We start from the raw sequence: 72,089 nt of genomic DNA on the forward strand, positions 1-72,089 counted from the left end.
TGCTTTCAGCAGGCCATATGGAACCAGATTTCCATTTCATGCTGTACAATTTCATGTTACGCGTCTTGTTTGTGCAAGCACTTTTGCATTATCTGTCAACGCATAGAACCAGGTACTCATTCACACCTGAGTGTAATGGATTATCTTTTCTAAGGCACAACAGCGTGATCGTAATGATCCAATCCTCCAGTCAATGACGACGCTGAAAATTGCTTGACTTTTGTTACAAGATGAGAAACCGACGGCTACTTTCTGCAATATCTAAATAAGGTCCACGTATTCAAATAGTGATTGGTTGATTGGTGTCGATGTTGTTCGGACATGCTTCAAACTTGAAACCAATTCATGTTGGTGGAAAATTTTTCTTAGATACGTATTTTCTATATTTAGAAATAAAAGTAAAAGTGCAAGAAGCATTTAGGTATCCATTCATTCGCTTAATCACTCTCATCCACATAATATTATTGTCCATTCAGAGTTACAGTAGAATATGCGTGAAAACCGCATAAAATTATTCTAATTAACAAATAAAACATCTGATATCAAATGATTTGTATGTTTTCTTTCCCTCAAATGGTATCTCATGACTTATGGATTTGTTTCTGAATAAAAATAAAATTCTCTTTATTCATCCCATATGGGAAATGTGTCTCTATGGTCTTTTCCAAGGGAAGACTGGAATAACCCAGGGGCCAGCCGAGTACAGCTCGGCAAACTGAGTTAGGGCGAGGTGACATGCTCAAGGCCACACAACATAGCGGGTATTCGAACTCGGTACCTTTGGGGTACGAAGCAAAGACCGTACCGCTGAGCCATACTATCCCATATTTCCTTACAGCTTCTGGGTTTTTCAGCGTGACATAGCTGTTCATATAATATCATATATTTATAATTGTGTGCAGCCTTGTGGTCTTGTTGTATGAATCTCGACCTGTACTGTAGGTCCCTGAATCGAATACTGCAAGAGGTGGCGCAAAGTTTGATCAATGGATGTTACTCTTTTTTCACAGTATATCTCCATACTCAGATGCAAGAATTTTAATTAGAATACCTGACTGGTAAGGCGTTGTCTCTGTCGGAAAAAAAGATACAGTTGAATCCTTATAAAACCAATACCGTTCGACCAGAAAGATTGGTTAACTTTATGCAAAGCTGACTTTATCAATTATTATTGGCACTCTTGGATAAAGAAAAAAAATGGGACCAACAAGAAGTGTTGAATTTAAGCAATAGTTGACGTTATGCGGATTCCTCTGTAAAAGCGCCTTACAAGCATCATGCTTCGTCATAGATGTTTTAAGTTCTACTGGTGGCTTGGGACACCTAATAAAGCGTTTTGAGAAATTTAGTGGAGTGTATGAAAAAAACAAAACAACCCATTGTTTTTAAATCGTTGACGGCGCAGAGCAAGTTGTCCCTGCAACCCTGTTATGACCAGGAAGATTGTTAATGACACTATCAATGCAATGTCGTATTTACCCGAAGAGAGTGTCAAAACAATATTTCTTTTACATCCTGTTTAAATCATCAACCAATAGCAAATGCCCATGTTTAAAATAATAAGTCAGTCTGCAGTCTGCGTTAGACCATAATATTAATGATTTTAACAAAATATTAAAATTATTAGGACTCAATTGTTTTCCAATTACGTCCATGCCAACCTGGAATGAACTAAATGAACAAAAGTGAGTCTATGTGTTCGAATCAGAGTCTATTGATAGTCTCTGTAGATGTCGCTGGGTCTAATGGTATGACACTCATCTTCGGATCGGAAGGTCCTGGGTTCAAGTCCCGCTCTGAGAGGTGCATAGTTGAGCCCTTGGAAAAGGCTCGTTACTCACATTCTATACTAACAGTAGTCAGGTGAAACATGGTCGTATTATCACCTAACAGTACAGGAGTTATGTCTTGTTCTACATGTTAAGTGTTGCTTTGGCTAAGGATCCCTGGTAAAACACTTTGAGGACGTTTAGTGAAGATTGCGCTAAATAAAATCTGAAGTTGTTTGTTTTTTAAAAATTATGACTTAATTTTTATACATGAATATGTTTGAAGACACGACAGCGTGTCAATCTAGTATTCTGTCGTTGTTTTTAAAAACACAGTATATGCAATGTTAACCAAATAGCACATACTGTGTCCTTTAATAAAACGGCAGTATTATAGGAATAAACTAAATGCATAAAAAAATAAAAGGTTAAAGTCAAAATGACTGAAGTGAAGAAATACAGATTCTTTGGAGTTGGATAAACAAAACCATTTATTCTTCAATGATGTATATTGTTTTGACTCAAATCTTTTCGGTTATGTGGTCTGGTGGAATGGCACTCGCTTCCGGATCGGAAAGTCCTAGGATTGAGCCTCGCTTGGCGTATAGTTTAGTCGTTGGAAAAGGCTCTTTACTCGCATTCTTTCATTGCACTCAGGTGTAAAATGGGTACCTGGCCGTTAACAGCGTTGTCTCTGTTGGGAAAAATGTAACATAGCTTAACAGGCGTCAAGTCTACATGTTATGTGTTGCTGTTGGTCAGGGACCCTTTGTAAAGCGCCTTGAGCACGTTTAGTGGATATTGCGCTATATGATATATAATAAGGTATTTTTTCCCAATTAAGCTTTAAAAGGGACTCTTTTCTGTGTATTAGGTTCACTCCGACATAATACCGTTTTGAGACTATTGGTTACATAATATGACATGTTCTCCCTTTTCCTGTTAAAGTTTGATGAGATTTGAAGATACAATATATAGGTGCAGGTTTTTAGGTGGATTTATAGTTGTGGACTGAATATGTATATAGTGCCCATTATTATCTTATAATTTGTGGTAAGAAACGTGATAAGTTGTCGAATAATGGACATGGAGGGGGGAGAGAGAGAGAGAGAGAGAGAGAGAGAGAGAGAGAGAGAGAGAGAGAGAGAGAGAGAGAGAGAGAGAGAGAGAGAGAGAGAGAGAGAGAGAGAGAGAGAGAGAGAGAGAGAGAGAGAGAGGTAGAGAGTAGAGATAGAGAGATAGATAGAGAGAGAGAGAGAGAGAGAGAGAGAGAGAGAGAGAGAGAGAGAGAGAAAGAAAGAGAGAGAGAGAGAGAGAGAGAGAGAGAGAGAGAGGGGGGGGGGGGAAAGAAGAGAGCAGCGCAATAACAACAACATATAGTTCTCTGTTGATAATTTTGGAATCTTGATAATGACCTCCTTTCTAAATTTATGGCTGATTCCATGGATAAGAATAAACGAAATAAAAATAGAGACATTCGACATCACATGGCCTCAAAGTCACAAGACGTAGTGCAGTATAGACTACTAAGTTAGCATTTTTTAATTTTATTTTTTATGTTTTTTTTTAGATTAAAAGAAAATGAAACGGATACTATGCTGATACAAATTGCAGTTGATTAATTATGGAAGCCTGAGAAGTTAAAATGGGGGAAAAAATGAAAATAATATTCATCGAGCTGTCAACTTGAATCCAAATTTTATCCTGGTGTCTGTAGTGAGAAGCGATAGGCTATTATAAAACATATTATAATAATTTCTCATCAACTCAAGTTATAAACCTTCAGAACATGTATATTATAATTGAACCCAACAACCCAATCATTGTTTGATGGGGGCTTGAAATAAAAAAATCCAACTGTAGAAATGGGTCGTTTGATCCCCTGGGTCCGATGTGCTCTTATTAACAGATCTGATAACCCAATTTATTATGGGCTCATTGTTGCTATGGAAATCTTTAAAAAATGACGCAAAATATTGTGCTTAACAACACTGTTAAACAAGGCTCACAAGTGCGTTCGGTGTCAGACCTGCATATGTATGTACACGTCGCCTGGGTCCCATGTTTAAAAAAAAAGTATCTTCAATACCAGTCTTTGTGACCCAGACCCATGACGTAACTATAGTTACGTCATGCCCAGAACCCTTTCTCAGAAGTAAATAAAAAGATAAGTAAGTAAATAAATAATTTAAAAAAAGAATAAATAATAAAAATAAATTTGAAGGATAATTGCATTGGATTATTGAACCATGTGTTTTATCTCCCCCCCCCCCCCCCCCCATCCCCTTTTCTTTTTGTGTTTTGTTTGGTTGGACCAAATTCTGATAAAAAATTTACTTTTCTCCAGCCTCTCAGATCCCACCAAAAGGCATTTCCTCTAAAATATAAAATGATTAAATAAACACCCAATTGAATAAATAAATAAATACAGCTTACGAATTTACCATCATCATAGCAGTTATCTTCGTTATTAAACGCCAAACCGTTCTCTAACCGGATCTTGGGTAAAAGTATTATTTGTTGAAACCGGCTAGTTTTTACTATCCGGGCCCACAATCCTAGTACAGCTCGTCTATTTTCTATCTTCTCCGGATAGGGACACGCGACTGGAAATCGTGCTCGATAGATTTCCAAATATGGGCATGTTGTGAATGAGATTATTGTGAATGGCGTCATGTGTTCGCTGTTCACGCGTTGTGAATAGCACGTATCAGCTGTACAACATACAATAATTTCAATTTGAATAGTCAAGAATCGTTTGAGCGCGTCATCAAGAATTCATTTATTGCACACATCATACACGTGATTACTATGAAAGTCAATACCGCAAAGATATAATAGTAATTTAATCGTTAAAAAAATGTGTTGCTCCTCTTTAAACTCACCAAACCAAATGAATTAAAAAAAAAAGATATCAAAGAATCACCAACTGATTAAGAAATCAAGGCAAAATAAAAAACAAAAACAAAACAAAACAACTTAAATAAATAAATAAATAAATAACACCCCCTCCCCTAAAAAATGTAAAAAAAAATATTTAAAAAATCAACAACCCCCGAAATCAAAACAAAAATAAGAAAAACATCAAAGGACGGTTTACACTATCACATGAGGTTGTTCACGCCTTGGCACATTCCTAAGAAGTGCCTTGTTTTATTAATATTATAAAAATCACAATCATGTGTATCTATTTAGTTTTGTAGACAATAATTTTGTCACCCGGAACGGGTTTGATGCTCATTTTCTTTTTTTTTTAATGGCAGTTGGAACCTTAAGGTAATTTCATTGCCATTAAAAGGGGAAATGATGGTATAGTGAACAGATTATAAATCTTCCGACAGTTAAAAGCATCCACGAAGTCATGACAAAGGAGAGTACCGTAATTCAACATGGAACAGAAGTTTTTTATTTTATGAGCAAAATATCAGAGACTATACCCAAACACAGGCAGATGATTTCACTAGGCACTCAGATGTTTACAAAATGTATGAGAAACAAAAATATCCACAATAGGATTTATAGGAGAGAAAAACAAAACTCCCAGAAAGGAATGATACATTCGACTACCTCATTCTTTGCTAAAGGTTCCGGCATGGGCTAGGACCAAACCAATTAATTCCATTCCCGGAAAAGAACGAAAAAAACAAACACACACACAATACAGAATTAAAAGGGAAAACAGAATACGTAAAGCAAAGGGGTATAAAAGAAATATATAGCAAGACTAACCACATCCCTCTCTGTAAAAGATGCAAAGCGAAGAGGCCTGGTAAAAATACAGAGTAAGAACACAACTCTTCAAGAAGGGCTAATTGTCTTTCCTGGAAGGGAAGTCAAGGACAGATATCCACCCATTCGCACGCAGATAGAGAGGACAATATAATATATGCCTTTAAGAAGGAAAATAAGACAACAGATGACGTACCCCACCTACGCCCATTATATTTTTCTTGTCTTTAAAGGGTTTTATGGCACTTGCAACACATTTAGGTCATGTCAGTGTCAGCGCCAGTAAAAAGGAAGTAAATGGTTTTGTATTTTAGGGTTTTATGGCGGTTGCAACACATTTAGATCATATCAGCGCCAGTAAAAAGGAAGAAAATGAGAAAGAAAAAAGTTCTAGAATTACAATTAAAGTACCCAAGAAAAAGGAAACAAAGGGGGATTAGCTCAAATAGGTAACAGATGTAGATTCCAAGAGCACACTATCAAAGTACTTAGTTTGAGATCATCTAAAAGTCTTAGCCAGACACAAGCACAGGTCCTCACTAAGAGGAATACACTCAAATGTTTACAAATCATATTGCAAACATAACATAATACAATGTATAACAAAGAGATGATTTACAAGACGAAATATAATATCATCTCCCAAAACTCTACCTATACATTTGACTGTTTCCCTCCCAGATAGGGTATCTGGCCAGGATGTATATTCCAAGAGCACACCATCATTGTAATTAGTTTGAGATCACTTAAAAGTGTCATCCAGCACAGGATCCCAATAAGAGGAATGCACTCAAATGTTTCCAACAAAAAATATCACTATCAGTACTTAACAGAGAGAGAATTTACAAAGAAAAAAAATATCACCTCCCAAAACTAACTTTTCAGTCAAGGGCCAATACAAAACCAAGTAAATCCATTCCAAAACAAAGTCAGAAAGCACATAAGAAAACATATTAATATTATATAAAGGGGATAGAAGACACAGCAAATGACCTCCTGTCCATCATGAGAGGTCAAAACACCCCACCCAGCATACAAGTTTGATGCCCAACTTAAAAGCGACATTCAAGCTTATCAACATGTTGTTATACGAATGATTAAATGCACAAATCAAAAATACATTTTTCTGATGGCAGATCTTTATTTCAAAAAAATATATTAATTAGTCAGATCAAATGACAGTCAAAACGTATCACATATCATTTGTGTTAACATTTTATTTAAAAATCACAATAGAAACCAAAACATTACAATAGAATTTCCGAAGCTGAATTGTAACATACAGGGCTGAAGGATATCAATTTCATTAAAGTATTCTCACTATGGTAGGAGTCCGAAATATTTCAAAATTAAAAAAAAAAAGGATAGGTTAGAATAATCAACCTTGTAAAAATGCAAAACTATTTCATTGTAAATCAATATTCACAATAAGGAGAAATAGCATGGGTTCACAATTAATAAACTGACCTCTTGAAATACAGTTCGTGTAGAGCAGTGCCATGTAAAAGGAGGGATAAAAGACAATGAAAGAATTCAAATCTGATGTTACATGGAGTAACTGGCTGAGAAGACAGCATATAAGTCAACTAAACTATAAAGACAAACTATGCATGGTTTAGATTTAGATGTGGTCTTACAATAACACAATGTAATTTTTTTTTCTGGCACTGCTCTCTACAATGACAATTTTCGATGCTTATCCAAATGACTACTTTATTGTACACTGGCAAATGCCTTTCCACTCCTTTGAAGTCTCCGGTTAAATAATTTTGACTGTGTTTCATTTCAACTAAAGCTTTAAGAAGTAAAAGTGTTCTGATCATAACGTAAAAAAGTGCTTTGTCAGTGTATAACTTTTTTTTCGGACCTCATTCCAACAGTTTTAAATTTATTAGTGATAACACACAAATGAATGTTAAAATAATGTGATAACAAACCAAATAAGTTACCATAAGAAAATGTTTAATTTCTGAATTAGCAGAACACCATCCACCAATCTTAACAAGAGTCTAAATGAGCTTCATTATCTATGATTTTAACTTTCAAATGTTTCAACTTCGATTTCAAAATGTGTAAATCTAAGATAGATCTTAAGTTAGCTCCATAGAAAAAAAAAAAGAAACAAACAAAATGGAAATGAAAAACAAAATAGGAATAAAACCTTAAAACAATTGGGTAATAAGACATGCGCAACGAAAATCAAACAACAACAACAACAAAACTACTAAAATCAACCCACCCAGATTATTACCAAAAAAACTAAAATTTTAGCTTTGCTATGTTAGAAATTGCACAAAGGAAAAAACTGAGTAGGCAATGCAATTATTTTACTAATTTTTACTCTAACCACAGTCGATTGTACTGATTACGCTAAAGTCTTTAATATATTATTATTTTTTAAGATAAAAAACCACTGTCGAATCTAAAGAGTTAATTCATTAAGATGACAATGGAATAGTTCTGACTAAGGACCTTTCTGGAGTTTTGATCTTTACCTCCTCAGAGTTTAAAGGGGGAAAAATGACATAAACAACACTATGGAACTTACAAGATACATTTCAAATCTAAAGACTTACTGAAATAAATTAAAAAGAAAGGTTTATATAAAAATATGTACTAAGAGTACTTTCAAATAGTCCCGACCGAACAACAACACTCCACCTAGTAGATGAGACATTAAACTTGAAAGGCGCTATTACAATCTTTTCCACAAATCATGAGAGTATGGGAATATGAGAAACGAATCTTTCCAAGGACACAGCTTTGCACTGCCTACAGTGGGAGTAACATCTAGGGTCTAGAAGTCATACCACAAGATAACATAACCACACCTCTCTGTAAAAGCTGTGAAATTACATTGTGCGTACCTGGCAACTTCACAAATACTAATATAATAAACACAATACTGAGAACAACATGGAATGAGTTTTCAATTAAATGACTTTGGATTTCCAATGAATGAAAAGTAAAATGAGAATGTTTGTAAGAAAAAAAAATTAATAAAAATTATGCAATGTACCCTTAGCATGTAATAGTCAAAGGGTCATAGAGCAGCAAGTCACATACAAAGGGAGAAATTTCAAATCCAATGATTTAGTTTTGGAAAATGATTTGCAATAGACTAGCATTCTGTCCAAATGGTAGAAGAAATTCCAACTACTTAACTCTAGGAAACTGGCATTAACTCCACCGCTGAGGGACTTAAGGCTCTGAAAGATTACAAAATTATGAACTATCACAAAACAGCGCAAATAAAATTATGTTGATCCATGCAATATTTATAATATATGACTATAATTATTCACATCAAAATATCATATGAGATATGATCTGATAAAAATGAAACCCAACATGCATCTCAGGTTGAAAGACATAAGGACTTTTTTTTCTCTTTTTTACATTACATACATAAAAGAAAATATTTACATAATCATTAACAGAGTAAAACTATGATTTCCTTGAAAGGTAAAATGTCCCTTCATAGAGTAAAACTGATTTTCTTGAAAGGTAATACGTCCCTTCACATAATCACTAATTCATTCACCTCACACGACTCAAAAATAATAATATACAAGGTAACTTATAAACATATTAACAACAACCCTTCTTTCGGATTCTAATGACCCTTTGATAGTAATTAAAAGCTACAAAGTTTCTATGAGGGAATCAAATCTCACATTCAATACCCCCCCCCCCCCCCCCCCCCCCCACATCCTCCAAACATCTTTCGATCAAAGAATCATAAATACCGAACTGGGCTGATTCACACATCATCATTTGGATAAATTCTTTTTAAAGTAGTCATCAATGATATAATATGAATAAATCAAAACTAAGTAAAGAAAAAGTGGTATAAAAATTAAGGTGCTGTGTTTTGGATGTGATGACCCAGTTAAAGACAGTTATGTCAACCTTAAAGGCACCAGAACCAATTAGGAAATGGGCCACAAATGAACTATAGGCTAGATACATCTAAAGTAAACGAGAAGACAAAAAAGAACATAAAAATACCCATTTACACCAGCTGAATGCCGAGTGAAAAATAATATAAAGCAAAAGATAAAACAATCACTTGCATCCACAGACAGGAAAGATTTAATCTTTCATGTTCATATATAAATGTATTTGCATAATTTGTAGATAATACCTGTGACATAATATTATGGCACCAAGGGGGAAAACGAATAAAGAAGTGAAAATGATATGAAAATGAATGCTTTTTTGCCTTTTTCTACCAACCCATCATTACACCATGTTATTTGAAATAAATAACAATGTGAAATTGAATGTAAGCTATCAATGTAATAAACGAAAACAGATTATTAAATTGAAACCTATATTTAATTTCACATTGTTATTTATTTCTTCAAGCTTCGAGCAGCAACATTTACATGTTATTTGAAGGAATATAAAACATGCACTGGAAACTATCACAACTTGATAAAATGCCTTTGAAAAATATTCTAGTTCAAAACAAGGATGAGAGATGTGCTTATATGTCCTTTATGGCACCTTAAATCTTAAAAAGAATCCCGAGCATAATACATGTTGTTATTGTCAACCATAAACATAGAAGGGTGTGAATTATAATGCATGTTGTTGTAGTGGTTTGAATTAGGAGAAGCAACAGCATAGACATCAAGAGCATTAAAGGATGGTGTGGCCCATGGATTCCATGTGTTAAGCATAGGTTGATTTGTTGCTGCACTTGTTGTCTGGAACTGGTCGACTGGTTTACTGGGCGAAAAATAATCATCTGAAAATGCGGAATCAGTATCACTGAATTCATTTTGAGAAACATTTCTGATTTGGATATGAGATGGACTAGGAATGCGATGGGAAGTTTCTTGTGGTAAAACTTCGTCTTCACGACTCTCACTGCCTGTTTCATCTTCCACTCCTTGAGTGTAGCGGTCAACTGCACACATAAGCATTCTTAGGTGATGGGACACAAGTGAATTTTTATCATTGCTGGACTCCTCGCTGCCAACATCTGTTTGATCAGCTACTCTTTCCAGTTCCCGGAGCATCTCAATAGTTCTGATATCGGGATCTGAGTAGTTTGTATGTGGCGATTCATTATGTGTGGATCTGTGAGAACTCACAGATGGGGAGGGTGAAAACCGTTGTTCAGGTGAGTTGAACTGGTTGATTGATTGGTTCTGTTCAATCCAGCTATATGGATCCGGTTTGTTTGGGACCCTTGTCTGGTGGTGAATATTGGAATTATTTGTAAATGAATCACACAGAGGTATGGCCTCTTGGAAATAGGAATTTGAAGTGGATGGGCAATTTGAGTTGTGAGGAGATGAAAATTGGGGATTTACATATTCATCATTTCGAACCAAGCTGAATAATTTGTTCTCCATAGGTGACAAAACAAATGGTTGAGGTGCTGGTTTCAAGAGAGTCTTCTCTGCATTCTGTTGTGCTTTCTGGGTTGAAAGTTTTTTGACTATTTTTCTTCCTTCTCTAGGAAATTGAGATCCTTTCTGAGCATTGCCTGGTCCATTGACTGTAAATGAATCTCCCAGTGGCTTTTTGCTTTTCTGTGAAAGGTGGTTTGTGTGATTTGTTGCATCCATTGCTGACTGCAATTTTTGAGATGTGAACGATTTCTGCCGTTTAAATCTGGGAGGAATGTCTTGAAAACGATTATTTTCAGATGGCTGCTTGTATCTTTTTGTAGATGACATGACGAGTGTGGTAGCTTTAAGATTTTTTCAATTGTACGTCATCAAATAGCACCTAATGGGAGAAAAAAAAAAGAAGAAATTTTTAATGTATTTTCAAGAACTGTAACTCCATAGCTATAAAAAATAGTGTAAAATTAATATTAACTTAAACACATGAATGGGAATTTAAATGAAAACCTAAATTTGTGCTTGATCATAATAACTGACCCGATAAGAAGTCACTCGAGAGAAACATCCCCCCTTTCATTCATAGTCCCATGGTCAGATTTCAATATATGACAAATTAAATTACAAGATTGTCCGACTTTCATGTATGACTTTAATGTGCTCCTTTACATTACAAAATTCGACATGAGTTTACAATAAGGAATAATGACGCAAAAATATAAATCGTCACAAATTGTAAATATATTCTCATTCAACCACGTGAGGTTATCTTAGAACTGGAGGAAGTAATGGTAAATAGTAAAGGGAAACTGTTGTAAATCAAGTAACACAGAAATGTGAACATAAATTAAATCTCAAGATGATCAAAAAGTGACTGTTTTTTTAAACTTCGAATGGATACTACTTATTTATACAAATACGAATAGAAGTTTAGTATTATGATATCACATTTTAAATATCCATATTCTTTTGAGGAAACAAAAAGATTAAGAGAAGAAGATAACAACTACCAACGCAGAATATCATATATTTCGTATAATAATAGTAATAGTAATAGGTACCCGTTTAATTTATTCTATTACGATGAATGATACATATTGTTTTTTTTTTTATTGGTATCTAGTTAGTGGAAGCAGTCTACCTAGACCTAGGGTATGAACTAAGATAGATCCACAACTTTGAGAAATATCCAGGAAACCTTTAGTTTAGAAACAAGCAAAACAAAACAAAAAAAACCCAAAAGAAGCAGTCAAAATTATTTCCATTTCTACTTACCAAATTTAATGGAATAAGTTTGTCCTAATTTCTGTATTGAATCAACAGTAAAACAAATCAAAACTTGTTTCGTAAAGAACTTAGAACTGATCTATGGCCACCCGACTGAATCCTGAAAACATGCGGTGTAGAATGATGTTCGAGAATAGTATGTTGCTTTTTATATCAATGACGGCACGATTTTAGCAACGCCTTGCTGACGTTTGATCATGTGATATAAACAGAGCCACGTTGTTGGTAGCTACGATGTCCACTCATTACAACAGTCTATAAATAGAATTTCTTCGCGGAAAATTCTCAATTCTCATTGGCTTGTTTCATCATCCTTGACCTTAAACAGACTCATTCATCAATAATCTACGCTGACTAATCGTTTATTTACTACGCTCTCTCTGCCTCCAGATTCTTTTCGATTTTTATTCATGTTTTATCTTGAATTTAGCGATGAATTTAAAGATTGTTTTAATGAGACAATAGACGAAGACTGCTTGATTTTAACCAACTGTCACAACACAACACCACAAAAATTACATGAATTCCCGTTTTTTATGTTTACCGCACGATGACGATGCATGTTGCAATCGCGCTCACGAGATGTAAAAGGTTATTTTTTTTTCCTCTTGGTATGATTCAGTTTCTAAAAAAAAAAAAGTGCAATACAACGTGATGCCGCTTATTAAATATGGGTGAAATCAAGATGTAAATACAACTTTGTAGGATTTACCTGTGCGTTGGTATTCCTCGAAACACTAGATAGTCGAGTAACTAAAAAAGACCTGGATATGATTAATTTTATAAACACAAACAAAATGTATAAAATTAATGCAAACGGGGAAATCCCCTAAAATGCCGATAATACATTACAAGTCAGATCCAGACACATTATTTCGCTTTACCTCAGCCACTTCGTTAATATAAGAGGTTTTGGTGGGTAATAGTCACATTTTCGACAAGCTAAAAATATGAGAATCCTTTAACTCAGATGCTGCTGATGATGACAAAATTAATAAGGGTGATAATGATGCCATGATGGAGATGATTGCAACATTCTTAAAAATCATCGCTAGACGGGTTGTCAATAATGATGGCAAACTAACAGAGATGGTGACAATTACAAGATGGAAGGGAATAGTCAAGGTAATGATGATAGTGATGATGAGGCGATGATGATGATTACGATATTGCTGTTTAAAAAACATATATAATTGTTATATATATATATATATATATATATATATATATATATATATATATATAATATATATATATATATATATATATATATATATATATACGTGTATGTGTGTGTGTATATATATAAATAAACGAACAAACAACCTAGAAACACACACACACACTAAAACAAACAAATAAAAACCAAAAAACGAACAAAACGAACGAACGAATAAACAAAACGTCAAACCTCAATAATTTTCTTACATCTCAATGGATTTAATTCATGAAAAGAAGAAAAAAAAAAGAGAAGAGAAAAGAAGATTGGTCCGATGGCCTGGACTCAACCCTGTATAGGATAGGAAAACCTCTGTAGTAGGTACTCGTAGTGGGTATACGTATCGCGTCCAAATCGATTCCTTATGTTATAGGGATTGGGTTGTACGTTATCGATTAGAAACGTGGTCCCTGTGGTGCGATCACGGCGTGACGAATGTCCTTGGTGGTGCAGTAAACATTGTTAAGTTGTTGGTTTGTTGGCTGCCACTGCCAACAACAAACAATGGGCAATGGGCTTCGGATTTTGAAGAGTCCACAAAACAATAGATAGGGTTCAGTTAACGTAGCTCGCGCAAATCCTGCACGTAGATACATTTAAAAATGTATATATTTTATTAGGAAATGCATTTCGCCTCCCAATTCCCTTCTCTTATCAATATGTCTATCTATTATATATCCATCCATCAATACATCTATCTATCTATCTATCTATCTATCTATCTATCTATCTATCTATCTATCTATCTATCTCTATCTATCTATCATTCTATCTATCTATCTATCTATCTATCTATCTATCTATCTATCTATCTATCTATCTATCTATCTATCTATCTATCTATCTATCTATCTATCTATCTATCTATCTATCAATCTATCCATCCATCTATCTATAGATCAACCACATTATATTATAAATAAATAGACAATAAGTTACTTATCTAGCTTTACAACATTTTGCCATTCAAACATTCATTCATTGACAATGCGGCTATGTGGTCTAGTGGTATGACACTCACTTTCGGATCGGAAGGTCCTGGGTTCGAGCCTCGCTTGGCGCATAGTTGAGTCCTTGGAAAAGGCTCTTTACTCATATTCTCTCACCGTACTCATGTGTAAAATGAGTACCTGGCCGTCAACAGCGTTGTCTCTGTCCGAAAAAAATGTAATATCGCCTAACAGGCGTCAAGTCCCGTCCTAATGTTAAGTGTTGCTGTTGGCCAGGGACCCTTTTTTTTAAAATTTTGAGAACACATAAGACACAAACACACACACACACACAAACTCAAACACATATAAATTTAACTCACTTACGAACACACACACACACACACACACACACACACTTACACCAATATTCCTCACTAACATAAATAACTTATTCTAACCAAAGATATTTGATTGATTACTTACAAAAAATACAATAAAATTTGAAAACAAAAAAGAGTTATAATAATGTTTTCGCTTCTGTAATAGTAGCATGTATCATTATGGACAATCACAGTCACTTTGGATTCTAATATAGTAAAATTCTTGGTTAGTATTTAATTATATAAATTTGCAGATTATTGATAATTAACCAAGGTTATATACAGAGATACAACGGTAGATTATGATTATTTTCTCTTTCCCCCATTGTTTAAAACATTTTGTTTTTGATTGGCTTAGGGTCTTGTCATTAATAAAAAAAAAAGGATTAATTAAAATGTCTTCTTTTTCTTCTTCTTTCTCACCTCCTCTTCACCTTCCTTCTCCTCTTCCTCCTCTTCCGCTTCTTCCGCCTCTTCCTCATACGCTCTTTCAACTCATACTTCTTCTCATACCTACTCATTCCTCTCCTCCTACTTCCCCTCTCCATGTGATTATATTTATTTGGATACTTTATGAGAATGTTTATTTAATTTTGTTTTTTTTTGGATTATTTTGTGCGCGAATGCACGTGCAATGCCTCTCTATTAGAGGAGAGTTGTAAAATTTGCTCTTGGCGAATACGACTGGTCTTTATGGTGATATTTATCTATAAAGTATGACCCGTGAGTCTTTTCTTTCATTTTTTATTATGCAATTCTAAGGTCCAAGATCTTTATCATAATATGAAGGGGTGTATGAGTCTCTTCAGCACAAGATAATTTATCGCCTTTTAGTCTTATTTGGTATTTCTTTGATGTAACAAATACACAAACATAAGTTGAAATAGGTACAACGTCTGGTTCATGACTGACATCGCGCCACTATCATCTTCACCATACTATGGAAAAACACATATTTAAATATTTGACCAGAAAATTCAGCCTTCAAATATCGATCGATTAAAATGACCATAATCTGCAAAAACTTTCAAACTTGGGTCTTCCGGAAGTTCCAACTTTGATTTTAACAAGATGATGGTCATTTTAATCGATCGATGTTTGAGGAGCGAGTTTTCTGGCCAAAATTTTGAATACATGTTTTTCCAGAGTACGACAGCATATGGTTATCTCAGTGATAACGTTATTCTGTTACAGATAAATTGCGGTTGACGTCACACTATTGCTGATTTCTTTTTCTTATTTTATGTCAGTCAAAATATCATATTATCATTCTCTATTACTAGATAGGTGTTTGAGTTGATAATAACATTTTGTGGCTATGTAGTCAGATTATAATATTAAGGATGGGCATTTGACTGAACCACTTATGATAAGTACCCCGCCCCCTCCCTTCTTCTTCTTCTTCTTCTTCTTCTTCTTCTTCTTCTTCTTCTTCTTCTTCTTCTTCTTCTTCTTCTTCTTCTTCTTCTTCGTCGTCGTCGTCGTCGTCGTCTTCTTCTTCTTCTTCTTCTTCTTCTTCTTCTTCTTCTTCTTCTTCTTCTTCTTCTTCTTCTTCTTCTTCTTCTTCTTCTTCTTCTTCTTCTTCTTCTTCTCTTTTTGGGGTGATATTTCGAGAGCACTGATGTCCTTCAGATTACAATATTGTGTTACGTGTGTTGGGCATCCTTCTCGGTATCGGTGGCTGAATGGATAGATAAACGATAATTATTACCAAAGTTGAAGTTTGTCTGCTATTCTACAACACTGGTCGATTGTGAATTCATTTGTGTGATGAACTCTCCAGTTACCGATCACACTTTAAATTTTGAGCGGGCTACTATATGAGCCCAGATACTACCCAACTCTAAAATAAACTGCTCATGGATCGTATGGAGATAATATAAATCTATCAACAGAACTAGAGGGGATGGGATATGATAATGATGGAAAGGGAGGGCAAATGAATTCACAATCGACCAGTGTTGTAGAATAACAGACAAACTTCAACTTTGGTAAGTATCGTTTATCTATCTATTCTGCAACACAATTGGTCGAATTGTGAATTCATATGAGACTTCAAACTTCAAAGTCCTATAGTAGCATGCCATGTAAACCGCTGAAACGCCAGAAAAAATATTATCGCTTCAAGACTAACTAAATGAATCGTAAAATATAATGAAATATCCGATAAATGATTAGTCCAAATCAAAGAATCCATTACACTAATGCATACCACACTGCGTGACATTAGGCTTGTTAGACTAAGAGTGTAATTGAAAACCCGAGTTACACATGCAGGCACCCTACAGAAACACCTAAAATGTAGCTTCCGTAAAATAGCCTGACTCTACTAACACATTCAGTCAAAAGTCAAGGCCAAGGTCAGACCACCAAAAGAAAGTTAATCGTTGATTTTATACAACAGTTCAACCAATGGGATAGTATTTATGTTCTCTGGCCACTCCTAACAACAAATAACCCGTCGATACAATAAACTTATATGACGTCAAAGTACATGAGAGTCGGACTCAGTCATTCCAGTAACACCACAAGCTACTCAGTCAAACATTAGCACGTAGACAACAAGCAAGTCCTCAAGCTGGGACCAGAGCCTCCATAACATAGAGGCGACAGCTTATAACTCATATAAGGCTTTTTGATCCATCTCTTAAGCCATTAAAACACGCGCTAATCCTGCCTTGATTAGACATAAATACTAGAATATGCATCAATCGGGCCTGAACCAACAAGCCCACCTAAATACAATCGAACAAGTACAAAGAAAAGCTTCGTGAATGTCACCAACTGGAACTTACTCAAATCAGGAAGCATCATCACCATACTGGGCTAAAGTAAGTGGCTCACATTAAATAAGAGATTAACTCCTACCAGCATTCACACCAGAAACCAACATCGGATACGCTTGAAACCTGAAGTTCTGACAAACAGACCAGTCCCCTCGGTCATAATAGGCATGACTGCTCAAGCCGAAAGACAATTGCCTAATCGGACGTGTTTACCAATTTAAATGTTGGCTGGTTAAGGTACCGTATTAGTTTCTACTTTCACCTTCATTAACATCCATCTGTCTTCACTCCTTGTCAATAAGAAGTGACTCAGACAGCATCAACATCCTCGACTCATCCTCTTCCTCATCACCATCGCTATTATTATCATCCTCATCATCATTCCTCACACTCCCATGATCCTTATCGTCACCAGTTTCCCCTGGTGCAGCTTTGTACAAAGACATCCATGAAACAATATCTGACAAATCAAGTGATCGATAACTGGAGGGTTCATCACTCGTATGAATTCAAAATTCGTAGAATGAACTAATTTAGTTAGCTTTGGACTTTGGGTGAAACATGTGTAATGTGGTAGTTCAACAGGTTTCAGACTCTTTGCCAGGTTGCGGCATCATCTTCACATATCTATGCAATTTGAAGAAAGAAAAAAAGGTTCCGAGCAAAACTTTAAGAAAGGGTTTTGTTTGATTCCTGTAAATTGAACTTCGTTTAGCTATGGCTAACTTGATTGACGCTTTGGATATTCCTTGGAATAGACCTTTAAAGCTAAATTTTCCCTGCGGAAGTCTAGTGGGAATAAGATATACTTTATCGATCCTGAATGGAAATTATCATAATGTTACACATCATTCATCGTTATATTAGCACATATTTATACACTGTCATGAATTGATGAAAATACGTAGCTAATTAAAAGCAAAATAAACATCAAATAAAATAAAATAAAATAAATATCCATAAAATATACAGTAGTTACAAGCAATGCTATAAAAATTGGACATGAAGGTAGAGTAGAGTTGTAATATGTAATGGATTTGTAATGTAACTAGAATTTTGAAAATAGATTGTGAAGGATTGAACATTGCCAACCCAGGTTGATAAAAAGTAAATTAGAATGTATAAATATATAAATAATGTAGATATAGCACCATGTAAACATAATTCAGGTGTTACAAGAAATGAAGTGAGTAAGAAAGTACCAAAAGACAATAGAAGAGAATAAAAATTTCACCGCAATGGGAGCTCGAACCCGCGACCTTCTTGGTACTTACGACAACTCCGCCTGCTCCACTCACTTTTATTTACTAGTAAAGTCAAATATGTTATGGTCTGGTCTACACCAACAACTTATATCATTTCATATAAGATTATAATATAATACAATACGAGAATGAATTCCCACAATTGACCTGAGTCAGGGTCCCATCACCACCCACCCAAGAAACCCACCCCCTTTTTCAATCGTAAGTTCGCGTCACGTCACGTCCCCTGCATTTTGACTTTCAACCCCAGAGAGGTTAGAGTTGAGAGTGGAGAGATAGGGTACACAGTACACATAATCGAAATCGATGCCGAGAGCTGTTTACTTACACAAGCCTGTTTCATAAACCAGGTAAAAAGTTTTGTATTGCAAATGAATCAAGCGTTAAAAAAACAACTAACAAACGTTTATTAAACAATTAACTTGAATAAGTGCAGTTTCAAAATTCAAAATACCGTCGAACTCGGGTTCCTTAGCCTTAGCCTATGACTAGAGACTAGACCTAGAGTCTATGACCTCACACTCACTAAACTTAACTAACGATTGATGGTAACGACGTCGATTATAAGCTAAGTTTATTGCTTTTATAACTTATTGTGTAACATTAAGGCTTTAAAATATATCTATTTAAAAAATAAAAATGCGGTCAACATCAAACCACTGTTTGTTATGGACTCATTGTAGTAATAGACATACTCCTCGACCAACGCAAAATTTTGTCCATTACTAATGAATTACAGACATACTTAGATATAACAATGTTATTGTTTTTTTTTTTTAGCCACGGGCATGCAACCCCCTGCAAAATCTCTCTCTCTCTCTCTCTCTCTCTCTCTCTCTCTCTCTCTCTCTCTCTTATCCGCTCTATCACCCATCTCTCTCAAACTCAAACATAGAAACACAAACGCGCGCAGACGTGCAAAAACATTCTGTCCCTCATTCTTCTGGCTATCATTTTTTTCACATGCCATCATATGATTATACTGGTAAGATGCACAATAGAAATGAGTACCCCTGTCAATTTATGATTTACAATTTGGGGGTTGAAAACAATGAGGGAAGATTTCATCAATAAAAAGATAAATAGATTTCCTAAATTAATAAAAAAATAAAGTAAATTAAAAAGAGAAAAATGAAAAAAATAATTGACTGGATACTAAGTAAGTAAACCGGTTAAAGTGCTAGTATGCCATAGATTTTAGAACACATACTAAATTTCAGGCCGTGATATACCATCTTGATGAACACCAAATTTTAGTTGATTACCAATGAAAAAGGGTTCAGGAAATGTCATTCCTGTGAAACACAGCTGATATCTTCTCTTGAATCAATCTCTAAATCACTGGATGGAAAAAAAAAAACAAAAGAAAAAAGGTGATTTATTAATTCATGACTTCAGTAAAGCGTTTGACACTGTACCTCACTGTCAACTACTTCAAAAATTAGAAAACTGCAAGTTAGAAATATAGAAGAAAGCCAAGACAAAACAGATGTTGAAAACAACTGAAAACAAAATCTCCAAAACTGGATATATGGCAGAACTCAACAAGTTGACCGATTCACTGTATTGTTGGGAGAAGCACTGCACTTGGTCCTTTGTGCTTTTTAATCTTCATAAACAATGCAGGAAATGGGCTTTTCCAAGAAACCAGCTTAAAACTTTTTTTTGCAGACAACAGTTTACTGTCAGAGAAATAGATAGTGAAAATAGTGCCCAGATGCCTCCAGGATGACCTTGACACGCTGTCATATCAACAACTGCACAAGTAATGTGCCCATGTCTCAAGAATGCATAGAGATGCCAGGCAATAAACCCACTACATTAATATGTTGACTTCTTGAGCATGACAAGGATGACAGTTGCAGTGACATTTGTCTCCTCATGTGTCAATTATTGATTAAATACATTAAAGACGGATTAATAAACAAATAACAAACTTTAACAAACCTTAGTAGTCAAGATAACATTGGCTGTAGAAAGGTTACTGTACTGCATTTAGGATGGTTGTCTACATACCCTAAGTGCACAGTCGAGCACATAAAAACTAAGCGCACATTCCAGTTAGAGAGATAATACGATAACTGATTCTATTGATGGTTTTATAATTAAATTGGAACACCCTTTTAGGATTACAGTTATGTTGATTGTGGTGCCTTTAAAAAATAAAATAGAGCCTCCTTTAAGTTGCTAAAATTTTGTTCTCTGATTATCACATCAAATGTGTTGTTATGATGACAAGGTGTAAATAGAATGAGTGATAATATCTCATAGCGTTGGGTGGTTTAAGTTGTTTTACTAACTGTGCCATTTACTCGCTAGATAGTCCGACTTGGAAGTGTCAACAACATATTTGAAAAATGTACAGGTTTTCTTTGATTGATGATTTGCTATTTGATTTACAGACGTATAAATGAGAGAAACAAAACAACAACAACAAAAAAAAAACCCAAAAGAAAATAAAGGCAAACAACAGGCCCAAGTGATTTAGTTTTTGACAAATAATCTTATCAAACCAAGGCAAACAGTGGTTGCCTTGTTTGCATCTGCTTTTCTCCACTAGTTATTTCTTCTGTAACAAATTCGGAAATACTTATATCATACTTGTACATCAATTTGATTACAACAGATGCCCTGATTTTTAAGTGGTTTCAAAGTTCACAGGAGCAGTTCAGAGAGTTTACCGTCCATCATGGAGCACAGTTACCTTGGGAAAGCTGGGATTCAAGTTTCCAACATTTGTCTTGGTACCATGACCTTTGGTCTCACCAGGGTAAGTGGATTAAATCTTATTTTATTTTACTCAATCACCGGGTTCAATCACTGTTGCAGCATTACTGGTTTCATAGTCAATAAGATTGGAAACTATGCATTTTTTAAACACTTGGAATGCTAACATTTTGCCTTGCTTAAGCTTATTACCACGGATCACAGTCCAGGCAACAAATTTCAGCTACAATAAACTCCCAACAACCTCAAAACTGAAATACATCACATGGAACAAATTGCTTATAGGCTTCGTTTGGGAGAAAAACAAGGGTAGACTGCAATGCAGTTCTGCTAAGTTAAATTTCTTGCTCAAGGATAAGAAACAAAATACTGAAAGCAGAGTGTGATGATTCTGCACTCTCAACTCTAAATAAATGCCAAGAAGTGTTACATGATAGTAATGAAGCTATATATCAGTACATACATACACTCTGACTGCATGATTCCACGAGAGGATATTTTGTATCTATAGGTAATTTGACATTAAGCTCATGATATTTTGATAGTTGGGATGTTGTCGTATTGAAAAATAGTCCTTCAGAGTCATAAGGCCCATGGGACTAGAGATTATCCCAGTCCCTGAAGAGTAAAATGCAGCAACTTCACACACCACTTTAGCAATGAGCAAGGATTCTAGTATTTCACAAAGTACTTTCCACTAGAACTAACAGCACCAGCTACCCAATCACTGCTTGGTAGACAGGAGTCTCAGAAAAAAGGTTGAATGTACCCCGGGATCAACGCTGGCCCCTTTTCTTGTGAGGCGAGTGTTTTGCCACTGAAAATTGGGATCCTCTTGCAGACTTGTCAAATCTCTTGAAAAAAAAGCTGGAGATTCCCAAAAATAAGAATCTCTTCCGATCATTTCTGAAATCTCCCGAAAAAGAAATAACCTCCAGAAACCTATGTTCATCTGCTACCAGCAGATTCTTCACTGGTAATGAGCAGTAACTGCCAGAAATTTCAAATTTATTAACTTCTCTACATAGAAACATGTAGTTGATTATTGCTAGTTATCCTTTTAGTGTTTACCCCTCATTATTTCATTGTGTTTTAATAAATTGAATAAATTGCTTATGTCATTCAGGATCTCCCTCAAAATATGCAATTTTCTCTCAATTTTTCTATAAGTGTCCCTAAAAATATTTCTTGATGGTTAGCAGGGACAAGTCTGCTTAGAGTACTGCCACACAATGACAAAATCTTCAGTAGATGAATCAGGGTCAAGTTGAGTTATTTATATCTTTGACATCAGATTGATCCCATTGGTATTCATGCACAATGCTAAGAGTTCTGCATTGCCAGTGTATATTTTTACTAGTTGATGAGAAATAGTTTTTGGCATTGCTGTGAAATCAAATCTTACCATTTTACATGAATTTGTAATTTCTCAGCAAAGCAGCAAACAGGCAAATGGTGGTGTTCTTCTCATATAGAATAATTAAAGATATACACATTGAACTGACAAACAAACTTGAGACAGCGTTAGAGTCCACAACACGCTGTATGGTCCCATCTTGATCCGAAGAAAGAGCTCAGCTGTGGAACATCATATTGTCAGGAGGGACCCTGAGAATTATGTCGGTTGTTTCTCGCTACAGAAATATGGACAGACTTGATCATACGACTCACTTAAGGATAAGTCAAAACACAACAATGAAGGTTCCCCATAGCTCAATTGGTAGAGTACTCAAGTCTTAAGCAACATGACTGGTTTTGTTCCAGGGCTATACCAAGTCACTTTTTCTTTTTTTTTTTTTTTTCATGCTCTGTCCAACTAATGGTGATTGGGCTGCTTTGCAATAGACGAGCATGCATTATGCAGGTCGTAAACCATTATTTATCTTTGTTTTATGAGAATGAAATTGGAAAAAACTCCAGCTGTATTGACTAATGGCTCTTAAAAATTGTTAGGGTAGCATCGCATCGGGCATTGATCCCCCCCCCCCCCCCCCCCAAAAAAAAAAAGTATTAAAAAAACGAAAACAAAGCAACACCCTTATGCCCCCCCCCCCCCCCCCCCCCCCAAAACAAAAAACAAAAAAAAGAAAAGAAAAGCAAAATAAAAAAAAAACAAACCCAAAAAACAACTAAATAAGAACACCCCCCCCCCCCCCAGAAAAAAACAAAACGTACATACAAAAAAACAAAACAAAACAAAACAAAAATAAATAAACCCAAACAAACAGTATATATTGATTTCCTCTAAGTTCGGGAGTGAAGCAATCATCATCTTCATCATAGCTTGTCACTCCAGCACCGAACCCGCTCCACAGCATCTGGGGAGCAGACTCTTAGATCATGAACAGTGCAGCTGGGCCTGTCCTGCCATTCTCTAAGGATGTGCTCCATTGTCTGCTGTGGGCATGTACACAAGCTGTTCTCCACCAGCCCCCACTTTTTCATGTTTCCAGCTGTTCTCCCAAGTTTTGCCATGGTCTGTTGAGTATGACCCATTCATTCATGGGGAGCTCATCTAAGCGCACAATAAGAATGCCTCTAAAAAAGTGGAGAGCAATACATTTTTTTTTTGGATAAACTGATTCAATCCATGAATATTCTGTTTATTAAAATAAAAACATGTTCACACCATCAATTTTTTTCTCTCACATAAGCCCCCACCTGGCAACAGCTGTGATGAGGACCTTTCACACCAAATCATGGATCGTTATATAGAACTTGGAGGAAACTTCTTGGACACAGCCGATATTTACAATAATGGATATTCGGAGGAGATCATTGGAAGATGGCTTGAAAGGTATTTTCAATGAGTTTCTTTTGCCTTCCTCTTAATGTAATCCCATTCCGATGCTGAAGCCGTTTACTGGAGGCTTTGCTATTGGGAAAAAAAAGTTGATATTTCCTAACAGCGACCAAGGGTTTACATTGACCAATTTTATATTCATCTTTGTTTAAAGAATAGTCCTTCAGAGCCATTAGGCCTGGGAGCCAGGGTTTATGTCGGTTTCTATAGCATGAAACGGACAATAGCAATTGCTTACTATTCTTTGGATATCGCAAAGTACTTACCACCAGCTTGAGCAGTACTTGCTACCAAATCACTGCTGGGTTGACAGGGAGGTCAGAAAAAGTTTTTGACTGTCCTCAGGATCGATCTCGGTCCTTTCGCATGGAAAGCAAGTGCTCTACCAACTTAGCCACTTGGAACCCCTATCGTCTTTGTTTATATAGCTCGAATGTTTTTACCGTAGTTTATCAGCTCTTAATAAGAGTAAGAGAAAAATTGTTTGAAATCATAGGGAGAATGAAAAACATGTACATATATTTTCTATCCGTTTCGTGAGTTTCTTCTTGATCAAGTGTCTGGACATTGACCTAGGCCTGTGACACCTTAACAATCCTGGTCAATTTTAACAATTTAACCACAGAGTAGGTAGGTTACCACAGAGGCTGCACTCCTTGATTTCCGTGTAATTGGATCGCGCATACGTTAGAAAATGTCACGCCGTATTGTCTTAGTTTGTCATAGTCTGTTTCCATACAATGTCTGTATTAATGCATTGGTTTTAACTACTTTACTCTGCTGCATGCTACTGTTATCACTTTTGTAATCTCTTCACAACATGCATGAAAGATGGAGTCTGAACATAATGCCCAAAATTTTCGAGAAAACATTAAAAGATATAATTCAAAGTGGTGCAGTGCTATATGAAAAACTGCACAGGGGCAATATCATTTGCAAAATACATTTTGAACCAAGCTGTTTCAAAGAAACTAAAGGAAAGAGGGAATTATTGAGAAAAGATGCTGTCCCATCTGTATTTAGTGTTCCAAATCCTCCACCTAAACAAACACCCTCTCGGCCACCACCTAAAGATTGCACAATGTTCACACTGTCACAAGCAACTATGTCTCGTGCAGTAACCGACGCTCAAGTGAATGATGTTGAGAAAGAAATATGTGAGCCAATGGATGGTCATGGGATTCAGCAAGACAACAGCTTACTGAAACAAAAGTTATCTACTGAGTGGACTAAAAGTTGCCAGCTTAAGAAAAAGCTTAAGACAGTAACATCCACCACAGCACACCCACGGGCAGAGGGACTCCGCAGATGAGCCACAAATTGATATGAAATGTATTCAGTCAATGCTAAAAGATCAGATGTGCTTGAATTAGTAATGACGCAAATAAGAATAACACAGGCAAACAGGCATGGAAGAAGGTGGACACCTAGTGAAAAGGATTTTGCTTTGGCACTCTATAACACAAGCCAAAAGGCATATTTCATGGTAAAAAGTGTACTCTACCTTCCTTCATCAACTAGGACAATGAGGAACATTAATTTAAGGCCAGGTATGTGCGATCAAATGCTCCAAATCTTACAAATAAAAGTTGTTGGCATGTCCGATTTGGAAAAGATTTGCGCTGTCGCAATAGATGAGATGGCACTGAGGAAATGCCTTAGCTATGATTCCCTGAATGATGAATTTGAAGGAGTTGAGGATTTTGGTTCAATTGGAAGAACCCAACAATGCGCTACCGAAGCTCTGGTTGTGGTGATAAGAGGACTTGCATTCACATGGAAGCAACCAGTCGCATACTGCCTGTCTAATGGACCAACTAAAATTCATGTCCTTCAAACAATTGAAACAATTGAACAATGAAAGACATCATCACCAGGATTAGAGAGTTAGGCTTGATTCCCAAAGTATTAATCTGGGATCACGGCACCAACAATCAAGCGGTTGTTACGAAATTAGGTATAAATAGGGACAAGCCATATTTCCCCCCACGTATTAGAAATAACCTTAAAAAGAGTGGATTTGCAATGGAGGGCAAAGCTATTTCATAGAATCATGTCCAGATGTTCTACGAGAAAGCTTTAAGATTTCCAATCCGAATGGGACCAAATTTAACCAAGAGGCACATAACTATGCCACCATTTGCAAATCTAAGCAGTGCAAGTCTTCAGTCACTCAGTTGCTGCAGGAATAAGCACCATGGTCCACTACGGCAATCTCCCACCAGAAGTGGTGGCGACTGCACAGTTTGAAGAAGAATGTAACAAGCTTTTTGACTGCTTTAATAGTTCGTCTCACAACGGCAAAACTCCTATGTCCCATGCAATATCATCTTCAACAGAGCACGTGCCGTTTCTGAGAGAGAAACTGATGTGGTTTGACAGCATTAAACCTCTCAATAAGAGTGGAAGACTGCCATGCATAGTTGACATGGATGGAAGGAATGAAAGTTGACAATTGCCTGTCTCCTGGATCTATGGGATGACCTTTCAAACTACTGCAACATGTCATTCCTTTTAACAAAATAGCTGAATCAGGACGGCTTAGAGAACATGTTTTCGTAGTTTGAAGCAAAGGCGAACATTGTGTCAATCCAGGTTGCTGGGAGTTTGGTCAGCACTGACCCAGATCATGTTGGATGCAATACTCCTTCTTGGAAAAAGCGGCAGCTGTCAAGCAGACTTGGGCACATTTCTGTTTAAGCTAGACACCATCACAACAAAGGGAGCCACCCACACGGTCAGGACATGATTTCATCAAGATGTTCTAAGCTCATCCGACCCTTTGTTCAAAATTGTGCAAATAATTCTGTACTGGGAGTTCCAGAAAAAGACATTGTCACCTACATTTCGGGATATGTCGCAAGAAACTCATAGGAATAGTTTGTGGTTTGTGCAAGACAAATTTCATCCAGGAAAGTCCCTTGTCAGACTCATCTTATTTCAAATCAATGAAACAATATTCCAACCTAAAGGAGAGTGGACTAATGATACCATCACTTGCTCGGCAATATTGCCTCCAAATCGCCGAAATCATATTTCACAATGGAATCAACTCCTTGCGTGTTGCTTCTGGCTTAAGGTTCAGGCTCGTCAAGAATATTATTGAGGCCACAATGGACATTCCACTTGACTGCAGGAGTGAGAAGAACTGCTCAACGAAATTCCTTTCATCGAACCTCTACACAACTATTAGACTGCATCATTTTCTGAGATGTCACAACCGTGAGATGGACATTGGTGGCTGCAATAGAGGGAGGAAAAGAAAAGCTCTAATGTTTGCACATGTATAGATACTAAGGTAAGACCAAGTAATTCTATCCTTTGCTAGTATGCTCTATAAACAGCTTATATCATTTTAAAATCTCATTTTCAGGTCCCTTTCCCAATCCATATTTATTTTCATAATAAATTCCTCTATTTCTCTCATTTTTCTTTCTCAGTCTATGAAATCTTAATGATCGCTTATCACATTTTTCATTCTTTCTTTCTTACTAACAACAAATTAAAAATTAATTTGATGACGGGAATAATTATATGGCAATTTTTCTAGGTGCCAACACTTTTGTGAGAACATGAATTATATATTTTTTAAAAACTCTTCGTGAGAAACAGACTATAATTTATACGGCGTGACATACTTTTGAGGTACAGCAAAGTTGATTTCATGAATTGAACATTGAGCGACTGGGGATTGAGCGAGGATTGAAGCCTCTGTTACCTATCTACTCTGTGATTTAACTAACTGTGGTGCACCTTAGAGTCCTCGGAAAAGGCCCTTTATTCACATTTTCTCACAATACTCAAGTGCAAAATGAGTACCAGGCTGGTAAAAGCGTTGTCTCATTCCATACAAAATTTTAAAAAAACTCACAAAAACTATAAAAATGACTTACAGGCTGCTGCATGTCTCATTCTTTTAATGTGTTACTGTTGGCTCTGGAACCCTGTATAAAGCGATTTGAGTACTTTGACCACATTCACATTATTTTTACCTGTCTTTAAAAAAAAATGGTTGAAATATGATGCCATACCGCATAATAATAAAATAATAATAATAATAATAATAATAATAATAATAATAATAATAATAATAAAAAAGAAGAAGAAGAAGAAGAAGAAGAAGAAGAAGAAGAAGAAGAAGAAGAAAGAAGAAGAAGAAGAATAACAATAACAATAATAATAATAATAATAATAATAATAATAATAATAATAATAATAATAATAATAATAATAATAATAATAATAATAATAATAAGAAGAAGAAGAAGAAGAAGAAGAAGAAGAAGAAGAACAAGAATAATGATAATGATTATTAATAATATTGATGATAATGATAATAATAGTAATAATAATAATAATAATAATAATAATAATAATAATAATAATAATAATAATAATAATAATAATAATAGTAATAATAATAATAATAATAATAATAATAATAATAATAATAATAATAATAATAATAATGATAATGATGATGATGTAGCATGAGGTAGCGTGGCTCAGCAGTACGACCTTTGCCTCGTAACCGAAAGGTACCGAGTTCGATCACCCACCGCTGCTCCTTGTGACTTGAGCAAGTCACCTCGCTCTAGCTCAATTTGCGGCGCTGCACTGCGGCTGACACCTGGGTTATTCCAGTCTTCCCTTGGAATAGACCTCAGAGGCAACTTTCCCCTATGGGATGAATAAAGGGAATTTTATTTATTATTTATGATGATGATAATAGTAATGCATAATCTTTGTTTAGTGCATAACAATGACTAGGACTATGTCATGTTCTATGCGCTTCAGAGTTATGGTAGTATGGCAATCTAGAATGCACTCTCTCTCTCTCTTTCTTTCACACACTAATGAAATTAGAATACTACAGAATATGTAACAGTAGGTCTTATCTAGTAAATAATTGGTCCAAAGATTGGCTGTGTGATCGGACACAAGAAGTGTGCTTGATGGTAAAACAGAAGAAAAATGCAGAGTGCTATCTGGAGTGCCCCAGGGAACTGTATTGGGGCCCCTTTGCTTCCTCATTTATATAAATGACTTGGGCAAAAATCTATCTAATGAAACAAATCTTAAACTATTTGCAGACGATAGTCTATTATTTAGACTGGGTGGGGTTCCTATCTCCCATAGTGGGCAGGGAGGTACATACTGTGTCTTCTATCCCCTTATATCTGTTTTCCAACATGCTTTCTGTTTTTGTCTTGGAATGAGATTACTTGGGTTTTGTTGTGGCCCAGGTCGAAGTCCTGGCTGGGAGGGAAACAGTCAAATGCATAGTTATTATTTTGGGAGATGATATTTTTTTCCTTGTATATCATCTCTTATCTCTCACATGTATTATTGTATTTGTTATTTTGAATATATAATGTAAGCATTTGAGTGTATTCCTCTTTGTTGGATTTTGTGCTTGTGCCCGGATGAGACTTATAGGTGATCTCAAACCAAGTACATTGATGGTATGCTCTTGGAATCTACATCTGATCCCTATTTGTTCCCAGTTCCCCTTTGTCTTACTTTCTCTTGGGTGCTTTAATTGTAATTCTAGAACTTTTTACTATCCCATCTTCTTCCTTTTTACTGGCGCTGATATAACCTAGATGTGTTGCAATCGCCGTAAAACCCTTAAAAACATAAAAACAAACAAACTATTATTTAGAACGATAGAAGATCATAACGATGCAAAGATTCTGTAGTCAAATTTAGACTCACTGATACAGTGGTCAAACACATGGCAATTTGAATTTCCATCCTGAAAAATGCTCAGTGATGTCAATCTCCACCAAGAAAAACACATTGAGCTTTGACTACATACAAAATGTTAGGCCAAAAACTTAAACATGTAAATAGTATAACGTACCTTGGAGTCCACTTAAATAACACCCTGCAGTTGGAACATCATATTCACCATATTGTGACAAAGGCCTTCAAAACATTACATTTCATCAAGAGAAATCATCATCAATGTCCCAAAAAGACAAAGGCAAAGGTATATATTCAACTTGTGTGACCTGTTTTGGAATATGCTAGTACTGCATGGGATCCCTACAAAATTAAGGACATGAAAGCCATTGAAAACATTTAGTCATTTAGAGATCAGCTGCAATATTTGCCACTAATTGCCGCAAGACAGAACCGGGGTGTGTGACAGCAGTTCTAGACACACTAAGATGGCCAACACTCCAGCCTTGTAGAGAGAACGCACACATACATCTATTTCACAAAACTGTCAAAAGCAAACACTCAGCCATAAACATTACAATCTACATTAACAATTTTAAAAATTGATACTCGACCAGGCTTCACCACATCAAAAAATTCCACCAGCCATTTGCAAGAACAAACACATACAAATACAGCTTTTTTCCCTCGAATAATATGTGAATGGAATAAACTACCGCATGACACAATAGACATCACAGACCAAACATCATTTCAAAGCGTTTTCCACATATACGAAAACAACAGGAGGATTGAATGACTTGAGTGAAAGGATTAGTGTGGTGTGAGAAATGTGTATATGATTTGTGGTGATGGACACAGTGTGCATCTTATGGACTTGAACTTGAACACACACAGGTACACACACACACACACACACACACACACACACACACACACACACACAGAGAGACACAGACTTAGAATATCTTTTTGTAAAAATATTATGTTTTAAATTTGATTTAAAAGCGTCTATGAAACAATTTTATATTCTTTACATTTTCCTGAATTCCCACCCTCTTTATTGATTCTATTTTTCACCTTTCAAAGAAATTAAGAAAAGAAGTGATAATTCTCTGGCTTTTTATTCCATAATATTTTAACTTTATATATTTTTATGACCCCAGGCGTGAAAGAGAAAATATCGTGTTGGCAACCAAAGTCAGAGCAAACATGGGAGTGGAGAAAAACATAAATAACATTGGTTTGAGCAGACGTCATATTACTGCAAGTATTGACAAGAGTCTTGAGCGCTTGAAAACTGATTACATTGATCTTTATCAGGTAAGTGGTTTGGACCTGTTAACATAGAAAATTATAAAAGCTTGTGAAATGAGATGTTAATTCTTTACCTCAATACATACAATATGGATAATGAAAAATATATATACAAAGCAACAAAAACTGAGACAATTAGATAAGAGAACTAAGACAACGTGCCACTAAATTCAAGTTGAAGACATAACATTGGAATAATGAAAGATAATTTTGAAAGATAATAATGCATAATTTAGTTTTTAACCAGTCCTGCTTTTCAATTTTGACTTCCATTAAACCATGTATTAATGAGCGTTCTCTCAAATCTTCACCTTCATCTTTTTTAAAGATAAGTGTTCACTGCATACCATCCAGTCTGTGAAGAATAAAGGTATTATAAGTGATTATCAGGCGTGCTGTAATGAATGCAAGGGTGGGTGGCAATCATAGGGTCAGAGGTTTGATCCCCAGTTAAAGAAAAACTACATTTAAAAATGATTTTCTCTTGTATTTTGTCTTTGTATCTGCTTTGTTTGGTGCTGCATCACACACCTTTTTAGATATATATAATATACTCATGATAATAAATTAGTATACACATTTTAAATCATTCTTATTTTCTTATTAATTAACCGAGCCTTATGCATTTTCACTGAATTGTGAATGGCATTCACTGTTCACGTCTTTAATCCTTTTTGTCCATGACTTTGCTCACCATGATGTCCACACGCTGTTATGAGACTTTTGTATGTCGTTGAAATTGAAATTGCTGTATCCACATTTACGTTGATAAGTTTTTATGCTGAAAAACATTTTAAAATATGTAATTCACCATTTCACATTATGCCACATTTGACTTTAGAAGAGCATTCTGTTGCAATCGGCAATCTTCAGCCAGTGACGTATGTGGTCAAGATGTTAAATGTCACCAGACCGACTTCCCAGGTGGCGCTTTCAATTTACACAGACAGTACAGCATTTCCCTGGAACCGGAAGGCCATGAATATCCACTCAAGGGGAGGATTACTTTATTCATATACAACACTTAAGAAATCGATTCCGAACTGCAATTGAAACTGCACATATTTCTGGGTGCCAAATGAGCACACACACACACAGTTAGACCTCAAATTAAAAAACACAGCATTGTTGCCAGATGACTGTTGATGTGTCCTCATTTAAGACAAAGTTATCGCTGAACTCGCATGCATGGGCTCAGGATTGTCGGAGCTGGACAGTGAATCAGTGGTCAATGGACCTGTTCATTGAAGAAACCTGATTCGTTGTTGACACTAGAATGCTGTTTTACAGAGGAAGAAATTAATAATATGAGCAGTCGTGTGTTCTTGAATAAAACCCCTCCTCCAGAAGATATGGCCAAGACATGGTTTGGGGAGGCATTATCAGGGACACTGCTTGTCACACACACAGAAAAAAAAAAGAATAGAAAAAATAACCCCGGAAATCAAAAATGGGAAAGATATACCAGAGAAATTGGACACGAATACGTCCAACCACTTCTCCAATAAGATTGAAACTTTACATTTCAACATGATATTGTCCATTTTCACATAGGGCTATTATCACTTTTTAACCAGCAATGAAGTCATTGTCATTGAACCATGGCCACAGCCGTTTATTACACTAGAAATCTTTCACTTTAGTTTACTACCGCCTCACCCCCAATGGGAACGACCCACCGTCGATGACGGGGAGACCACCGTGTGGTTACGTCATAACAGATGTCCAGAACATGAAAACTGGCCTATATTTATCCCTGCCGGTAGAATGCACCGCTTGGATTTCATTGTTCATTTTTACACTGCAATTGCTGACCATACACTTCTTCTATATTTTTCTATTTTATATGGATATAACGGCCACATTTTCATCTTCAAGATGCAATTATTTTCATTGATATCAAGAAATGGTGAGTATACTTTATTCTTTCTTGAAAAATATATATTTTTCTATTTAAATTTAACCTGAAAAATATGTTTAAAAAATTCAAATTAATGTTATCTGAGTTTTGTTACCCTAACACATGATAGTAAATAAAAGAGTAATAATCTACTTTTAATATAGCATTTATTTCATCGATTTGTAATGACAGGTTTCTGCACAATGAATGTGTAAACACACCTTGTCTAATTCTTTGTTGGCTAACAAAATAGTCCCGTATTCAGACAAACTCCAGAGACATAAGAACACGAGTCCAAGTGTGATGATAACGTTGTTGTTGTTGTTTTATGGTGATGATGATGATGATGTTGATGATGATAGCGCAGTAATAGTAGTAATCGTAGTGTTAGTAATAGTAGTAGTAGTTGTAGTAGTAGTGGTAGTAGTAGTAGTAGTAGTAGTAGTAGTAGTAGTAGTAGTAGTAGTACACACACACACACACACACACACGAGAGAGAGAGAGAGAGAGAGAGAGAGAGAGAGAGAGAGAGAGAGAGAGAGAGAGTGTGTGTGTGTGTGTGTGTGTGTGTGTAAAACTCATGTACGCACATTTTTAGCACGGAACGATTTTTATTGCATTGAACTTTGAACCTAAAACTTTCACACCGATTTGCCATTCCGTCTTCACGATTCGCACCCTCCCTCAATATTCTTCTACATCGCCCGTTGATACAGTCAACGGGCGTGAGAAAAGAGGGTAGATAGATATATTATGACATCATCAAAAAGCGATGTAATCAAAGGTGGCGGATGATTGTGTAACCTCAAAAGCCCGGTGGACTGCGCTACAAGGCCGAACATTCGAGGGGATATGTGATTTGAGTGGGAGGGGCTTATTTGACTTTGCCGATGACCGACTGGTGGACGATTGATATTATAATTGTCCTTTTTCAGCAGCCAGTTGGAAATGGGTAATTGTAAACATCTGGTTGGCACTCCATGGATAGAAAGCAGTTTGGATGTCATGGGATGAAATTGCTGGAGATGTGGAGTAAATTTGAAATGAATTGAAAGTAATTTGGGGCGTTGTCTGGGTGCCAAATAACACTCTCGCAGACCGGTGATAAATCAATTTTTTGGCCGCAAATGCTACAATAAACTTCTTTCTCTATCTTATTTTTGCTAAAAATATTTCAGAGTGGGTATATAGGCGGATTCCATTTTGAATAACGGGCATTTAGAACTATATTTTAAAGGAAAATTATTACGTTACTATTATTATTATCAGGCATCTAGGCGATCACTATCGTATTATTACTAACAATCAATAATATAATTATAACTCTTATTATTACAATTCTTCTTCTTCTTATTATTATTACTATCATCATCATCATCATCATCATCATCATCATCATCATCATCATCATCATCATCATCATCATTATCAATAATAACTAATGATTTTTTTTTCTTTACTCAGATGAATGGTCATACTGAAAACAAGCATTGTCTCAATGCAAATGGACTCTGCCGAATAAGCTGTGAAAGGGCTCAAATGAGATATGTGGTTATAAAATATTTCATGCAAACTGCTCCAGAATTAGCAAGTGAAGTTCCACCGGTGAAAATAAAGAAAACAGAACGTTGGTTGATTAATTAGATGCTATTTCTGTGACATGTAACAATCAGCTGTTCCTTAAAATAATCGTGAGGTTTTACGTATGTTAATAAAAAGTATAAAAATATGTTAAGATCTATACAAAGTTCAGAGGAATACTTATAACTTATTTTTACCTATGATTGTCAATTTATTTTGAAATAACAGTTCATTTTGATAATCTGATCATTAATCCTCTCCCACCCCCCCCCCCTCACCCTTTCCCGTCCTTTTCAATGCGTCTATCACGATTTTTTATTGTCAAAAAATGGATATTATTTATTTTTTACTATTATTATTATTATTATTATTATTATTATTATTATTATTATTATTATTATTATTATTATTATTATTGTGTGTTGGTGTACATAAAACTAATTTATGCAACGTTTTACCACGAAACAATTTTCATTTTACCACCTGACCTCAGTTTGATCTCTCATCAGTTCTTTCTGACAATTGAACTTTGAACCTATAACTTTAACACAGCTACGTCATTCCATCTTCACGATTCGCACCTCATCGCGATATTCTTTTATGTTGACTCGTGGTACAGTCAACGGGGTTGAGAGAAGAAGATAGATATTGAGTGACATCATCAAAAGCGATGTGATCAAAGCTGGCGGATGGTTGTGTAACATCAAAGACCAGTGACTGGTCTACAAGGCCTATCATATTCGTGGGTATGTGTGATTTGAGTAGGAGGAGCTTTCTTGACTTTGCTGATGACAGATTGGTGGACAATTGAAATTAGAATTGTCCTTATTCAGCAGCCAATTGGAAATGGGCAATTGTAAAAAGCTGATTGGACGCTCCATGGAAAGAAAGCAGTTTGAGGGATATGGAAGGAAAGTGCCGGAGAGCGTGGAGTGGGGAGGAGTAAATTAAATTCAATGAATGATAGTAATTTGGGGCGTTGGGAAGTTAAATAAAACTCTCGGAGGCGATGAGTCAATTTTTTGGCAGCAAATGATTTAGTAAAATTCTTTATTCTTTCTTTCTTTCTATTTTTAATTCCTTTCTGTCAGGGGGACATATAGGCGAATTCCATTTTTTTAAAACGGGCATTTCGACAGCTATTTTAAAGAGAAATTATTGCGTTTTTCCAAAATTAGCAGGCGTTTAGGTGATAGCCACTATGTTCTTTTCATGAAAATGATCATTATCATCATCATCATCATCATCATTATTATTATTATTATTATTATTATTATTATTATTATTATTATTATTATTATTATTATTATTATTATTATTATTATTATTATTATTATTATTATATAGTTTAGATCAATACAAGCGTCAAAGGAATTCATATTACATATCTTTTCCTAAGAATTGTCAATTGCCATTCCTAAAACCAGTTCGTTTTGATCATTTGATCAACAAACCCCTACAATTCGGTGATCACGCATTTTCTTTATTGCTGTCAAAAAAGGATATGGCTGTACAGGTGAGCGGATATCTCAACAATGCTTCATTACAAAACGACTTTGATTATATATTTCTACTCTGTGAATATTGATGATTATTGCAGTATTTCTCATTTATTTGTATAAACTCAGATAACTATGTAATTTTTGATTATATCGTTTGAAGTAATTAAAATTTCTGACCCATTTTTATGGTTATTTCCTATAAAATCTAATCCCAAATGATCTACTAAAATTATATCAAATAAAAGTATGTAAATCACTAGTTAGGACTCTAAAAATCTTATTGCAACATCTAATAGCATCTTTACTACGTTACTTTGAACTTGAGAAAAAAATCATCAAAATAGGAAAAATTGCTCAGTCTTCCTTTCGGCACAGGCCGTGACTCGCCATCTGTTATGAACTAGCGTCCGGCAAAATTTACCTGTCGAACTAAAGTGAAAGCAGTAAACGGCTGTGTGGCATGCTTTTCCCCAGATCTAAACACTATTGAACATATTTAGTGCATTAATAATAATAGACTCTTATAGAGCATATGGTATCCTCAACTATGAAGCTCTTGGTTGGGAACTTTGTGGAACGGATTCACAACCTCAAAAACAATGATGAGCCATTTGAAACTCTCATAAATGCGTGGGACAACATTGGCAGAATCTCTGCGAAGGAAATGCATTGTAGTGATTAATGCCAATGGAGGATACACCAGATATTGATATCACATATTTCGTAAGTGCCCATCACTTTCAATGAAGTTCTCAACAAATAAATAATGTTAGAATGCCATTCATGTTTTGAATTTTCATTTTGTTACTTCCCTTTTCCCACTAACTTTTAGATAATGGTTCTTGCTCCAGCTAAATCTGTCTTGTGACTATCAAATCACCCACCAAATTAAAGATGATTGGTATAAAAATCAATTCCTTCATGTTTTGTCATCTTTTCAATCAATGACATTTTAAATCAATCCAAAACAGGTGTATACACATTTTTGATCATCAGTATATATGTCGTAATCTTTAATGTAGCTTAATATTCTAAATTTCAGACCCACTGCTGGGATGAGGCCACCAACATAGAGGAGACATTGCGCACCCTTGATGATCTTGTACGGTGTGGCAAGGTTAGATATGTTGGGGCGAGCAATGTCATTGGTTGGCAGATGCAGAAGATCATTGAAACTAGCAAATCACTTGGATTGAATCCCTTTGTCAGTTTACAGGTAAGGTTTCGTGGATTTTTAGCCATTTTTATACAAGTCATGGAATGCAGATAGAGCTGCCTTGGTGGGAAGAGGAGAAAAAGGTTGTTTTGTCCAAGTTGAATTGAATTTGAATTTGACTCCAAAGCATTAGACATTTGTGAAATCGAATAGAATAGATATGAATACCAATGAAAACTCAAGAGCTGAATGGTTACAAACCTTTTGTCATTAAAATCGGTAACTCTTTAAAGAGCTAATCCACAGATCTCTATAACATGAGACAACCAATAATCTGCCCCTATATATGCCACCTTGTCAGATTTTGAGACAGTCAATAGGCTTCCATTCAATATAAATCTGCCAGGTTGTTTATTTCCATTTTAACAATCTCTGTTTGAGTCTCACAAACTATGGAAAGAGGAAAAGTTATTTCAATTGATCTTTTGATCAATCATCATCATCATCATTATTATCTCCTACTTCTTCACCTCCTCCTCTTTCTTTTCCTCTTCCTCCTTCTCCTCTTCCTCCTCCTCTTCCTCTTCCCCCACGTCCTCCGCTAGGACTACCATTTTTCATCCTCAATTTCATCATTAATATTCCTTTGTTCATTGTCTTTACCTTCTTCTCCTTTAGCAACAATACAGCCTACTCAGTAGATGGTCCGAGGTGGAGAGTTTCCAAGTCTGTAAAATGGAAGGCCTCGGCGTTTTGCCTTGGAGTCCTTTGAAGGGGTTAGCATGTTAATTTAAACATTTTTTTTTATTGAACCTTCATCTCTTCGATCTTTGAACAGCATATAACTGATCCTTTGACTCATCCAGAGACATTGATATTGCTGATAATAAAGCCAAATTCTTTCATCTTTGATCATCAAGTAACAATGAGTAGTTATCGGGACTACTGAGAGAGTCTTCTGTCTCCCAATGTCTGTTCCTTTACTTTGTAACTCTAGCTTTCTGTCCACGATTCGACATATTTTTTCCCCTCTATAACTAGCTCGAGTTCCTATCTGTGAGAGAGGCAGGTGGATGTGAACATGTGCATTCTTCTATAAGAGCTTCCACTCTTTTTTTTTTTATGGTTTGTCTTTGTCAGTCATCTCTCTGAGTGATCGGGAAGTAGTATTTTTAACTCCAACCACATCCATGTTTTTTTGTGTCAGCATCTGTGAGAGGCTTAGCGTGTTGCCAGGAAGATTACATGGATAGAATGCTGCTGAGATCTACGTTTGTCAAGGGTTACTCAAGACACTGAATTCAAAGTCTATGCAATTATTGTTAGTGCTCAGAAATGATTTAGAAGTATTACAAGTGCAAATGACTTTTAAATATTGATTATACCGTTTTGAGATATCTCAAAGTCAAATACCTCCGGTTTCAGTGTTTTGAGTAAAATAACCTAATAGCATTGGTAAAAATTCGAAAACGTGATTCTGCCACCTTTGCAGTGTATGGAGGTAGATTCGTGAAACCGGAACTCTCTTTGCTGTGTAATCATTTAATACTGGTATAAAAACGGTGATGAAATAAGATTAAAGTTTAGGCCGCATTTTCAGTAGGAACATTTTCAGGTTTGGCAAAGTGTCGAGATTTTAGTTTCAGGTTTCAGCACTTCTTCCTGCTGGCACCCATGAGTAAAGTACATACCTCTTACAGTTCCATTTTTATCAGAAACATTCATATGAACAAAAACATTGTTGATAGAAGATGCAACAGCACAGGACAGAAAAATGGAAGGATTTATAATAATAATTTAGTAAATCTTATGAGAAATTTGCTCTCAGATAACTAGGAAGGTGCGGGCAAAATTTGTTTTGCAATCCTAAGTTTGATCTTATCAGAAGTGGGAATAAAAACTTAGTAAATTATGAGCACAATAGATACATCCCCCTGTTAGCTTATATTAATAGTAATATTAATAATAAATGGTAATTATGGACCTAAAATTATGGATGTGATTATTGTTTGACGACATTTGCATCATACTTCTCCTAAATCTACCCATTGCAGACCAATTGCAAGCATTTTTCAAAATGGAGAATCTGCCATTTTATATGACATTATTCAACAGGGAGTTTAGCTTTAAAATGTTTATTATAAACAAAACAAAACAACAAAAAACAAAAAACAAAAACAACAACTTGTTTTCTTATGAAATCTAAAAGAGATTAGATGTAGCAAATTTTAAAGGAAATAATACAAGAGAGATAACAAGGTATATATTTGCATATCCGTAAGAACTCCATTGTCTACTCCCACATTACCACATTTGCATTTGATTAACCCTTCAGCCACTAAGAACATTTTGCAAATCACAAATTCTCTCTTCATTTATCCAGTCAATGCTATTATTGCTCTGTTTGTGAAAATTGTAACATGCTATGACAAATTAATGTTAAGTCAAAGCTACTGTTCACCAAAGATAATAGGCTCAACCAGGACTTTTTCTATTCATACAAATACTACATATTCTTTATGTGATAAACAATAAATTTCAGTCTTTTAGTTTCTTGTTTTATAAGAATATAGTCAGTTAAATTGCCTGTTTTATTTAACGCATAGAACGCACCTTGTTTCATGTTTCAAACCAGGAAAAACTTAACTAGATAAATTATATGAAATCAAAGGTAATTAAATTGCCATATACAAAAAAAAAAATATATGCATTTAACAATATGACTTTGACTCTTTGTATAAGGAACAAAATTTACATTTGCCTCATTAGATTTATTTCTTTTCTTAATGATTTGTTTAAATACCTTTACAAAGGAATTCTCATTCAACGAGATAATCTGGAACAGAGAACGATTCGCTGTTCAACGAGATAATCTGGAACAGAGAACGATTCGCTGAAAATTAAATTGAAAATTTGTTTTACTAAATGTTAATAAAATGTATGTGCCATTATTGAACAAATGAATATTTTATCTTAAACTGCAAAAAAATATATTCAAATTTAACTTTCAAATGATTCAACTATTAATTTATCAGATTCATCTTGTTATAATATTATCAGATTGAGGCAGGAGTTCACATATTTTTATCTTTGCTGGATCGGTTTTTAGTTTACAAAGGATATCATAGAGAAAAAAATCCCTTGAGTATCTCACTTTTCCTTTTTTATTCCCATTTTTTGTAGTTATTTCTTTATCTGAGGGTTCAGAACTGCAGTCCATATTTGAACATTTAATAAAATACTGATTGCAACATACTCTCTGTAGTAATTTGGGATTTGGTATTTTAACGATGATTATTCATGATTAATTATTAACATTAAAGATAGAATGAGTGAAATTTCTCTTTGTCAGATTAATTAATTTCACTCTTTTAACTGAAAGCAACCTTGTTGAATTTGGCACAGACTGTGCTGTATTTTAAGAGTAACATTTTATTTTACAGTGGCTTGCTGAGTGGTAAATTCAAGAGAAACGTGGCTCCGGCAGAAGGGCGAATTGCCTGGGTTGCTGAGGATGAGAAAAAAAGGAAAACTCAAGCAGGACCTGGTTGGTCAACTTTGGATGACGCCACATTCGACATCCTTGAAATGGCTGAAAAGATTGGAAAGGGAAAGGGTATGTCTACTTTTTTTTTAACAACTCTATTTGTTTAGGGACATTTTTAGTGGAAGACAGCATGGGTTTTTTCTGCCTTTACAAAACCCTTAACGGTATTTCAATAAGAAACAAGTTGAAGATTTTTGCCTACATGTCAGCTTTTGTTGTTTGATTTGATGGGAGTCTTGACGAGAGAACATTGAGCTTAACTATCACATTTAACGAGCTGATTCGAAAATATACTCAGTCAAGTATTTTTTTTTATCGGAGAAGTGAATCTCAAATAGATCTGGTTGAATTACTTTGTAGAAGACTATCACTGACTTGAAATGTTCTTAATGCCATTAACTCAACAAATATATACAATTTCAAAATTGAAACTTCTAAAGGGCATAGTTGTATATTAAACGAAATTTTTTCATTAAAAATATGTTAATACTGTCACTTATATACAGTGGTATCCTTTTAAAATCAACACTGCCAGTAAGATTGCTTGACTTCAAGCAAAGTTGACTCTATCCATTATCGATGGAGCACACTTAGATAAAGAGCAGTAAATTTTGGACCAACATGAGGTGTGGACTTTAAGCAGAAGTTGACTAAAAGAGTGATGACTTTTTGCGGATTCCACTGTATATAGAATGTAAAAATGTTTAATTTACAAATTTTTGTCCAGTTTGAGATTTTTTATATAAGTAAAATATTTGATGATGCTGAATGTTTATTTACAATTTCATGTCATTTATTGATTTATATTTCATTAAGGAACAGGAGATGGGTCGAAGACCAGAACGTTTTTCATTGCTCATTTTCTTAAAATTTGAAGTGTTAATTTCCTCTAATGTCTTACACATTGCTAGGGTGGGGAAAGTGAAAGAGTTAAGACAGCCAAAGATATAAGATCAAAATATTGATGTATTTGTGTCAGCCAGATGAGTGTATTCTACAGACTGTGATTTTTAAATTGGGAATTAATCTAAAACTGTTAAGGTTTAAAACTTTTCATTCATTACCAGGCAAAAGTGTAGCACAGGTTGCTTTGAGATGGCTCATTCAGAAAGATGTTGTATCGTCTGTTATTATTGGGGCTACCAAGTTGAGTCAGTTGGAAGACAACATGCAGGCTGCCTCTGGGTGGAGTTTGAGTCCTGAAGAGGTAAGGATTTATTTTAATCTTCGTTTTGCATTCTTTTAAAGGCACTGATTATTTTGTCTGTGAACTGCAAAAGATGGAGATTTCTTTATCCAGGGGAACATTTGCCTAAAGATCTTGGGAGTTCTATATTTGTTAACCCTTGCTATATCTTCTAATTTCCTATATCATTTGTCCTTTCCTTGATTCTAGATTGTACTTTTGTATATATGCGATCTGAATTGAAACCTTTTTTTATTTCGCCCGAAAACTGTGTATGGTCTTTTGCTGATTGGGAATTATTCAGATGAATGTTTATATATTTTTATGAGATATATTTCTTTTCCTGTTCAATCATCTCTCTATGATATGTTATTAATACTTATGTGTATGACTATCTTTAATGTATTATTAGCAATTGAGTGTGCTAATCATAGGAATCCTCTGCATGTGTTGAGTGGAACTTTTAATAGATTCACAATGGACACACTGATTTATATGTTTTGGAATCTACAACCTAAAGAGAAGATAATAGATGAGATAAGCAAGAACGAGGTGTGGGATGCAATGCGCAAGATGAAAAGGGGAAAAGCAGTTGGACCAGACGAGATACCAGCAGAACTGTGGAAATCACTTGGAGATGAAGGATTAAATTTCCTGGTATGGTTATTCAATGACATTCTACAGGAAGAAAAAAATGCCAGAAGAATGGACAAAAAGTATGTTGATTCCCATATACAAAAATAAGATAGATGTTCAAGAATGTGGCAAATATAGGGGCATCAGGTTAATGAAAGCCACGAGGAACATGGAGAAGAATTAAAGAAGCTGATATACAGAGAAGTGGTAAGACCTGGAATGAGATAAAAAAGTTGGCTCAGGATAGAGAAGGATGGAAACTGTTTGTCTGTGGCCTATACCCTGACCCAGGGTGAAAAAGGCAATGATGATGATGATCAGGTTAATGAAAGACAATGAAGATATGGGAAATAGTAATCGATAAGAGGATTAGAAAAAATGTAGACATAAATGAAGAATAGTTTGGATTTGTTGCTGGTAAAAGTACAACGGATACTACATTTTCTCTAAAAGGGACTGCAGAGAAGTATCGAGAAAAGCAAAGAGAATTACATTGTGTTCATTGACCTGGAAAAAGCATATGATAGGGTACCAAGAGAAGAAATGTGGTTATCCAAGAAATGTACAAAGGAAACAAAACAGGGTATGGACAGCTGTTGGCTCAACTGATCAATTTAATGTAAGAGTTGGATTACATCAGGGACCTGCTATCAGCCCACTGCTGTTTGCAATAGTAATGGATGTACTAACAGAACCCATTCGGCGAGAGGCACCATGGAACATGATGTATGTAGGTGGCATAGTACTTTTGAGTGATACAAAAGCTGAGGCGGAAAAGGAACTGGAGTGTTGGAGATAGGTGTTGGAATGGAGGGGATTAAGGGTAAGCAGATCAAAGACAGGCTATTTGTGCATCAGACAACAGAGAGCAGGACCACCAATAAAGATAGGAGAAGAGGATGTTCCAGAGACAAACCAATTCAAATACTTAGAAACAACTGTACAAGGAGATGGGGGCAATGAGATGGAGATTAAGAGAAGAGGATACAGGCAGGCTGGAATAATTGGAGGAAGGTAACTGGAGTTATGTGTGACAAACGAATTTCCGCAAAGCTGAAGTGGAAAATATATACATCTGTTGTAAGACCAGCAATGCTATATGGACTAAAGACAGCAGCCACACCAAAGAAACAAGATAAGAAGTTTAGGTGGCAGAAATGAGGATGTTGAGATGGTCACTTGGCTGGACAAGAAAAGATAAAGTGAGAAATTAACGAATTCGAAGGTTGACTGAAGTGAAGAATGTATCAATAAAGATGAGAGTAGATAGATTGAAATGGTAAAGAGATGAGAGAGGGAGTATGTCGGAAGGAAAGTATTGGACTTACAATTGGTGGGAAAGAGGTAAAAGGGATGCCCAAAAACTAGATGGTTGGCTAAGATAAAGTACGATATGAAAGAACTGGGCATGGAGGAAGATGATGCTCTGAACCGAGATGCATGGAGATATGGCATTCATTATGGCGACTCTGCAAAATGCGGGATAAGCTGAAAGAAGAAGAAGAAGAAGGAATTTACTTCTGTGCTCTAGTTGACTAGTTCCTATCTGTGTATCTTGCTTTTTAGAAAGTCTTGTTACAACTGTTATAGTTGTCTTATTGGACTATTAATTGATTATAGATATATAAATTGTTGATGTTAAATAAAGCAAAAGAAATTAGAACTACTTTTTTTTTTTTGGAAACAATAGTGAAGGGCAAGAATAAGTTTAAAATATCTTCTGATATTCTTCTCTTTGATCTAAGGGACACCATCACGTTAATAGACCGAATTGAACTAGGCAAATATTTGTTGCATCCCTTGACACAACTGTACCTAAATCGAACTCAATTTACTGACAATTCAATATAGGTTATGTATGTCTTAGGACTACTGGGTCAGGGTCTTTAAAACTTTTAGTCATGATGAAAAATTCAAGGATTCAAATTTAATGAATCATCGGCTTACCCTTCAAGTGTTCTTAGTCCCAAAAAATATTTATATGTAGGCTTTACTGTTTATGGGGTCCCAATAGTTCAGTTGGTAGAACACTCGCTTCACATGCAAAGGGAATGAAATTTTTTTCTGACCCCCTTGTCCATCCAGCAGTGATTGGGTCGTTGGGTCTGCTAGATCTGGCAGAAAGTACTTTGCGATAGACTAGCGTCCTATCCAAAGGGTAGCAAGCAATTGCTGTTGTCAGTTTCATGCAACAAAAACTTGGATAAACTCTTGACTCCATGGGTCAAATGGTTCTGAAAGACCTTTTTTTTAAAACTGTCTTTTCATTGTTTAAATTTTAATATTAATTTTATTCCAGATGCAACAACTTGATGAGGTCTCTAAGATTGATTTGCCTTATCCTTATGAGATGGTGTTCCGGTTGAATGAACAACGAAAAAACCCGTTTTCTGCAGCTCAACATGTCTTTTCCACATAATTGACCAAATGCTTCCATGTTATTTCAATCTGTCAATTTGTGATTGATACAGTGCCAAACAAAAACATTAAGAGAAAAAAAGAAAACAATTCTGTAAAAATATAAAAGATTTTGTTTGAATTAAATTTTTCACGTTTTTTTTTCTTTTCTTTTGGTTTATTTAGTACTCTATTAATGACAATTTTTCAGATTCCTGTCCCGCAGCAGTGCCTGATACCCAGTTTGTAATGTTATTTTAAGCAAGCCCTTTGATATTAATTTTTGGTTGTTGTATTCAAGATCTTTTTCCTATATTAACCTGACTGATTAAGCTAAATGGATTATTACTGCAATAAACAAATTGTGTTGTGTGTTCGTGATAATGAACATCTATTAATGTATCAACTATGCTCAATATATTAAGTCTGACTGGAATATTGTTCCATGTATGGAAAGCACTTGAAATGAATGAGCTAAGGTGACTATTAACATGAGAGGAAGGAATATAAAAAATTTGATATTTTAACCCCCAAATTTTGTATTTGAATTGATCTATTGATGTCTCTTAAAGGCTGCTCAGTCCATTTATACAGAGTCGTTATTGTACCCTAGTTCATACTCCATGGATTAACCAATCTTGACTATATCACTTGACCATATGTCTCCCACTTATTAATGAGTGGTTGTTTACAAAATACCATATTGCATTTTTATGTATTCTTTTATTATTTTTAAATATTTTGTTTTTATAATGAAATTCTATGAAATGCGAAAGACTACTGAACTCAAATTCCTATAAATGTGAGACTTGTTACTGTTATTTTTATTACTACAATACGTTCATGGGAGAATAAATTATATTTAGATGGTATCTTTATCTTGCGACTTTTACTTTACAAATTTGTGTGGTAAAAAATTGTGACTTGATTGTTTAAAGAATTGGACAGGGTTCTCCAATCTGGTTATTCAAAATTTCAAGTTTTTCATATAAATTGACTGGATGATGCAAACTTCATCCCATTTATTCCAAATAGTTACAAAAAAAAAAAAAATCAAATCTGATAAAATGCATAATTATTTTACAAAACTATTCTCCAGCACAGTTCCTCGAACACACTATTTCCTTAAACTCATTTGAATTTATTTTTTGTTATCATTCCATTCCGTCCTCGATCTAAGTTTTACCTTGAATGTGATTTCCTTTAACTAATTTCCCCCAGCTAATGTAAAAAAAATAAAATTAAAGAGTTTTTTAATGCGACCATTGATGTCGACCACTAATGATTTACTGTGACATTGACAGTTACCTATGTGTGTATCTATATACACTGCAGGTGTGTGTATACAGCATGATACGCAGGTAGACACACACACATACACACACACACACACACACACACACACACACCCACTCACAAACTCCATCGCCGTTTTGCATAGCTGACACCTCTCTGCTTATGATTTCGCCATTCTTTCCAATTTCAATTCCATGCCCCATGATTTGCTAATGGTTGGCTACGACAGTAAATGAATGATGTGATACAGTAGCCCCCTATCCTCCCCCCCCCCCCCCCCCCCCCCCCAACACACACAGGCACATCAACACTTGTAACACGCCATGTATAAAGTTATCTCCCTCAAGGTCTATTCCAAGGGAAGACTGGAGTAACCTAGGTATCAGCTGCAGCTCAGCGCCACAAATTGAGATAGGGAGGAGTGGCTAGTGTCCCGAGGAGTTCGAGGAAACCATGCTGGAGTGTGTTTCTAGAAAACAACTTGATGAGGTCTCTAAGATTGATTTGCCTTATCCTTATGAGATGGTGTTTGGTTGAATGAACAACGAAAAAACCCGTTTTCTGCAGCTCAACATGTCTTTTCCACATAATTGACCAAATGCTTCCATGTTATTTCAATCTGTCAATTTGTGATTGATACAGTGCCATACAAAACTATTAAGAGAAAAAAAGAAAACAATTTTGTAAAAATATATACGATTTTGTTTGAATTAAATTTTTCACGTTTTTTTTTTCTCTTCTTTTGGTTTATTTAGTACTCTATCAGTGACAATTTTTCAGATTCCCCTCCCGCAGCAGTGCCTGATACCCAGTTTGTAATGTTATTTTAAGCAAGCCCTTTGATATTATTTTTTGATTGTTGTATTCAAGATCTTTTTCCTATATTAACCTGACTGATTAAGCTAAATGGATTATTAGTGCAATAAACAAATTGTGTTGTGTGTTCGTGATAATGAACATCTATTAATGTATCAACTAAGCTCAATAAATTAAGTCTGACAGGAATATTGTTCCATGTATGGAAAGCACTTGAAATAAATGAGCTAAGGTGACTATTAATATGAGAGGGAGGAATATAAAAAATGTGATATTTTAACCCCCAAATTTTGTATTTGAATTGATCTATTGATGTCTCTTAAAGGCTGCTCAGTCCATTTATACAGAGTCGTTTTTGTACCCTAGTTCATATTCCATGGATTAACCAATCTTGACTTTATCACTTGACCATATGTCTCCCACTTATTAATGAGTGGTTGTTTACAAAATACCATATTGCATTTTTATGTATTCTTTTATTATTTTTAAATATTTTGTTTTTATAATGAAATTCTATGAAATGCGAAAGACTACTGAACTCAAATTCCTATAAATTTGAGACTTGTTGTTACTGTTATTTTTATTACTACAATACGTTCATGGGAGAATAAATTATATTTAGATGGTATCTTTATCTTTCGACTTTTACTTTACAAATTTGTGTGGTAAAAACTTGTGACTTGAATGTTTAAAGAATTGGAAAGGGGTTCTCCAATCTGGTTATTCAAAATTTCAAGTTTTTCATATAAATTGACTGGATGATGCAAACTTCATCCCATGTATTCCAAATAGTTACAAAAATACCCCATCTGAATCTGATAAAAAGCATAATTATTTTACAAAACTATTCTCCAGCACGGTTTCCTCGAACACACTTTTTCCTAAAACTCATTTGAATTTATGTTTTGTTATCATTCCATTCCGTTCTCGATCTAATTTTTACCTTGAACGTGATTTCTTTTAACTAATTTCACCCAGGCAATGTAAAAAAAAAAAAAAAAAAATTAATTAAAGAGTTTTTTAATGCGACCATTGATGTCGACCACTAATGATTTACTGTGACATTGACAGTTACCTATGTGTGTATCTATATACACTGCAGGTGTGTGTATACAGCATGATACGCAGGTAGACACACACACACACACACACATCCACTCACAAACTCCATCACCGTTTTGCATAACTGACACCTCTCTGCTTATGATTTCGCCATTCTTTCCAATTTCAATTCCATGCCCCATGATTTGCTAATGGTTGGCTATGACAGTAAATGAATGATGTGATACAGTAGCCCCCCCCCCCCCCCCCCCCCCCCAACACACACAGGCACATCAACACTTGTAACACGCCATGTATAAAGTTATCTCCCTCAAGGTCTATTTCAAGGGAAGACCGGAGTAACCTAGGTACCAGCTGCAGCTCAGCGCCACAAATCGAGCTAGGGAGGAGTGGCTAGTGTCCCGAGGAGTTCGAGGAAACCATGCTGGAGTGTGTTTCTAGAAAACAAAACTTTCAACTACATTAACAAACACTTCAATTACATAAATAACCATTCTGACGTATCAGTCTTCCATACTTTACAATGAGAATATAAGTAGAATAACTGTTTATTCACATCTTATTATAATTCACCATCAACACTGAACCTGCAGGACAAGACATAGTGCCAGTAAGACACTATTTTAATTTTTTTTTACAGGGACAACACACTACTTAACAGGGACACATTTTCTGGGTGGGGTTCCTGATCTCCCATAGTGGGCAAGGAGGTACATACTGTGTCTTCTATCCCCCTATTTCTGTTTTCCAAATTGCTTTTTGTCTTTGTCTTGGAATGAGATTACTTGGTTTTGTCCCGACCCTGACTGGAGTTCCTTGGCTGAGAGGGAAACAGTCGAATGTATAGTTATAGTTTTGGGTATGATATTTTTTTCCTTTTAAATAATCTCTCTGTTATACATTGTATTATTTTTGTTTCACATATAATTTGTAAATATTTGAGTGTGTTCCTCTTAGCGGGGACCTGTGCTTGTGTCTGGATGAGACATTTAGGTGATCTCAATCTAAGTACATTGATAGTGGGCTCTTGGAATCTACATCTGTTCTCTATTTGAGCTAATTCCCCTTTGTCTTCCTTTTCTTAGGTACTTTAATTGTAATTGTAGAACTTTTTACTATCCCATTTTCTTCCTTTTTACTGGCGCTGATATAACCTTAATGTGTTGCAAGCACTGTAAAACCTTTAAAAACAAACATTAAAAACAAAAAGGGTACACATTTTCTACCTGAGTATGGTGAGATAATATAAGTACAGAGCCTTTTCCAAATACTCAACTTTGCATCATTCCACCAAGCGATTCTTTTTATCACCAGACCACAAAGCCCTTACTGAGTGGTGTTCCTGACCTGCCATAGTGGGCAGGGAGGTACTTAAATTCTCTTCTATCCCCCTATATCCATTTTCCAACTTGCTTTCTGTCTTTGTCTTGGAATGAGATTACTTGATTTTGTCCTGGCCCTGACCTGATACCCTGGCTGAGAGGGAAACAGTCAAATGTATAGTTAGTTTTGGGAGATGATATTTTTTTTCTTTGTAACTCATCTCTCTGTTATGCACTGTATTATTTTATTTTCACATCTTATAGTTATATATGATTTGTAAACATTTGAGTGTGTTCCTCTTAGTGGGGACCTGTGCTTAACGTCAGGTGATCTCAAACTAAGTACTTTGATAGTGTGCTCTTGGAATCTACATCTGTTCCCTATTTGAACCAATTTCCCTTTGTCTTACCTTTTCTTGGGTACTTAATTGTAATCCCATTCTTCCTTTTTACTGGCGCTGATATGACCTTAGTGTGTCGCAAGCGCCGTTAAACCCTTAAAAACAAACAAACAAAGCCCTTATGTGCGAGCAAAAGAAGCCAATGTCAAGAGAGAGAGAGAGAGAGAGAGAGAGAGAGAGAGAGAGAGAGAGAGAGAGAGAGAGAGAGAGAGAGAGAGAGAGAGAGTGTGTGTGTGTGTGTGTGTGCGTGTAAGTTAGTTTTAATTATTTTCCCGAGATGACTGGAGCTGAATATTTTGGTGGGCATTAGTCATGATCAACGGATTACGAACAAACGGGTAATAAAAGCTAGTACTTCTGGAATATTATGATCCTTGTAAATCAAACTCTTGATCAGTACCTTATTGGCTGTTGTGATGTAGTATGTAGTTGTCCTTCTGAGCCATTGAGCCGGAGTTAAAAGTTAATCCCTATTATTTTTATAGTGTGAAACGGACAATAGCAATTGTTTTGCTATCCTTTTGGTAGAGCGCTAGTCTATTTCATAGTACTTTCCGCAGATCTAATAGACCCAGCTACCCAAATCACTGGACAGGGGGATCCGAGAATTGCACCCGGGATCCCGTACCCATTGCGTGAGAAGCGAGTGCTCTACCAAATGAGCTTTCGCGACCCCTGAATCTTTTGGTGGGTATTAGTCATTATGGGGGGTTATGTACAAATAGGTAGTACATTCTTGTCGTTCTGGAATAATATTATGATCCTTGTAAATCAAACTTTTGACCAGTAAGAAACCGGCCTTTGTGATTTAAAGGCCTCCAATTTCGCAATGCTTTGGTGTAAGTTTATGACCTTACAACGTGATCGTTGTCATGAACTATGTGTCATCGGAATTTGATTGGTCAGAAACAACATGGACTGCACCCAGTCCTTTTTCTTTCGAGGCTAGTGCTCGTGCAATGAGCTACGGGCTAGGACTTCATAATAGATGTCGCTGGCTACGGGACACACATTTTGATCTAACCTGACAACTCAACGTAATACGCTTCAACAGTCGTAACGTCACTTCCCTCGTAATGACGCATGGCATGGTAACTTAGTTACTGGCTCTAAACTATTGGAACAATGGCGGACGCCCTTATGAAATATTTCTCCGACGAGCATAAAAGCGTATCCAGAAGAAAAAAACATTATAAATCTGATCATGTTTTGACTTTTACACATTCTGATCACAAGACAAATGAAAAGTTCTAGCCAGCATGAAGAATAAAAAGTACCGATTTTCTTTGTTTAGAACCACGATGGCCGCCGTTGCTGGGCGACGTGACATCAGACTATTGAATCCAATTGAGGGCTTGTTTTAGCGTTGTTATAATGGTCATTTTGTGTGTGTGTGGGGGGGGGGGGGGGGGAGGGGGGTTTCATGGTATTTTCATATGTTCATAAACAATGAGCCTAATACTAGGACTTCATATAGATGTCGCTGGCCTATTACAATATGGGTTATCGGTCTTGCAAATAAGTACACGTCGATTTAACCCCAAACAAAACGACACAGTTCAAACAATATGAAAGAAGGATTGGGCATGGACATTTGAGAGTAAGATGTTATACTATTCCGCTATTGTGCCTCTCTGCCTGTTTTTTTTTTTTTTTTTAATAGTTTTTTTTTTTGGGACTCGTCTTTTGCTAACTACAATTGTGTGTGCGTTTGTGCATATTTGTCTGTTAATATATGTATAGAATATAATAAGATTACACAATTTGCATACAATATTTTTTTTTAAAAAAGTGCACTTAAACGAAGCTTTATAGTAGCGCACTTATACCTGGAAATGTCAAGAGCCTTAAAATCCTTTAGAAAAACCCCAACATCCCAAAACAAACAATACAACGTTCTTGGGCTACTAAAAAAAAATAATTGAAAGACGAAGTAGGCCCATTCGAAGCCAAGGACAGATTTTGTCTAGTGTCCACGAAAGCAAATGTGAGTGAATGATTTAAACCCCAGCACGTTTATTAGGTTGCGATAAAAACGATCAGAACTAAGCAAAGGGGAACTGGGTGTCTTTTATGTTGGGTCATATTTCATCATTTAATTCGATTAAACTTTTAAGATAATAAAGGGAGGATATTCTCTCATTAGCACAATTCCCTTTATTACTGGATTGTCTCCTGGTATGTATGTCATTTGGGTGTTGAGTTGGTCCAATTAAAATGTCTTTATTGGGTACACGATGGATTAAACAAAATTCATAGAAACATATCAAGAGAAGAATAGTCCTTCAGAGTCCTTAGGAGTTTATCCCGGTTTCTATAGTGTGAAACGGACAATAACAATCGTTTGCTACCCTTTGGATAGGATGCTGGTCTATCGCAAAGTACTTTTCGCCAGATCTAACAGACCCAACTACCCATTCACTGATTCACAAATAAAAAAATCTCGACTGCACCCGGGATCGATCTCGGTCACTTTGTGTGTGAAGCGAGTGCTCTTCCAACTGAGCCATCGGACCCCTAAACATATCAAGAGGCACCCATTTATCATTTAGCGATAGCATAGATGTGAACTCTCCGATTATCACTAGCTTTTTTTGTCTGGTAGTTAACAATAATTGATGTCAGAAAGAAAATTAACTGCAATTTTGAATTACTTTTATTGTTGTATCGACATTTATGTCTGGTACATTTTTAGAAACTACTGCTGATTCGAAATTCAGTCTATGTATCCTTGCACCTTGGACTTTGCACAGACGAATGTGCATTATGGCCTTGGAATACGGAAAAATGCTCGTGGCCTTGGAACGAATAAGAAAAGCGGGTTAAACAATTCATTGTGCCATGGTTTCCTTTATTATCATCTCAAAGGTAACAAAAATAACACTTGTGACTGCTTCATATAATCTTATTCTCAAATTAAATCAAGAATAGTGTATATTTTATGTAGTGATGTTAACACTTTCATACGCTTCACATTGTTTAATCTAATATTATTTAATGTACTCTTGTAGTGGTTTAAACGTCCCCTTTTGTTTCACAATGCTTCATCTAATCTTATTTAATGTACACTCTTGTAGGGGTTTAAACATCCCCATTTGCTTCACAATGCTTCATCTAATCTTATTTAATGTACATTCTTGTAGTGGTTTAAACGTCCTCATTTGTTTCACAATGCTTCATCTAATATTATTTAATGTACACTCTTGTAGTGGTTTAAACATCCCCATTTGCTTCACAATGCTTCATCTAATCTTATTTAATGTACACTCTTGTAGTGGTTTAAACGTCCCCATTTGTTTCACAATGCTTCATCTAATCGTATTTAAAAGTTTAGCTAGAAAACTTGTTCTTCAAATGTTGATCGATTAAAATGATCCTAATCTTCCCAAAAACTCTCAAACCTAGGACTTCACACGTTACCCCAGGTTTGATAGTACTTGACTGAGGGTGAAACATTTAAATGTACAGTTTTAATTTTGGGAGATAAATCATTTGAGTGTATTCCTATAAGCGAGATCATGTGCTTGTATCTGGGTGAGCTTTTTAGGTTATCTCAAAGTAAATTTATTTGAACAAGTCCCTCTTTTAATTGTGAATCTAGACTTTTATTTTACTATCTAAAGTTATACCTTTTTACTGGCGCTGATAGGACCTAAATGTGTAGGAAGTGCCGTAAAACCTTTAAAAACATCAAAAACAAAACAAGCAAAAGCCATTATCAAGGACAGGGACCAACGTGAGTCATTCAAATCATCCGCTACAGGCACACCGATTGCTAAGTATGTTTAAATAAGGAATAGTAATACAATCGATATCAAGGCGATACAGTTTACATGTTTACCCTTGACAAATCCAACAACTCCTTACACAGATAATGTTTGACAATGCTCTTGACACAAATGTACATTATATTGCATTATCCAACACGATATCTACACAAGTCGTAAAAACTAGATTTTATAGAGGGAAAGTTTGTCAAGACGAGCCACTTTAACTTGCTGTCAACCAATCTGAGCGGTTTAAGAATGCAGTGACTTAGTCCGTATCAGACTGTTGTGGCATTTATGACACGATTTATAATCTACCACAAGTCTCACGAAAGCATTTTTAGGATAATAAATTGTTATGTACAAGTAGTAGGACTTTAGCAAGACCCGAGATAGGACACTCAACTGTTTAAGGGTGAGTCATAGAAACACGCAATTAGTAGCTGCTTGCCTTTTCGACTTGGACTGATGCTGGTAGAGATGGACACTGATATAAAAGGCCCAAATTGAGGAAATTAATGCTCTTTCAATCTAATGTCATCACCATTCGATCAATTGTAGGTCATACCGAATGGTTTAATGAACAAAGATTTGTATTTTGAATAAAATGATATAACGGCAACCGTGACTGAATAAAAAAAAAACATTTTGAAAGGATAAATTATAAATAAATAAATAAATAAATAAATAAATAAATAAATAAATAATGAATTTATATAGCGCTTAAACATCCACGTTAATCATACTCTGCGGCGCTTTACATAATAACAAAAAATAAAACAAACTCGACACTACACAATCAGTATAAATAAATACAGATACAAAATCTAAGTAACATCTATTTAATAATAATAATAATAATAATAATGCTTTAAAACTTATATAGCGCTATAAATCCGAGACACCAGACTCTAAGCGCTTAAATTACTTTGGCTGAAAATATACTCATTCACACACACATACACACACACACAACACACACACAACACAAACCAGACAGACCTATCTTGCTTCTCATACCATGTACTAAAGACGAAACATACATGTTTTAAGCGATCAAACACGACACTACACAATAAGCATAAATTCAGATACAAAATCTAAGTAACATCTATTTAATAATAATAATAATAATAATAATAATAATAATAATAATAATAATAATAATAATAATAATAATAATAATAATAATATAAAAAACAAGCCTTAGGGAATAACTCAGTCTTCAGACATTTCCTGAAAGATGATAAATTTTCCCAGGACTTTGTCCGAGGACTGAATGCGTTCCATAGGCGTGGATTAATGGATGAAAAGGCTTTTAAAATATTACCAAAAGTGGATTTTGAGATGATAACCTTCAGAAGTTGGACTGAGATGAGCTTAAATTTCGAATGGGTTCATATTTTTTAATTAGTTCCTGCAAATATTTAGGTGCCAATCCATCCAGGCATCTAAAACACAGTACAATAAAATTCTATCCTAAAGTTATCAGGAAGCCAGTGGAATTTCCGGAGAACTGGTATTATATGATCTCATTTTTTTTCGTAATTTTATAAGTCAAACCACTGTATTTTGATTTTTTTTGTAGTTGATGAATTAATCTGCTTTCACAGTCCATGAGAACGGCATTTCATTACAATAATCTAATCTGCTAGCAATAAAAGAATTAGAAAGCATCTTTGCAATATCCTCATAATGCTTGATTCTTCCAATGTTTCTAATGTGAAAGTTACAACATTGACAGATTTTTTAAACACGATCTACCATGGATTTGTATGACCACCCCAGCACAGGAGAATGAGGTAAGGTGGGGTGAGGGTCACGTGATAACACCCTTACCAAAGCCCCGCTGTCTCCTGTTATTCATGAATTGACAAATATCGTGGATGCTCCATTACAGATATCTCAAAGTCTCTATGTGACTATGTCTATGTCTATGATGTTCTGCATCATCACTTTGAAGAGAATATCTTTCAAGCGAGTATTTGTTCCGCAGTCAATGACTCATTGATGCCTTACCAAATCAAAATAATGCGAATGGAAGGAAGATAAAGATAGACTGATTCATGTTTTGACCACTCTGAGCCAAAGATGTCTTCCATATTAATATGGATTCAAATGCACGAAGGCAACATTGGACTGCAGCCTGTTTTGTAAATGTCAATATGCAAATTAAACATCTCTCTGAAATCTTGGCCATTTCGTTCCCTACCTGTACATTATTTCTTTTTTGAATTATTGTTATCAACCAATAATAAAATGGTGTCTGTTAACGAGTATGTCATTAAAAAGCTTAGATCTAAGTATAGTACTAGATAACATATTTTTCACAACGAGTAAATGCAGTATAGGTAGATATGGTTCAGACATTTGACAAATAAATTTAAATCAAGGGACTTCTCAAAATAAAAAATGCAAACATCTCTCACAGAATGTTAGTCTGGTCATGAACTCACTGACAAATTAAAAGGCTCAAGTAGGAACGGGAAGTAGAAGGCCCAATAAGCCGTAATTTACAAATCATGTTAATATCTTTAGTAGCTTCCATCCTAATATTTTGTTTTCATAACAGTTTTCAAGGTATTTCACAAGAAGAGACCTGCTGCTGTAAAAATCTGAAGAAGAACAAACACTTTTGAATTGTCCCTCAATGCACAGCTGCAAAAATTTATATGACCCTCTGAATCAATTTGTCTTCATTAAAAAGTATTTTTTCGTGAATTAAAGAACAACAGAAAAGGATTTAGCTTATTACAGCTATATTAAAATCGATAACAGGTAAGGATGTGAACTCATAGAAGATTTACTTTATCAAAATTGTGAATTTTCCGCTTATCCATTTTGAAGGAATTCGTTAAAATGGAATGTCCGGTTAATTGAAACTTAAACGATGTACATACAGTATTTAGATATGAAGGATAGGAACGAATGGCAATTTTTAACTATTAGACATCTTCATTTTATAACTATCATTACACATCACTGATAGAATGCAAACGAAAATGAACAGTAGGCGCTTCCAACATTATTTTGATTGCACAATTTTGAGAAATAGCTTGTGTTTATGCCAAGAGGATTACATAAATTTAATCTAAACTAGTCAAAAGTAGAAATTCATTAATTTATGATACAGCGTTTCCTCAAATATGTGCATGTGTTCAACAATAACAACAACCAAGAAATACTGGACACATCAATCATCACCTTCTGATGACGAGGATGATGAAAAGGAGAAATGGAACGACTACGGAAAGATTCCAAGCTTCATTCTGTCCAACGAAATGTAATTTTCCTCCAGTTTGCGAAAGTTGGAGCATGCTTTTCCGACCAGTCTTCCCTTGTTATATAATTTATTGCCTCGTCGGTGAGAGTAAATTTTGTGTTCTTCCTTTCAATCTTTCCCTCTACTTAGGCCCAATGGCTTCGATTGGATTGCGATCACAATGATATGGGGGGGGAGTCGAGCAACCTCGTGTCAAAACTCCCTGATTAAGCAGTCTGCTTTGAAAACCGTTTCTGGTTCGTTTCTTTTTACTAAGTATTCTAGTTAGCCATTTGATGAATGGTCAGAGTATTTAGTGCTACCTGATTGAAATCACGAAATCATGTCGGATTTTATAGCTGCTGAAATGATCATGGGCCATCCAATGGTAGCGTTGTCAAATACACTACAGCTGGGTGCTTCGAGGGAAGGCAGAAAACAGTATTTAGCCAGTCTTCATACACCTTTGCATACACCTTTACCCCAGAATGATATTCTTTATCTTCTAGATGATGCGGAGAAGAAAAAATGGCATGGTATCCTTTTAAATCCAGTATCTTCATCACCTGCAAGAATAACAATGATCCTCTATCCAGAACCCACGTGCCTTTTTCTACCAGAATTATCAGAATCCATTCCTTTGTCGGATGTATGTTTACGTTCACTCCATACATCTTTGGATGATATACATATCAAATTTGTCTAGGATCCTCTTCCTACCACGTCGTTCCACACGGGTGATCTCTCAGTCGTATTTCGATTGTGAAATTCCAATACCACTTTAATAGCTTATCGATGGAAACAAGTAGAGTTATTTTCGCAGCTTTACAAGAGTGGAACCGACAGAGATTTCGTATTGTATCGTATCGTATCGTTTATGAGTATGAGCTTAATATGTTTTTTTTTATGTTCTGTGAAACGTTCATGCATAGATAAAAAAATATTTCAATTTTGATTTATTCAAACAGCATTTATTGTTAATTTGACAATATTGACTATACAATCACTATTTCAAATGATTTAAAACTAGAGATTTCATATCAGACTTTGTGTAATTGCGACATGATGTAGATAATATGCCATAAATAATACATTCAAAATGCAAACTACATAAGTTGTAAGTTAATGACAGTTAAAGCGAATTGTTATTATTTCGGAAACAAGTATGACGTGAACTCATAATCACTAGCCGGAACTACCGTGTAAGCACGATATTAAAAAAAAAAAGGATGAATTCATCTCTTACTTTGTGGTGCGTAACTTGTTTACAATATTTGACTGATTAAAATCTCTAATTTTATGACAGCGGTTTTAGAGTAGGTTTTTGTCAGTCTTAATAATAATAATAATAATAATAATAATAATAATAATAATAATAATAATAATAATAAATGTACATTTATATAGCGCTTATGCCGAAGCTTTGAAGCGCTTCACATAACATATATACACATACATACACATACATACACACACTTAACTGAATGTATACACGAGTGCACACACACATACACACACACACACACACATACACACACACGCACAAAAACGCACGAACGTATGCGCTTTGTAATGATTCTTGGCATAATCTAATTTAAATACTTCCCAAAGAGATAGGTTTTAGTTTATTTTTGAATTTATCAACGCTGCTTTCAAGTCTGACTGACAGTGGGAGTGAATTCCAAGTGATAGGGCCTACTTTACTGAATGATCTATCGCCAAAACGATTAAGATTAGTTTTTGGAATATGAAGGTGATCCAATTTTGAGGACCTGAGATTTCGAGTGGGGTTGTAGGGCACAATCAAGTCTTGAATATAGGCAGAGCTTCGTGAATTGATGACATCAAGACAAAGTAGAGCAATTTTGCATTCAATACGAGCTTTAATTGGTAGCCAGTGCAATTCCCTCAACATCGTCTTGACACCCATCGAGTCACTGCGAAAAATACCTAGGACAAGCCTTGCTGCTCTATTCTGAACTTTTTGTAGTTTTTTGAGTTTTATGTCAGGCAGACCAACAAGTAGCGAGTTACAGTAATCAAGACGTGACAGTATCAGTGCACAAACGACCGTTTTCAGCAAATGGAGAGGAATGTATTGTTTCATTCGATGGATTCTCTTTAATTCAAAATTCATGGGTTTGATCATCTGGTTTATTTGATGTTCCATGCTGAAACAGTCGTCGAGCACAACGCCAAGATTTTTCGCTTTGGATGATATACTGATGTGACAATCACCAACAAGTATTGATGGTAATATTGTCTTTTTAATATTTGACGAAGTGCCGCAAAGCATGATCTCCGTTTTGTCATGATTAAGTTTTGATTTATGGTCCTGCATCCAATGCCAAATAGACGAGCAGCATTGCTCAATATCAGATGAAGCTGTATTTATACCCGATGGCACAGCGGATTTGTACAATTGCGTATCGTCGGCATACATGTGGTAATTCACACCATGTGCAGGAATGACTCGCCCAAGTGGCATTGTATACAGGACGTAAAGTACAGGACCGAGTACCGAGCCCTGAGGCACTCCAAACTTTAGTGGTAAGGGGTCTGACTGTTTGCCATTAACCAAAACAGATTGGGTTCTACCAGTAAGATACGATGCAAACCATCGCAGTACAATATCGTTAATACCATATATATTATTAGAAAGGTCTTAAAGAAGAAAACTCTTTTTTTTTTAATATGGCAGCAATACGGTTCGAAATCTATATTCAGTTTAGAGAAAATGATTCAGAGGTTGAAAAAAATTATTACAACTTTTGATAGAGGGACAGCCGAGAAAAAAACCCAGAAAAACACGCGCCATTAACAAAAAATCTGACAAGCTTTAATGGGTGAAAACTCCATTGAGTATCATCTGATTTAGTTGTGATCTACAAAATAATTTTAATTTATTCAGTTGCTCATATTCTTTTCTTGAAAGTCTTGTTTTATCAACAATTTTCTAGATGTTTCACAATTACACACCTTTTTTCCATTGTGAAAAAGGGCGATAACTTATTCAATTTTGATAGAGAGCTAAGATTTTTGTACAGAGCCTAAAGACGCATTTCCATCGTTTCTTTGGGGTTTCCTTTTGTTTTGTTTTTTTCCAATAAATTTCCTATTATGATATGAGTTCTATTTTTAGTAACAGAATTCAATGGCCGATAACTCCATTAACCATGATCCGATTTATTTGCAATACGATTCAATGTCAGATGTCACGCCGCCTGGCAACGGCGGCCATCTTGGTTCTAAACAAAGAAAATCATTGTTTTTTTTTATTCTTCATGCTGGCTAGAACTTTTCATATGCCTTGTGATCAGAATGTGTAAAAGTCAAAACATGATCAAATGTATGGGGTTTTTCCCCCTGGAAGTGACGTTACGACTGTTGAAGAGTATTGGGAAATAATGTTATTCTCTTTACGGGCTGTTACTTGTTCTCTTTACAAGTTATAATTTTCTTAACAGTTTAAGTGATATTCCGGAAAATTGTGCTCTTTTTAGAAAGGACGACGCAAATAAAGGCCAATGATTCCTTGAAATGATGTATGATTTTTATTTTTATTTTTCCTGGTGAGAATGAGATCAAATAAAATTTTTTTGGGGGTTATTTGCAAGTTATCAAATTCTTGATATTATGGGAGTTCTGAATTTAATCACAATTTCACCTTGTTTGACCTCTATGTGACCCCCGAAAGGTCAAATCCAAATTCCAATCGGACAAAAATGTTATTTTTTGTCTGCTTATTTGGCTTATAAAGAAAGTTAAACTGTTACACGAATCCGGAACAACAATGGTCTCGGGGATCCTAATATTATAAATATCTAGTAAATACTTTTATCACACCAAGAAAAGTTTTATTATGTTAGTAGATCTAGATAACGATGAAAATATAAATCCATCTATTGTAAGATTCACAATTAAAAACAATATTCACATTCCAAGTTGAGAATCATGCTTCGGGAGACCACGGACGGTGTGAAGGGGGCAAGGGAAACTTGGGGCAGTAAGTCAAAGATGATGAATTGTCGATTCATCTTTTATAATCCCCAAGTTTAAAAACTTGGGTGGGGTTGCTGACCTCCCATAGTGGGCAGGGAGGCACTTACTGTGTCTTCTATCCCCCTATATATGTTTTCAAGATTGCTTTCTGTCTTTGTCTTGGAATGAGATTACTTAGTTTTGTCCTGACCCTGGTCGGAGTCCTTGGCTGGAAGGGAAACAGTTGAATGTATAGTTATAGTTTTGGGAGATGATATTTTTTTCTTTGTAAATCATCTCCCTGTTATGTATTGTTATCTTGTTTTATTTAGGTGATCTCAAACTAAGTACTTTGATAGTGTGCTCTTGGAATCTACATAATATGTTTCCTATTTGTACCAATTCCCCTTTATCTTACCTTTTCTTGGGTGCTTTGGTTGTAATTCGAGAACTTTTTACTAACCCATTTTCTTCCTTTTTACTGGCACTGATATGACCTTAATGTGTTACAAGCGCCATAAAACCCTTCAAAACAAAACAAACAAAACAAAGGTTTAAAACACCACAAGCCGCATTGAAGACTCTCAGATTTCTATCAAGAACTTAGGAAAATTTAACTTTGATTAGAATTAAACACTGTATATTACTGATAGCTTAACAATTCCTTGTTTCCAAGACATTGAATGCTAAAATTATGATTTGAAACTAAAGAAATATGATCTGTGCATTTTCTCCGTTGTGTTCGCTCGCCTTATTACTTTAAATGACAACCTTTTATACTTTAAAACTGACTGTTCCAAGTCTCTCTGACATATCCCAAGTCTATATAGGGAAAACGTGGGAGACATAGAACAATAATCTTCTTGTATTTTTGGAAATCTCCCAAAACATTATTTCAAGATCAAACATTTCTATTTTTACACACCAAGTATATTAAATCGCGAACTTTCAAGGGTTGAGATATTCAAACCTAATAGTTTGAGAGTTTGATCAATTTAATTGAAAATGTGAGACTTGGGGAAATGTAAGGGGAGACTTGGGACAGCCTGGTCAATGATAAGTAAGGAAGAATGTATGCCTCTTTTCAGTGTTACATTTCAAGAATTATTGCATAGCACTCTTCGATGAATTGAAAAAAAGTGGAATTTTGCTTTTTAAAAAAACCTCAGCCCCGTCCTCTAAAAAAAACAAGCAAAACCAAACGAACCCCCCCCCCCCACCCCCACCCCCAAAAAAGCAAAACAAAAAGCACAAATAACAAAAACAACCCCAGAAAACCAAAAACGCACGCGCATAAAAAAAGATAAAAATCACAAGAAACAACAACAAAAAATCGAAACAATTACAACTGGACTTTCTGTTCTTGTTCTGGACTAAATATGGCTTGGTTTTACCCGAACCTTGGCTGATATCTTATGCCGAATGGAGGACTGTAATATGTATTTATGTCTGTATGTTTCTTACTATGACAAGGAATTTTGTTTCATTTTAAAGCGGTTTTCTCTGTTTTTATCAGAGAGAAAGCGCTCATAGAACATTCCATTTGGAGTTTTAATTGAAAAGCCCAATTCCCTCCTTACAATCTGTGGTAGTTTGAATGTCGTGCAATGCAATAATTTGCTTTATTTTCTTACTGTATTGGTCATGCTCCTAAGTGTTTATAGATTATTACGGCGCTATAGAACAAATATTTTACGCACATCTTGTGGTCTCTCACTGTACTTAGGGATAAGAAGAGTACATGGCCTTTGTAAAGCGCTTTGATCATTTTAGTGTATATTGCGCTATATAAATGCTCAAATGCTCAAGAATAATGACAAAACACGTTTTCTTTCATCTCTACGAATACTCATGTTTATGAAATTTTGACAAGTAGGGGGGGGGGGGGGGGGGGGATTGATTCATCATTATGTGATGTCAATAGTTTTCCACCAAAAAAAAGTCACTGTACGGCCAAATTGTTTTGGATTGTTTGATACGAATTGTTATTAAAACATATTTTGCTTATATATATATAATATATGTATATGTATATTATAAAAGGATATGTTTGAAATGAACATGCGTGAAACTCATGACAGGTCTACCCGGATCTGTCGACAACCATCCGCATTCCACAGATTGTCATTTTTAGATTATTAACCCTCTCCATACCAACTACAGGAAAATCATCACATTCGTTACAGTACAACCAGCATTTTTTTCTCTAGTTCAGATCTCTTCTGTATATCACACATTTTGATGAATTTATTTTGTTGTAGTTAAAAGAACTTAATGCTGTGTTGTTGAGCATACTTTGCTGAACAAAATAATGAATATCGTGTCTCTTATTTTTTCAGTTGGAGTTTAAAAATTAATTATTATGATGGAAGGGTATGAAGTTTCGGGGAAAATCCGGAGAATTAACCATTTTCAGGTGGATCTATATAATTTTACTCTCACCTTATCTTTTCCTTCGAGAGAGCAGTACCAACAATGCAACTAGGGTCCGATTGAAATAGAAGTTATCTACGTCTCTCTAAATGTTTTCATGTTTAAAAAAGTGTTAGGTTTTCAGCTATAATCCCCCCCCCCAAATAAACCCCCCAAAAAACCCCCCGAAAAACAAAACAAACAAACGAATAAAAAAACAAAAACAACAAAAAGCAAAACAACAAACAAAAAAAACAACAAATAAAAAAAACAAACAAACAAAACAAACAAACAAACAAAAAAACCACAAAAACAAAACAAAAAGACAAACAAACCCCTCCCCCTCCCCCCTTAAATAAAAAAAAAACCCCAAAAAAACCAACAGAACAACCCAAAAAAAAACCCACAAAAAAAAAAAAAAAAAAAAAAAACCCACCAAAACAACCCACAACAAAACAAGAGACGGAACTTGTCATGAAAGAAATCCATTCTTGTTTTAAAGGGTTAAGCCAGGTACAAAGGTACAACCCATTTAGTCAAGCGTGACCGATTCATTGACTAGTTGCTTAAAATTTGAAAATGTGTGTGCATGTGGGAGGTGGGGGGGGGGGGGATGTGTAAGCAAAGGGAGGGAGGGAATAGGTAAGGATGACTCCCGGGTCTTCGGTGACATTGTGGCAATACCTCTCAAGAGTTGTCCAGGTTAGATATCATTTATATTAAATTTACAAAATGAATATATAGGTCATGTCCAAACAACACGTTTCAATGTAGGCGGTGTACAAAGTAGTACTATTTTAGACTTATCAAAAACTTGTTGGAACGATAAATAAACTGGCCATACCCCGACATATGAAGGCATGGAATGTATTGATAAGTCAGTTGGATAATAAAATCCATTTTCTTTTGTAATCTTGAATATGGTCATCAGGTAATAGACAAAAAATGCTTGATTATAATACAAATGTCTATCTCGTTCTGTGTTTTGACATATGGGCCCAGTTTTATATAAGAAGACTAGATTTAGTTATATACTAGTCTAGCAAATGACATGCTAGTCTAAAGCCTAATCGAAGTAAGTGACTAAAAGAATAGAATTTTGTGAATGTTGACCAGCCAGGCTCTTGAATGGGCGTTGTAAGGACGGTGAGTATTTCGGCTATTTTGTGCTGGCAACATCAAGCTCTGTCTAGTACACGATGGCAGGTAAAATACCAGCCTTCATACTTTCAACGTAAAAGATTTCCATAAGGAAATTAGCAACACATCCGGTATAGACGTCTAGATAGTATTTAGTTCCATTTCATATTTGAACATACTTCTGCCATAATGAATCAAATTTACATAATGTTGACTGTCGACTGATAGACTACAATGATGTCCATGGTCGACTATCGATTCTATATTTAGGCCAATGAAAGTTTCATTGAAACTCAAACAAATTGAACCAAAAAACCCTAAACAAAAAAGAAAATGTGTTCTGATGAATCACATTATTTCAGCCAGTTACAATGCTCGCAGGATAACTTTTGTCTCCACTATACTTTCTAATATTTTGTTGTTGTTGTTGTTCTTTGTAGTGAACCCTTCTGCACTTATCTTACATTTTTTAAAGCCAGTGTCAAAAGCAACAGGACACTTTTTGCCTCTGTCATTTTCTCAATCTAAAAATAGCTGCTATCTTGTCGACTCAAGTAACTAGTTTCAGACTAAGCTTGAAGTCCGGGCTCAGCAAATGACTAAAACTTAGTCCGAAGGTGCCGTGATTTTAATCTGGGACTTGCTTGGTCAGCTCACATAAAATCCGATTTTTTTCAAGTCATTGACTAAAGTCAGAGACTATGCGCTAGTCTGCGTTCATGAAGACACGCCCTGGGGACGACAACGTCGTTTTTAAAATGAATATATTTTTGATCTCAAAGTGAGTGTTCATTAATTTAATCTGGTTGTGCAAACAGAAAGCTACCATCCTTTCACTATTGCCATGATTAATTTGTTTCATCTTCAAAAACCCCAATTGGCAATTTGTTTTCATCTGTTGACAAGAAATTGACCATAGAATACCCCATTGCAATGATTAGATCAAGCCTGATTACATTGTCTAAAGCAGTTTGCGAACATTCAAAAAATATTGTCTTATAACGTCATCATGATTGTTGTTTGTAGTGGGGGGGGGGGGGGGGGGGTGGTAGACATGCATACTTGTCATCTTTGATTATATTCCTCTGAACCCTACCGCTATAATTTTGTCCGAAATTGGTTCCCATCGAGGCGATTCCTATGATCCTATGATAGCAATGCATTGTTCGCAAAACTGCCAAACTCTGAAGAAAAAAAACCCGGAGTATTTAAAATTTTGGCCAGAAAACTTGTTCTTTACATATCGTTTGATTAGAATGATCCTGGGAACACAAACGCAGACTTGACTAATCCCGTAGCGTACTCCGCAGTTGAAGTTACCAGATTGAAATCATTCTTCAGCGAATAGTTCCGTTGATGATTTCTTCAAATACCGCCGTCTTCCGTCACCATAAAGCAGATCTGTAGACGAAGACTGGTTTTTCCCGTATGAACCTCAAGTACTTAATGTGATTCATGACTGCAGCCTAACTTACTGCATGCACCATGAGGACTTCGCCTTAATTAAAGATTCAAAATCAACAATGGTCTCCTCACAAACAAATGCGCCAATCAAGCACTTCTAAAGACGCCCACAATGCACTAGGTATGCCCCAGGCCTGTGAAATAATGGGTGCTGAGCTCCGTTAATCCATGCATATAATAAAGTGAACGAGCCTCTTTGTTCCTTTTTTGTGTTTGTTTTTTTTTTGTAGAATGCCTGGAATTTGAAATTTCAAATTTTTAAAATTCTTTCATCTAATAATTATAATAGCTATCTTTCCTAACTCTGCCTAATTGCCTTTTAGTATGAAGCAACTTACTAGATCAAGAATGCTTTAAAGTTAACATAAATATAAGTATAAGCAGCCTTCCTTACATTATTAAACTTAAAAGCGATCAAGGCCTGGATATTTTTCCTTCCATTTTGTACTGTCCTTGGCTATAGACTTGGCCCTCTGCCAGGAGTGCCATCGAATTTCATTCCCGTGCCTTTTTAACCATCCTGCGTCATGGTGTTTTGGGCCTTCCTCTCCCACTCTTTTCCTCTGCAGTCCATCCCAATGCCACTGTAAAGTCGTTCTTGTCTCTTCTCCTCAAGACATGCCCATCCAATTCCATCTTTTCATTTTCACCATCATTCTAACTTTCCCTGCCTCTGCCACTTTCAGAATTATTTTATCCCTCACACGTCGTTGCAATTTAACTCTCAAAATTTTCCTCAAGCTTTTATTTTGAAAAAAAAAAACAACAAAACATACAGTTTCCTTTCTACAAAATTTGCTAGTTTCTAGACCGTCAATGTCTGAGGAGCCATATAGGAGCACAAAACGGACTAACGTTTTAAACATCTAAACTTTTGTCTTACTTCCTGCACCTCTTGTGTTCCAGACTTTACCAAGCCTCTGGATGATGGGAATGGCAACAGATGTGGACAACAAATTCTCATCGCTCTCATTTAATAAAAATATGAGCATATGAGGGCCCTCATATTTCGATGAAATGAGAGCGATGTTTTCAGCAAATTTAAGGTCCTCTACTGTTGCGTTGAAATTCCATCTTATGCCATTATTCTCCACCTCTGTTGTCATTTTTAGTAGTTTATGATCATCAGGGAACAAGAATACAGCTTCCCTGACTGGAATCAGTCCCATCGAATAATCAATGTCTGAAATATAATTCAACCTAATCATAATCTTCTTGTTTTCTCCTCCTCAAGTAGCGTTTACAGAGACCCCTAAAACATGTTTTGTTTTCTGTTATTTTAGTCTTTTCGGTGTTAGCAATGTTAAGGGTAACGACTTTATTGGACATCACATATTTACACGAAGGAAAGATTTGAACACCACCCCTCTAATTAAAACGAGGGGTTCCCTTGAATGAATTCTTTGATTCCATTTCCCAACAGGCACATTACCGTATTAACTAACCCTCTACTTTCAGTCAAAGTCAACACTTCCAATTACCATAATAACAAGATCCCTGTGACATCCGAGTCACATCCAAAAGAACCTTGTTCGATCCCCCTTTGGATCGTTAATTTGTTCTCGCGGTTTATAAATAGAACGAAGATGACGTCACTCACGCCTTGCTTTTTGCCATCCACGTTTATGAGTAGTTCTCACTAAACTGTATTAACCAGACAGACTATAAACGTTCATGATTACACACAGTTTTGTGTGTTTGTCCGTTATACTTCCGGATGGCAATGTTGTGAGTTTCTTAGCAAAGCGCAACTATCTATTGATGCTATGCGCTTAGCTAAAAAACCCCAAAAAACTCGGATAGAAAGTACCAGCACATTAAAGAGTGTGTAACCTTAGACCAGAGAATCTTTCTGCTTAAATTTTAATTATCTGATTAATTCAAGTTAGTGAGAAATACTCATAAAAATGGCTGGCTAAAAACAACAACAAAGAGCTGAGTGGCGTAAATTTCGTTCTCTCTATATCCATCCAACAGTGATTGGATAGTTAGATATAATATGTGATTTTTTAAAACTTAACTTATGTTGTGATATTGCCTAAGGGAAGAGAGAAAGAAAGAACGAAATAGAAAGAAATAAAGAAAGAAAGAAAGAAAAAAAAAAAAAAAAAGAGAGAGAGAGAGAGAGAGAGAGAGAGAGAGAGAGAGAGAGAGCGAGGAAGGGGAGTGAGAGAGCAATATGTAATACTTCTCTGCTCTATTGTTTCTTCTCTCTCTCTGTTTCTCTCTCTCTCTCTCTCTCTCTCTCTCTCTCTCCCCTCTCTATCTCTCTATCTCTCTCTCTCTCTCTCTCTCTCTCTCTCTCTCTCTCTCTCTCTCCCCCTCCCTATCTCTATCTCCTTCATTCATTCATTCTTTCTTTCTAATTTATTTCATCCGTTTAGAAGGTAAGGCGGCCGACATATTAAGACCTAACCCATTCGTATATTTTGTCGTCACGGTTGATGTGCATTGTCATCTAATCACCGTGGGTCACTTATGACAGCCACAACAGGCACAATCCCGAAATAAGAGATATCACTCATGTTCACCTCACGCTGTCTTGTTTTACTTTAACACTTACAGTCATGGGGGCGTTTTAAAAAATCATCATGCGTGTTAAGTTCCGCCTTAGTTAATTTTGATAAATACGCGTTTACATTAACAAAAACATTGAAATGACGATTTTCTTGTTAAATGACTGTTAACTTGATGAAAAAACGGATATTATGTCCTATTATCATTAAAACAAAAAGTTATGAAATCGTAAGGATTTCCCCTCAATTGTGTTATAAAATGTATAAAAATCTCCCCAATAATTGGAGCTGGTGACGTGTTATCTTAGAAAATATATATTTTGATTTTAGCGCTATAAATTCTATAGTCATGCACAAAACACACGACCATCAGTATTAGGGTGAATATCTTAAAGAAAATAACAACAACCTCATTGCCTATGTTTATGTCGCAACTTTCCTTCTAACTTCAAATCTAATAATCTGGCGGAGCGGAGAGAGATCACCTGTGGACAAATTTGCCGTTCTCTGAAAAAAAAAAAAAACATTTAACGACACGTATTGAAGAACATAAAGAAAATCGAACAAGGTCAAAGGCCAGCTTCGAGGTTTGTCACCAACAATTACTTGCGCGAACCAAGATGCGTTACTGAGGTCCTGAAATTGCTTCAGTGGAAAACACCGGAGAGTAGGCGGAAAAAGAAAAGCCTACAACTTCTCCACAGAACAGTCCATTCCAACAAAACAGCAGTAACTTTACCACATTATTTTACAAAACAATACTGTACATTCACAAGAAATTATCACAGCAGTAAGTTCACAACCCCAACACACAGAACCAAAACAAATAAAGAGTTTTTTTTTCACAAAGAACCATCAAGGAATAAAACACTCTCCCACCAGAAATCCTAGATATTACCAACAACACACTTGATCAACTATTAAACATTCATTTTTCAACTCAATGACAAAATTAGGACATCTATAGATGGCATTGCTTAGGGCACAATGCCACAGGACTGTCCTGGTCCCGATAGGTGCAGTACATTATACTGTGTGACCTACCGTTAAAAATGATATTATGTCGTGTTTTCGTTTGTTTTTTAGGGTTTTACGGCGCTTATAAAACATTTAGATCATAATTTCAGCGCCATATAAAAATAATAAAATGGGATATTCAAAATATTCTAGATTTACAACTGATCACCCAAAAGTCCCACCCAGACACCAGCACAGGATCCTACCAAAAGGAACACAATCAAATGTTTATAAGATAGGTTCAAAACAAAAATATAACGATCAGTATATAACAGAAGGACAATTCACAAGGCAAGGACTCCGGCAAGGGTCAGGACAAAACCAAGTAATCCCATTCCAAGACAAAGACAGAAAGCAACTCAGAATACAGATAATACAGTGGGGGGGGGGGGGGGGGGTAGAAGACACAGCGTGACCTCCTGCCCACCACTAGAGGACAAATGACTATAATCGGGTGGTTAAGATGCTAAAATGGTATCCAACTCGACTAATATGAAACTTGAGTTACGTTAATATGATACTATATTGGTGTGAAGGAATATGATTTCTTTATATATGAAGAGCTATATTTTCATTCATTTCCATTCTTATCATTTTTATTTAAACTTCACGTTTTGACATCAGTTCAATACCGTCTTAGAACGATTGGTCACAATACATAGAGTTATATTTATCTAAGCGCCATAGAGATTCTTCCCTCTGGTTATACACTCTTTCTGAACCGTGTGTCTTGTTGCATGATAGCTGCTCAAACAAGATATAGATGGTTGTCAAAGCTTTTGATACACAATCTGTATGTTGTAGTCGTAATATTTTGTTGAGTAACATTGGAGATCACCATGAACCTTGTGAACTTGACCCATGAATAATCTTTGTATGTTTGTTCTTGGGGGGTTTTACGGCGCTTGCGACATTTTGGGGACATTTCAGCACCAGTAAAACGACAGAAAATAGGATATTAAAAAAAAGATTTAAGATTTGAGGAATGGTTCAAACAGAGGTCAGAAGTGGACTCAAAGAGCAAAACTATCAATAGTTCGTAGTCTGAGAACCCCTAAAAGTTTCATCCAGACACAGGCACGGGATCAAGCCAAAAGTATTCACTCAAATGTCTAAGCAACTCAAAAGTTCTAAACAAACTATGTAACACTTCCTTACAGAGAGATGATTTAAAAGGGAAAAACATCATCTTTCAAAACAAGGAGCTTCCTGTGCTAGATGGGAGGTTAAAAGACTCTATCTAGGACTAATTTTTGGGTATTTGAATGATGCACCGAATACAGTTTCCTCTTCTCTTTTTTTTTTTTAGAAGCAGTAAAAACAGACACAGGCAACCTCTATTTCATCAATCTTGAAAAACATATCCTAGCAAGCATAACCGAGCAATAATATGTCCCGGAACAGTCTTATCCCGGTGTAGTACCTTTATTAAAAAGAGGACATCTCCGTGGGACGGGACAAGTAGTTATCTTCCGACAATTTACATAGGACGAAATCAGATAGTCTCTGACAGTCGTTATTCCTATAACATACTAATCTATCGAGCCCAAACAAAGCATGTGATTGATGACCCATTGTGACGTGTGTCAGTGCAATCGATCATAGGTTGCTTCCTCCCACTCCCCCTTCCCATTTTTATCATTAACTACCAATATTTTTCGTCACACAATTTGAATTTTACGTCTTTTCCCTAAACTCTCTCTCTCTCTCTCTCTCTCTCTCTCTCTCTCTCTTTCTCTCTCTCTCTCTCTATCTATCTGCCCCTCCCTCTTTCTCTCTCTCTCTCTCTCTCTCTCTGTATGTGCGTGTTGTGTTGTATACATCTTAACAGTAACTTAATGATGCTATACGTTATGGTAAAATACTCACAACATCAGCCAGAACTGAGTGATGTCAACTTCGTTTTTTTCTATAGATAGAATGCGCTTGGCCAAGGAGTTCACAACATTGCCATCCGGAAGTATAACGGACCAACACACAAACTCTTATTATAAAAGACCCGATCAACAATTATGAAGCTCTATTAAAATACATCGAAATAAAAATAATAGATATAAAGTCCTCCATTATGCCCTCCCTTATTCAAAACAACACACCAAGAGCACAGGAGGAAAAAGAGGTGACAAGACAAGAACTCACAGCAATATTCGTCAACCACCAACGAAAAGCTATTGATATTATTAGAAACGGATGTAAACAAACACACTCAAGTTGTGAGATAGATATCAACACAGTAGAGACTGCCTATAAAGAAAAATGTCAACGAAACAATATAAACATTAGTGACACACCCTGGTCCGATGATGTCACTATCCCCCCTCCCGCATGGACACCATCAACAAGTGAGTTTACAATCGACGAACTCACAAGCTGTGTTAAAAAATTACCAAATGAAAAGTCACCCGGGGCAGACGGTGTCACCTATAAATATATAAAACAAAATATAAACAAACTGGCACCAAT

General features: G+C 35.6%; 3 protein-coding genes across 6 annotated transcripts; 1 reads left to right on the forward strand and 2 right to left on the reverse strand.

The window, feature by feature from the left end:
* Window positions 1-6,615: 6,615 nt before the first annotated feature.
* LOC144972733 (uncharacterized) lies at window positions 6,616-12,291 on the reverse strand. Its single transcript, XM_078914322.1, has 2 exons — window positions 12,137-12,291; window positions 6,616-11,246 (listed from the first exon to the last, which is right to left on the reverse strand). The coding sequence occupies exon 2, from the start codon at window positions 11,192-11,194 to the stop codon at window positions 10,019-10,021; it is 1,176 nt and encodes a 391-aa protein (XP_078770448.1). The 5' UTR covers window positions 11,195-11,246; window positions 12,137-12,291; the 3' UTR covers window positions 6,616-10,018.
* A 6,674-nt stretch (window positions 12,292-18,965) lies between these two features.
* LOC144972742 (1-deoxyxylulose-5-phosphate synthase YajO-like) lies at window positions 18,966-47,910 on the forward strand. 4 transcript variants are annotated; one of them, XM_078914330.1, is made up of 9 exons: window positions 18,966-19,080; window positions 21,385-21,500; window positions 24,112-24,254; window positions 31,115-31,271; window positions 37,291-37,464; window positions 38,083-38,180; window positions 40,848-41,020; window positions 42,019-42,158; window positions 45,073-47,910. In XM_078914330.1, exons 2-9 carry the CDS (start codon window positions 21,420-21,422, stop codon window positions 45,190-45,192), a joined length of 1,086 nt encoding a protein of 361 aa, XP_078770456.1. In that variant the 5' UTR covers window positions 18,966-19,080; window positions 21,385-21,419; the 3' UTR covers window positions 45,193-47,910. The 4 variants fall into 4 exon arrangements, 3 of the variants coding, with proteins under 3 accessions (XP_078770456.1, XP_078770465.1, XP_078770474.1); XR_013645425.1 differs by having other exon boundaries at window positions 18,986-19,080; window positions 42,019-42,920; window positions 43,095-46,042; XM_078914339.1 differs by having other exon boundaries at window positions 18,988-19,080; window positions 21,357-21,500; window positions 45,073-46,042.
* Window positions 47,911-57,812: 9,902 nt separating this feature from the next.
* LOC144967423 (uncharacterized) lies at window positions 57,813-59,584 on the reverse strand. The gene is made up of 2 exons (XM_078904652.1): window positions 58,796-59,584; window positions 57,813-57,884 (listed from the first exon to the last, which is right to left on the reverse strand). Exons 1-2 carry the CDS (start codon window positions 59,582-59,584, stop codon window positions 57,813-57,815), a joined length of 861 nt encoding a protein of 286 aa, XP_078760778.1.
* Window positions 59,585-72,089: the final 12,505 nt, after the last annotated feature.

The sequence above is a fragment of the Berghia stephanieae genome, chromosome 1, assembly GCF_034508935.2.
Source record: "Berghia stephanieae isolate SIO BIC M18660-M18661 chromosome 1, UCSD_Bste_1.3, whole genome shotgun sequence".
Taxonomy (NCBI): Eukaryota; Metazoa; Mollusca; class Gastropoda; order Nudibranchia; family Aeolidiidae; genus Berghia; species Berghia stephanieae.

Coding starts and splice junctions, on each gene's coding strand:
- LOC144972733 (XM_078914322.1), bottom strand. CDS start 11,194: ATGTCATCTACAAAAAGATACAAGCAGCCATCTGAAAATAATCGTTTT.
- LOC144972742 (XM_078914330.1), top strand. CDS start 21,420: ATGGAGCACAGTTACCTTGGGAAAGCTGGGATTCAAGTTTCCAACATT. Junction 24,255..31,114: donor ATTGGAAGATGGCTTGAAAG/GTATTTTCAATG, acceptor TTATGACCCCAG/GCGTGAAAGAGAAAATATCG. Junction 31,272..37,290: donor ATTACATTGATCTTTATCAG/GTAAGTGGTTTG, acceptor TCTAAATTTCAG/ACCCACTGCTGGGATGAGGC.
- LOC144967423 (XM_078904652.1), bottom strand. CDS start 59,584: ATGCCACTTGGGCGAGTCATTCCTGCACATGGTGTGAATTACCACATG. Junction 57,885..58,795: donor GCGATAGATCATTCAGTAAA/GTAGGCCCTATC, acceptor TCCATCGATAAG/CTATTAAAGTGGTATTGGAA.